Source organism: Prosopis cineraria, unplaced genomic scaffold (assembly GCF_029017545.1).
Source record: "Prosopis cineraria cultivar Desert tree isolate PC_DT_omini unplaced genomic scaffold, ASM2901754v1 PC6, whole genome shotgun sequence".
Taxonomy (NCBI): Eukaryota; Viridiplantae; Streptophyta; class Magnoliopsida; order Fabales; family Fabaceae; genus Prosopis; species Prosopis cineraria.
The window spans coordinates 12,350,250-12,422,338 of record NW_026555337.1 but is presented as its reverse complement, the minus strand read 5'-3'; the positions used below and the strand labels follow the sequence as shown (position 1 = coordinate 12,422,338).

At 30.2% G+C, this 72,089-nt stretch overlaps 2 protein-coding genes across 3 annotated transcripts; one reads left to right on the top strand and one right to left on the bottom strand.

Moving 5' to 3' along the window:
• Positions 1–20,495: 20,495 nt before the first annotated feature.
• On the top strand, positions 20,496–29,591 carry LOC129313661 (uncharacterized). Of its 2 annotated transcripts, none has more exons than XM_054956949.1 (7): positions 20,496–20,871; positions 23,197–23,724; positions 24,274–24,438; positions 24,808–24,897; positions 27,356–27,520; positions 27,767–28,122; positions 28,731–29,591. In XM_054956949.1, the coding sequence occupies exons 1-7, from the start codon at positions 20,847–20,849 to the stop codon at positions 29,406–29,408; spliced, it is 2,007 nt and encodes a 668-aa protein (XP_054812924.1). In that variant the 5' UTR covers positions 20,496–20,846; the 3' UTR covers positions 29,409–29,591. The 2 variants fall into 2 exon arrangements, with proteins under 2 accessions (XP_054812924.1, XP_054812925.1); XM_054956950.1 differs by lacking the exon at positions 20,496–20,871 and adding an exon at positions 22,899–23,090.
• A 10,979-nt stretch (positions 29,592–40,570) lies between these two features.
• Positions 40,571–51,142, bottom strand: LOC129313888 (uncharacterized). Its single transcript, XM_054957285.1, has 8 exons — positions 50,671–51,142; positions 50,411–50,578; positions 48,801–48,923; positions 48,483–48,656; positions 48,096–48,218; positions 46,757–46,867; positions 41,913–42,238; positions 40,571–41,146 (listed from the first exon to the last, which is right to left on the bottom strand). Exons 1-8 carry the CDS (start codon positions 51,140–51,142, stop codon positions 40,715–40,717), a joined length of 1,929 nt encoding a protein of 642 aa, XP_054813260.1. The 3' UTR covers positions 40,571–40,714.
• Between the last annotated feature and the right edge of the window lie 20,947 nt (positions 51,143–72,089).

The window sequence follows — 72,089 nt, the reverse complement described above, 5'->3', positions numbered from 1 at the left end:
GTGATTAATTTGATCTTTAAAATTTAATCTTTATCAATCAAATCCTTAAAGTTTCATAACCACACGCAATTAATCCTTATAGTTTGAAAGGAAAATAATTCTATGATGACTAATTCTGTGTGGTTATAAAACTTTGAGAACTTGATCGATAAAATTTAAACTTTAAAAGATCAAATAGTAATTAAAGCAAACTTGAGTGTTCAAAACTTTTATTATTCAATTTTTTGTATTTTTAAAATTTTACGCTTACTCCTTTTAAAACTAAAATGTAAATTATAAAAATAATTCTTAAATAATTTTGGTAAATTACACACCCCCTTCCTTCTATTCTCAAGATATATGTAAGCCTTTCTTAAAATATGAAGATATTTCATTCTTTATGTGACCTTTGAAATCACGCATACTATCCATCTTTTTTTTTTTGGGCAAAAACTATCAGGAAAACAGACTATTCCAATGGATCATATTATATATACATTATTATTGATGTCAGCTTCACCTTTATATCATCAGTGAATCAAGATCGAGTTTCTTAAATGATTAGAAATATTCAGTTTTGTGGTCTAGCGTGCATGAATTTCTTAGGAAAAATCTGTAATAACCTTGAATTTTAAATTAAATAATTTTCCACCTAATTAATATTTTATTAAATTGTTCAAGTTTTATGATTAATGGGGAGTAGTGACCTAGTGGAAATTATGTTGGTCTCTACCTAGAGATTTAGGGTTTGAATCTTACTTATGCCAAAGGTAATTTTATTTTTGCTGGGGATAAATGAAATTACCAAAATACCCTTGTCTGTCATGTTATTAAATAAAATATCTTCTGGGTTTCTTGTAATTTTTCCCAAGCAAGCTTTAATATTTTAATAAAAACTCCCTCTTTTGGTCGAAGAAACAAAGCACAGCGTGAGAGTCCAGTTTCTTCTCCACAAGTTTCCTCCACATCACTGACTTGCTCATTTGATCCCCGCTAGCAATGCGTGCCCTATGCCGTCACAATTTCTCCATTGTAAATGATGAGGCTGCCTGATTTCTTTCCTCCTTTCCTCCCCTGTTTGGCTATCACATATCTTTCATGAAATAATGTCCAGTTTAGAACTGTCCTTAGCCTTCACTTGTCAAATTTGTGTAAGATAGGGTGTCCTTTTCAATATTTATCTTCCAGAGAAATTCTTGCATGGATCTAGTGTACCACTTTATCCATACTTTATCTAATAAAAACATGACATTCCGATAACATTGAACATAAATTAGTTATGTCATTTATCGTAAAGAGAGAAAAACAAAAAATTATATAGGCATTTTATTATAAAAATAAAATTATTAAAAATAATGAAACATAAGATTTTATTTAATTGAATTGGTGTAATTTTATTGGATGCTGCTTGGATGTCGTGGTGCATTGAGTCCATGTAAGAATTTCTATATATTCTTGAAGTATTTCATGTAGTCATTAGGAGTTTTCAGATTAAATTTCAATCACCATTGGTCTAAACTCAATTCATGTACATTATAAATTTAGTTTCCAACCCTTTCCAATTAAGGTAATTTTAACATAACCTTTATTGGAAGCATATATTATTGTCTTGAGTGTATCCCTCTATAGGAACATAATTTCAAGTGTAAACTTTATTTTTAATAAATCTATTAATGATATGTCCATTCTCTCAACATAGTGGGAGAAGCATATAATTGAGTTATCTTACACCTCATAACTAACTCAGGATATTGGCTCCGCCGCCAGTCCCATCGAATACGAAAGATGAAGGAGAAGCATGAATGGTGGCTTCAAATAATGAATGAACTTCTTGAGCATGCCTCCCTTGAAGAAATGTCAAATATAATCCGCAAAGATAAACAGCTTTCAACTTCCCCTGCATCGAAAGAGGACAATGGTAAAAAGATTATTCATGAAAATTGAAAACTCCAAGTTAGTTCATAAAATATTACCATTTTATTTTATGAAAAAAAAATTTATATACTTAGTCTTGTATACTTAATATATTTATTTTCAATTAAATCAAAATATGTGAATATTTTATAAAGTATTTGATTGGAATATATATATATATATATATATACATATATTGCAAATAGAACTAAGTTTTGTTTAAATTATATTATATATACTCTCTTTTTTATTAAAAAAATAATACAATATTTGTTTGAAACGAAAATGTAAATCATGCACATTATTCTCGACTAATTTTTTTTTAAATTACACAAACTTTCTTTCTGTATTTTCAAAATGCACAAAGTTTTCCGTGAGCTTTTCAAAATTACAGACACTTTCCTTCTATTTTGACAAAAAAATTGTGTATATTTTCAAAATACAAGATATTGTATTTAATAAATTATGGAGAGATTTGTGTAATTCAAACTTTATTTCATAGGAAATTTCAGTACATTTTTGAAAAAATTAGAGCAGATGGTTGAGTAATTTTAACAAAATCTTTGATTGAATCGTCATTATCAATATGAAAGATCTTATTATCAATATAATTTTAATAATATCAAAATAAATTAGTATAATTTACTCTTAAAACACTGACAAAAAAATTTAAAACATTTTATAAATGTGTGTCAAAGTCCGTTAGTTTTTTTTTTTCTTATTTAGTTATTTGATTCAACATTGTCAAGTTCATTTAATAGTTCATAGTTTGTTTTCATAAAGGAAAAACATGGTTAATGAGCATCCTATAAACTATTGCACAAATAGTATCTTAAATTCTAAACTCTTGAAATGTGCACAAATTTTTCACAGCTTTTAAATTTTGAGTGTATGAAACCTCGTCATTAAGTTGGAGAAAATGGTCATTATTTTTAAGGGTTAAGATGAACATCACATCAACATGTGATTGGGCCTTATAACTACAAAAGTAACGGTTATTTTCTCTAATTCAACAGTGAGATTTCAAGCACTCAGAATTTAAAGTTGAGGGGAGTTTTTGTATATTCCAAGAGTTCAAGATTTAAAATGTTATTCATCCAATAATTTAAGGTCTAGGGTTCTCATTTATACTTAAAAAACTAGTGTAATTTGTACATGTACGACAGATAGGACAAACTTTAATGTATCATCAATATCGATCGACCTAGAAGCATAGTGTTTCAATGGATTACATGCCATCTACATTATGATTGACGTCATCAGATTTACCTATATATCATCAACGAATTGGGATCAAGCTGCGGTAAATGATTAGAAATATTAATTCGATTAGTTTTATGTGTGCTTGTAATAAGAATTGAGCTAGTTTGCATGAATGTTCTTCATTCAAATTGCAACAATGTTATCTACTTTTGTGATTTGGACTGTGAATAATTGGATAGTGGCAGGGATTAAAATAGTAGAAACAACCCCAATGATTGCTGCGAAAAATGGTGCGATAGAAATTGTGGACTGGATCCTGGAATTATTTCCATTGACGATCAATGATGTGAGTGATGAGGGAAAAAAACATAGTTCTACTAGCAGCAGAAAAGAGGCAGACCAAGGTATATCAATTTTTGTGTGAAAACGAAGACGTTGACAAAAGTTTATTTAGCCAAGTGGATAAAGAAGGAAACAGTGCATTACACTTGGCTGTTGGGTTTGGAGTCAACCTAAATTGGCAAACAATTACCATGGTAGAGGAATTCAAGTGGTATGAGGTGCGTATCTAACATACTCATCACTTTAAATAAATAATTTTTTTAAGTAAACAATAAGGAAATTGAATAAAATTATGGGTAAAATGACAATTTGGTCATTAAACTATAAGTTTAGGAATATTTGTGACTTTAAAGTTGTTTTTGAAATATTTTTACACCTAAATATTTAAAGTCATGATAATTCCCCCTTCATTAACTTTGATTGTTACTTGACTAGATAATTATAAAAAAGGACCTCAAAAATAACAAAAAATGAGCATAAGGATCACAGGAAAGGACACACAAATTATAAATTTTACTTTTTGGTCATTTTTTTAATAATTTTTGATATTTTTCTATAATTTTTTAGTCAACTAATGATTAAGGTTAACAATCAGGGGAAGATTGTCATGATTTTAAATGTTCAGAGATAAAAGTCCAAAAAAAAAATGAGTTTAAGATCTCAAATACTTTCGGGCCTATAGATTAAGGGCCAAATTGTCATTTTACTTTAAAGTTATTTAAATTGTCAAAGATCAATTCAAAATGTTAGATGAAATAAATACTGAGTGTGTGTGTGTGTGGGTGGGTGGGTGGGTGGGTGGGTGTTGCAGTTTGTGAAAGAATCAGTTCCTTCTGATTTATGCGAGAGATACAACAATGATGGAAAAACCGCGGAAGAAATCTTCTGAGATAGTTACATGGAGCTAATGACAAACGACAGAGAGTGGTTGAATCAAACGTCAGAAGCATGTTCCGTGGTATCAACCCTAGTTGCGTCCATGGTCTTTCAAAATGCGGCAGACAATTTTGATGATAAGGGCTACTCATCACTTGTGGCCCTTTCTTTCTCCCTCACTTCCACCATCTTCTTCTTGGCCATACTTGCTTCTCGTTCTCAATCTATAACCTTTTGGAAATATGTTCCTTTCATGCTTTGCTTTGGCATGTTCTTCATGTTCAGCTCCATCGTTTCATTATGGATCTCTCTCATGCTCCATCATCGTAACCACCTGGCACAGCGTCACGTGTGGCGAAGGCTACAGACGCCACTAGGGTGGACACCACAGAATAGGCCTGTGAGGTATTAGCCATCCACTCTCCGTCACTTCTCATTAGGCCCCCGTGACTCTCTTTGAACATATCATCTGGGGTTTCCATATTTTTATTATATCTTTCCAACAAACCAGCAGGCATTGACTTCTTCACATACTGCATCACCATGTTTCTATATTTTAATACCTTGCTTTGTGAATAGTGTAAGAAAAATTAGTAGAATAGATGCACCTCAAACCAGTTGATTTCCGCTAGCATGGTGAGTACTTCCCAGGATGGAGCCTATCATGCTCTACTCCGAGCCTTGCCGCCAAGTACAATGCATTGTTTCCTTCTTTATCCACTTTTCGAAATATACTTTCTCTGAGCCTTTCCCATTTGCACAAAAACCAGTATACCGCCGTTTGCCTATATTCTACGGCTAGTAGAACGATGTTCTTTCCCTCATCATTCTCGTCTTTGATCCTCGAAGGAAACGATTCTGAAATTTTTTCCACCATTTCTATCACACCATTCTTTGCAGCAATCACTAGCGGTGTCTCAATTATTATTGTATCAGACGCGGTAGTGTTGCCATCGACTCCGACTCTATATATCCAATCATTCAGAGTCCAAAATAATAATATTAGTTTATCATTGCAAGTTTTTTCCCCAAAAAATATACAATTATCATTTCAGTTTGAGTTAAGAAATAAATTCAAGCTAAAGCCACTTTTATTACAAAACTGAACTAATATTTCTAATCATTTAAGAACTCGATCTTAATTCATGAATCTTCTTACCGTTGTGCTCTTCCATTTGGGAAATTGAAAGCTGTTCAGAGGAGGTTCTCGATATTATTGTTGGCATATCTTCATTGGAAGCACGCTGAAGAAGTTCATTAATTATTTGAAGACACCATGTGTGCTTCTCCTTCATTTTCCTTATCTCATAGATCCAGTAGCAGACGATGGAACCAGGATTAGTGGGCATAAAATATAAAAAAATTAAAATTAAAATTAAAATATTATAAAAATAGATAACTAGATATAAAGTATACATGTTGGCTCTTGCATGCACGTTGACATGGCCTGCCTGCTAAAGTAAAACCAGCTAATGGCGCCAGGATCAGCAGGGCCAGTAGGGCTAGCGGGACCCAAATTTTATCCCTGACAAATAATTTGCGTCCGCATTGCTCCAAAACTGTCTTCGTTATGGCCTGCTCCTTCTCCTTAACTCTAAAAAGCGCTTCCACCTTCGAAACAGAAAAAGTCCATACTATTTTAACTATATAAATATACTAGTACTGCATCCTCTTCAATGGACACCAACACAGTACTTACAATAAATGGGATAAGCCAGGATAGATCGATCAAGGAGAGCAGTACTTTCGAAAGCTGAACGCTTTGCTGCTAGGATATATAGTGGAGTCAACCCTTCCTCGTTGCGCCTCATCATCTCTTGCACTTGATCTTTATAAAGCTGAACTATTTCGATTGCGACATCTGTGAAATCGAAGCAAACCTTGTACGCTTGCATTATTTAATTACTACTCCCTTGGATTTCTAATATAAGAATCTTCTTAAAAGAATGATAGATAGGTTTCAAGGAAATCAATTAATTCAAATTAAGTCTTAGATGCCAAACTCTAAGAATTTGCAAGTTCGACTTTTAATTTTATAACTTTGTTATAATAAATTTTTAACTTATATTTCAAATTTTAATAGCAAAAATAAATTTATTTATTCTTCAATCATGTTAAAATTTAAAAAATAAGATACAAATTAATCACAATGAAATTGTAAAATTAAGAGTAAAACTTGCAAATTCCTGGAGTTTGGCACTTAGAATTTAATTTGAATTAATTGATCTCCTTATGTCCTATCTGTCATTCTCCCAATCTTTTTCAAAGTCTTGTTTATTCTAAAATATAGGATATTATTAGTTCTTATAATTTGTTTTCATTTATACCATTACTTCATTTACTATTTCTATTGAAAAATAATTTATTAGAATTTCAATTGTGAATATTAAGACACTTTTTTCAGTACTGTAAAATAGTTATCGATACCATATATTGTGGAGAGGAAGGAAACAATACATTAAAACAGCAATACATGAAAAAATGAATATTAGTTTAGATTTACCAAAATGCCTTTCTGTAATGGCAAAACGCAGAATGGTGTCACCGTTGTTCCTTATACAGTGAGAAAGGTCAGTTGAATAAACTCCAGATCTCTCCATATAAAGATAATGAAGCCAAAGAAAGAGCAGCTAGGAAGAGCGGTGTCTCGCCGGTGATGTTGCGTCTAGTAACTAAGGAGGGGTCTGCGCCGCCGATCTTCCGACACATTTCAACATTCCCCATTGATGCTGCCAAATGAAGAGGCTTATTGTTTCTATCATTCTCAGCCCGAAGGACTATGTCCCTCTCGTCACAATCAAAGTCCACAATGTCTGCCACAACCTTCACATTCCCACTACAAACTGCGATGGGTAACACAGTGTCTCTTGTCTCTGTTATCTCGACCGTGCGAACATCCCTTTCTTGCTTGTACATTTCAATGACTTCTGACCACTTTCCTTTCATGACAGCACTGCGTAGTTTGTCCCTCTCGTTTTGCTGCAGTTCGACGTCCGACGAACTCATTGTCTCTGCATACAATTTACTTCGAGAACTGGTTAATAGTTATGTATTTGAGTACATAACTTTTTTGTGCAGGTTTTGCTCTGTTGTCACATTATTAATTTCACATCAATCAAGTGCAAAACTTTTACATTTGAGAGCCGACGGCCATGGCATGACCCACTGTAGGTAGCTTGTTTAGCCTTTCAATGAAATTAAAGTACCAATATTAGACTCGTTTGTTTAAGATTATAAAATAAATAATTTTAGGTAGTTTAGAGATTTTATAAAAAGAGATTTATTTTGTAGAGATTTTATAAAAAGCAGACATTATTTTATATTTGGTTACAATAATAAAAAATGATTATTAGTTAGTTATTTTTAAATGTTATGATATCTTTCTTAATTTTTGTTTTATAAAAATGATTTATTAATATATTATTTAAAAATTTTATGATATCTTCGCATATCCTACCTCTTTAAAACACTCTTTTTCATCTACCATGTTTGATTATTTTTAGAAGCTAGTCAAAGTAGCTTTTAAAAATAATCAAAAATATGCCTTTTTTCATATTCTAGTTACTTTCACCAGTTTAAACAAATATCTTAAAAATGACAAAATGGATTTTTTAAAAAAGATAAGTGACTTTTTTTATGAAATATGTTAAAACAAACAGGCCCATTATCAATACAATTTTAAAGGAAGAGCCTATTTAAAAAAAAATAACATGTTGGAAGAGACCTTGAACTTAGAAACTCTATTGTTCTTGTAAAGCTCTTCGATGTATGAATCATTAACATTTTCCACGTGGAAAATGTGTTTCTTTCCACTTTAGTTTATTCACGTTTATTATCATGAAAGTAGTAAATTTCTTACCCAAAGCTATAAAAATGTAACTTGAATTGAAGAGTGTGAGTGTTTTGATGTTGAATAACTCTAAACAAGGTGCAAGAAGTACCTGGAACAGAGTTGGGAAGCAACAAATGTGGAGAACAATGGTAATGGTGATAGAGAACTTTAATTTTTCACAACCCACTTGAGTTATGAATGAGAGCAAGACCAACTTGCTGTTGCTACGACGAAACTACTCAAATTTAAGTAGTTGTTTCTCAATCAGCAGCACGCGTAAAAAGCAGGAGCAAAATAGAAAATATTTGCTTCTTTTTGGGTCAATTGGCTTAGCCCCGCAACCACAAAAGAGAAAGAGAAAGACTTGCCTTTTGTTTTGGGTCAACAGACAACCGTGGTCACATAACCCATGAATAAGAGCACTGATACAACATAAAATGCATGGTAATATGGTATTAAAAACTTAATTTAAGTTGGCTGAGACCGGAAGACTAATGAACTAATCTCCCTACTGATTCCATCAAGAATTTTGGACAGGTTAACCGGGTTGGATTTTATACCGTTCATAAAATGGAAGTTGAAGTTAAGAGATTAAGGGCTTGTTTGGTTTTGTTCTTTTTTTATTTTAAAAATTATTTTGTAAACTATTTTTTAAAACAAAACAACATGAAAATATATTTGACTACATTTTTTGGTAACAAAAATCTATTTGATTATATTAATTTGAAAAAAGTTAGAATTAAAAGAACACCCAATAGCAGTGATCGCTTCTAGTAGATAGTAATGGCATGTGATAGTAATTGGCCATAGCTAAAGATGATTTATAATAGTCAAATGTAGTGTGCTTTAAAAATAAAAATTAAAAAAACAAAAATGGCTTTAAGTTGTTTCTTTTTTTTATTTTTTCAAAAAAATAGACAATAAGAGCGGTTTAAAAAAATTAAATTTAAAACACTTGCCCAAACAACTTTTCCAAAGAACAAAACCAATTTTGAAAACAGAAATTGCATAGGCCGTAAAATTTTCCTTTTAGTTTTGGAAAAATTAAATCATTTAATCTCTATAGTTTTAACCCAGTTATAATCTAGTCCTTGTAATTTTAATCATTTAAAATATTTGTTTCTATATTTTAAAAAATAATCTGCACTTGGAGATAATGATGCCTCCTCTTTGAAGAATTTCATGAATGAATCTTTCTGGACCCCTCTTCATTATCTCGCAAACTTCTCATACATCGACAATGACCTTCGCAAGGTAGATTATTATCCATTAATTCATACATGCTCGCTGCCTCGTGTTGTCTATATATAAATATACAAATTAAGGTTATCTTTGATTTGGTATATATTTTGAATATTCATTAGGATTAGGTTTTATTATTTTATTTTATAATTATCTTATATTTATAGATATCTTTAATAAAATATGTTTTTAATATCCTATCAGCCTCTTTTAAAATTCAAATTTATCCGTCCAATTCCTTTAAACAATCTCTCTTTATCATCACTAATGCGGAGGCCCGCCACAATTAATGTCTTGTCTGCGCACCAAGGAAGCATGCATGATGAAATGAAAGATTAGATTGTCCATAGCAGAATCTCTTTCCCCATAACAAAAGTCCTAAAGCATTCAACAGAACCATACACAACTCCTCATTGTCCTCCTCAATTCCCGCCTTGTACTGATCAAATTTCTAGCATTGGTATGAGCCCTCAATCACTTGCTACTTGCTAGTATTGCTTGATCAAAAGCTGCTTTTTGCCTTCTTTTGGTTATTATACTAAGTCTTTTGATGACTCAAGAAAGAAGTCTTCTGTCTCTTTCGGCGCTCTGGTTCTTGCACGTTAATTTTGGCCGTTCAAGACGGTACGGTGGGCCAATCTATGAAGGGAAAATCACAGATTAGAACTTTCAAAATAACCAATCATTTTGAAATATTTCGTAGCAGAATCTGATTTGAACCCCTGAAATTAAGTGCATGTCATATTATTCAATCGAAACCTCCAACACATATCACTTTCCATTTTAGCAGCTTGTGTATGTGACTTGATAGTTTATTTCTCTTTTGTTTGCAACAATATGTGTATAATAACTGATTACTGTACTATTTCATTATCATAAATAGTATTGTACTTCTGATGTTTGTGATAATTATTCCTAGGACTTCATTCCTATAACTTCTTTTCTGCGGTGCTGATGATGATGCCAATCCTACTCTTGAAGTTCACTCTTGTAATTAAAGTGTCTAATTACTTTCACTACTTCTATGTCTCTTCCACTATCACAAAATTCCTCTGGCGATATCCCCTTGTTTTTTTTTTTATTCAACAGGACCAGATATAGCTCCTCTCATGCGGCTCAAATTTCTTTGCCGTGTCCTCAGTAACCTTCCTCACAACTTCATTAACCGCTTCTTTATATCCTTCAATGGAATCCAAATTGGTGTGCGCCATTCAAATATGCATGACAAACTAAGGCATATGGTAAAGTGTCTTGGGAATTTCCTTGGGATTGTGAATTGTGATGATGATGATGATGAGAGTTTTCCTGGAGGTAATGGATTCAGATTGTAGTGCAATGTATGCATTTGCAAAGTAACTTATCACTCTAAACGAGTAGCCTTCAAGAACATTTCATCCACAACAAGGTCTTTCACATTAAGGATAAAAAAAATGTAGGTAGCGTTTGAATTGATAGATTTAAATTTGAATTTTAGATTTAAAATCTTGCATTTTAAATCTCACATAAAAAATTTTAAATCCATGTATTTAAAATTTTTTTTTGGGTAATTTAAAAAATTTCAAATAAAAAAGATAGATGAATTAAGATCCAAAATAAAATTGAAAATGATTAGTTTACTTTTATTTTTTTAATAGACAAGAGACAAGAGTGAGAGTTGAGAAAAAAAAAAAATACAAGAGTCATAGGTGTATTAATAGTAAAAACATAAAGGGAACGAAATGTTAGAAGTGATTTCAAATGACTTGGAACGAGTAGCCTTGAAATTCGTTCCTTACAAACTTTACATTGGTATGTGCTCCATGTTCACCTCCATTCATGGCTTGTGGGTCATTTCTTCATTCTCGGTGATAACATACGAAAATTGGACAACATTCTTCCATTTTATCTTGTCATGTCATTAAATATCATCCTTTTCACTGTCGCACAGCTTCCCCAATTGGTCGGTCCTGTATTGTCTAGCATATTTAGGCAGATTCCAGTCCCCAGACGCAAGACCACCCCTCCCATCGTGCGCCGAAGGACCAAGAAAAATGAAAACGGTACACAGTTGGGCCACCAAACTTAAAACGCATGTCTTGTTATTCCAACAATGCCAAGCTTTATCTCTTTTGTTTTGTAATAATATGCGTAAGCATATCATAATGTACTTTGAACTATACGGGTGTGCGTAGTAATTCATATGATTAAGACGTTGAAATATTATATGAAAAACAAAAGGGTAGCAATGCAAGAAAAAATAATTCAAATATAAAATATTATGATCTTACTCGTTATATGTAATATACTTAGGATTATATTATAAAAGTAAGTGTGAATATATAAATTAAAGAACAGTGACAAAAGCATGCGTATAATATTATGCAAGTTATTAATATGAAAAATAATCTGTAAAGTCACATGCAAGCAATTATATAATAGAAGCACATGTTCTAATGGCTATTAAGCCAATTTGTTCGTGTGCAAGCTATAAATAAAAATTGTTTGTAGAAGTTCGATGCACCGTAGGCTTGGCTTGTGTTAGAATGTGTAGCCTCCATTATGCTAAAATTTCGATAAGGGAAAGGTTGCAAGAATAGTTATTATTAATGTAAACGCCTCATGTGTATTTATAAGTCATTCAAGAAATTAATAGCTAATTTTTACTATGTACAAAAAAATCTAACATAATCACATAAAATTTAAAATGGAAAAAAATTAAAAAAATTTTACCTCGTGCACGTCAAAATATAAAAACAATTTTTTTGTTTTAAAATTGTTTACTTTTATGCATTTTGATAATATAAATGATATCTTATGTTATTCCATAAATTTTTATTGGGTACAATTTAAAGTCTAATATAAATAATAACGTAAAACTTATTTAATAGTTCATTACCTTATTCAAATTAAAATTTTTTAACTATATAATTTACTTTCAAATTTATTATCCCATACATAGAATGTATTTATAAGTAATTGAAGAAATTAGTAGCTAATTTTAACCATATAAAAAAAATCCTACACACTCACCTAAAGTTTAAGAGAAAAAAATTAAAAACAAAAAATATAAAATAAAAATAAGATTTTAAAATATGATTTAAAAATAATTTTTAAATCACTATTACAAGATAGGCCTTTAACAACAGCTAAAAATAGCACTCTCTCTAATCTTATTTATAAGTCACTTCTAGTATATTTCACTAGAACCAAGAAAAACCTTAAACTTTATTAACTTTATCTTAAAATTTAATAAATTTTCACCTTTATGCCTAATAAATATTCTTAAATCTGATTATTAATATTTTTATTCAAAGTATTTAATAAAGGTAAAAATGTAAAGAGGAGCATTGAAAATTGACAAGTGCCCTATAAATTCTCTCTCTGCCCTATAAATAAGACCAGAGGAATATCAAGAGCAGTTAGAGAACCGTTATTGTTACAAAGAATGTTAAAAGTCGGTGACTTTCAACAGCGATTAAATAACCACTATTGTAAAAGAACTTTTAATAGTGTTTCCAAAACTGCTATTGAAAGCTGCAATTATTTGAATTTTTTTAAAAAATTAAGAACTTTCAACATCGATTAATATATACAACTGATGTTGAAAGTATACTAAAAGTGTCATTTTCAACATCAGTTATGGTAACAACTAATATTTTTTTTGTTTCAAGAGGTTACATTTGTTTCTATTTATTCTCCCATTCCTGCAAATAAAAATATTCTATATAATTTATCACCAACCAACCAATACCAATACATATAAAGAATCTAAATTTCATGGCAAAATTAAATAAAAATTACATAAAACTCAAATAGTCTGTACAATTTTCTAAAAAACTACGCAAACCTCATATATCATTAGCAAAATATTGTGTCCAGTGTGTGAGGATGTCATCAACCTCTTCCTCAGAGAATGGATCCACAGTATCAAACATCTAAATTAAAGTATAAAATAACAATTCAAAAATTAACTAACTAATTCAAATAACAATTAATAAAACTATCTTTTCAAAAAATATATTTACTTCATTAATAAATTCAATCATTCCCAATGTGATGATGTTGAGCACGTGCTTCATCACATATATGCCATACAAACTAATCTTATGTGATTGCCTATGACTCTTTATAACAACATATACATAAGCAATCAATAATAAATCTTAATAATTGAATAAAATTAATAAAGTGTTAAGTTCACTTAATTACCTTTAATTCGATCCATGTGAGATCCTTGAGTTGATGGGTGTGCTTTTTCAGGACCATTGTTTGGTATATTTTTATTGCCCTATGATCAATATTATGAGATTAGTAACTAATATATACATAAAAATTGAATTGAATTGAATAGTTTTGTATAAGTACACTTATGAGTTTATCATCTTCTTTATGTCTTTGAGAGGTTTGTAATGGAGTGAGCCCTCTATATTTTACTATCACCCCATTATTATACTCGTTACTCATTTATCTAATATTTATCCAACTTTGATCTATATTTCACTACCTAAAAAAGAATAGAGTTCTTGAATTATCTCTATAAAACTACATTAAAAAACTATTAATGAACATAAAATTTGAAGCACAAGAAGAGAAGGGGAGAGAATAAAATTTTAAAAAAATTTGGTAGAGTCTCCCTAAAATTGGGGTTTCCCCAACTCAATTTACAATGAAAATAAAGTCACAACAAATTCAAGAAAGTATTTTAACTAGTTTGTACAAATTTTGTAGAGCCTAAAATTAGGGCTTCCCAACTCAATTTGCAATAATATAAAAACAACTAAATCAAACTAATTCAAAATTTTAGTAGTCTCCTTTAAAATTATATTAGGGCCTTCCAAAAAAATTCTCAATCCAAAATTTCAACAATAACAATCAAACTCAAAGCAATTCATAAAATTTTAGGCAATTGAAATGAGTTTCCAAGATCCTTTACCTCAGTTTCCTTAGAGAGTCGAGTGACTTGTGAGAATGACAGTAGCAAGTGCACCATGAATAGTGTCGAAGCTAGGATCCTGGGCTAGGGGTAAAGCCTAAACCCTGGTACAAGGAAAACATTTTTGTATCTTTCAAATCCACTTTTTCTCTTTCTCTTTCTTTTTTCTAATCATTTCTTAATACAACTTTCAGTTACACACTTGCAAGTGTAGCGAGCTAGCGAAAGGCATTTATTGAGCTTACTTTTGAATTTTGAATCTTCATTATTCTCAAGACAAGAACGAAATGGGTATAGTTTAATCAAATTAATTTTTTTCTATTTTTTAAAGGATTAGTGAAATTATGGACTAATATTCACTAGGCTTTAAGTTAAAAATATGAATTTTAGAACTGGGCTAAATGTGGTATTAAAATGTGTCTAAAATTTAAAATCTTAAAATAAGAGGTGCAAAGTGTAAAAAAGAGAGAGAGAAAACTATAAAATATGAAACATATACCCTCATATGTGTTATTTTTCCCAAGTAAGGGGGGCATATTCCCTTCTCAACAGCATGTGGCTCTGCCACTGACCATGAATGAGCATGTGCTTCAATAACATTAATTGAAAAGTATAATATAATGAGGTGCTCCATGGATATGAAGAGACAGTCAATTATGAGAAACTAGCCTACAAAGCTAAGTTTGCACAGAGAAAGTAAATCATGCTAGGTGAGGTTGAAGATGACATAGGGTTGGAATTTCGGTAATTGCACTAGGCAAGTTTATTGTGGATTTAGCAGAGTGTCTAGAGTCCTTACTTATGTGCTTGTTATCTATTTATAACAAATAGCAATAGTGCACTCCTTTTTGAATTTGAGTTGGGCACTAGTAGGAGCTGGGGCTGCACAAAGGACTGGACAAGACTGAACTTCAGCCTAATCTGGAGTCTGGTCCTTTTCATGAAAAGGACTAGGTTAGGCAACCTGTAGTCCGGTCTGTCCTGTAAAAAATCAGAGATTTAGGACCGGACTTAGTCCATAGAACTAGGAGACTGGTCCTGTTAGTCCAATACTCACTTGGCCTTTTTTTTCCTGTTTTTCTCTATGATAAGCAATAATGCATTTCAACTTAATAAACTCAATTAAAATAATAAAAATACTTATAATCATAATAAATCCACAATGATTTCTAACATCAAAAAAAATAATATTTCAGTTACAGTCCAAACTCCAAATGATTTAAATATATAATTTCAACAAAAACACTCAACAAAGTTCAACACTACATTACATCTGTCAGGTAATTATCTCCTTAGCTTCAATGGAAACAAACACAACAAATCTTTAAATAATTATCTCCTTAGCGTCAATAACACTTGAAGCATCTGTTAAAAAAATTCATATACACATATATAAAGTAATTAGTAAGTGTAAAAATGCAATATATAAATTAAATTAAGAGACATAAAATTGAATATATTACCTGCAACATTAACCACATCGTTAGTCTCTTGAAAATTGTCAACCTCATGAAACATAGAGACAAACTCTAAGAGAGATTGCCCTGCAAGTAGCCAATTCTGGGCACAAATGAGTGCTTCAGTCATCTTAGGAGATAAAGAACTCCTATAATCATCAACAACACGTCCTCTAGTACTAAAAGCTGATTCAGAAGCAACTGTAGATACTGGTATAGCCAATACATCTTGTGCTATCAAGGAAAGCACTCTGTACCTAGTAGAATTAACCTTCCACCATGTCAAGATATCAAAATCATCATTATCATCAATAGTGGTGTCCTCAGATGTACTAGTAGAAAGGTATCTATCCAACTCTGACTGGGTATCAACTGATGAGCTTTTTTGCTTCTGGGATGCTAACCATCTATGACCAGGGTCTTTTTTACCTTTACTTGCATTTGAAGTATTAGTGTCAAGAGCACTTGGAGAGTTGACACTACCAGAACTACTTGTATCAAGACCAACTGTCACAGAGTATTCCTCAAACAAGCGATATAAAGTGTTTCTTACCTTATTCTTCATGGACATACAAAGGTTAGGGGCAGGAAAAAGCTGATCAAATACATGATTGATATAGGTAAGCTTGTATCGAGGATCAAGAATCACAGAAATAATCAACAAAGGGTTCAAATTATCTGTTTCCCCCCAATACTTATCATACTTACTCTTTATGCTCAAAGACATCTCCCTAAGAAGAGGGTCTTCACTTTCAATATTCTTATCTAACAACTCTTGAATTAAAGCAATTTGATGGAAGCATGTATGTGCAGTAACTTTTAATGTGCTAGAAAATTGCAAAGTGACATCATAAAACACTTTCAAGAACTTAAGGAAGAACCGTGCTTTATTCCAACCTTGTTTGTTTGGAGGGCCATTACGCTTAGGAGGAGCTTTCCTAGAGTAAGTGAAAACATCAATGCTGTCATCGGGTCTAGCACTTTGCCTATAAACATAGGCATCCATGCTACCATCTAAACAAGAAACGTCACTCTGAGCATGATGCTTTGAACCTTTGTTGAAGTAGCTAACAAAATATTCATCCTCATCCTCTAATCTTTCAAATGCCTTTTGAAACTTTAAAGCCACATCCAACATTAAATATGTAGAATTCCATCTAGTATTGACATCGAGGCAAACAATGCTTTTTGTATCCAACATTTCTAATTCACAAACATCTTTAAATCTTTGCAAGCGAGCAGGAGATGAACGAACATATCTAATAGCATTTCAAATGGACTCAAAAGTATCTTTCAACTCCTTCAAACAATCATTAACAACTAGGTTAAGAATATATGCAAAGCATTATAGTTGAAGATAATCATCACCATAAACAAGACCCCTCCAATTCTTTAGATGCCTTTTTAAGTAGGACAATGTTGTGTCATTGGAAGTTGCATTATCCATGGTTATGGTGAACACATTTTGTATGCCCCAGTCTGATAAGCACCTTTCAATTGTCTTGCCTATCGTATCACCCTTATGATTCTCAACCATGTAAAAACTGAGAATCCTCTTATGCAAGTTCCAATCATTATCAATGAAATGGGCTATCAAACATAAATAATTGAAGTTTCGAACTGATGTCCAGCAATTTGTAGTAAGACAAAGACAATTAGTACACTTCTTTAATAAATTTTTCAATATTCTAATTTCACCAAGATACAATTGCTAAGTATCTCTAGCCACTGTTGTTCTTGAAGGGATTTGAAATCGTGGTTCTAAATCCTTCACAAACTTTTTAAAGCCTTCCTTCTTAACAAGCCTAAATGGCATCTCATCACATATGATGAACTCAACTAGAGCCCTGTGACATCATTTTTGATTGAACATGTGAGGTACTAAGTTTCCCTCTTGCCCACTTAGTGTCACATAATTCAACATAGATTGCTTTGTCATTTGTATAGCTTTATGTGGATTCTTGAGGCACTTTGGTACATGCCTCTTCAAGGATGTTAAATCATGCTTGCCTGGATCACAAGCATAATCTAAATTACAGTACTTACATGCAGCTCTAACTTCTCCATTTGTCTCCTCCAATGGTAACTTGGTAAAGTGTTCCCACACTTTTGATCAATGCTGGATGTTTGCTCAATATCCATCACTTCACAATGATAAAATATAATTGAGACCATATAATTGATGAGTTATAATAGCACAATGATAAAAAGGAAGCAAAATGAAAAAAAATCAACAAGAATAGAGGTAATAAAAATTAGCCCACAGACATGTTAAAATTGTATATGTTCTAAATAATATATAATTCAGGGATTGAAAATAAAATCTAGTTCTTGGTTTTATCTATTATAGATAAAATTGCCATGAAATCACCATATATGCATTATTGCTCAGATCATTACTCAGATCATTGCAAAAGAAATTACTCAGATAAAAGCACCAGATATGCATTATTGCTTTATGGTGCGTGAAGCCATGAAATCAATGAACATAAACCAAATAAGTAACTAGCAACTCAGATCATTGCAAATGCATATTAAAAGGAAGATATAAAACAAAAAAAATAAAAAAGAAATTGAATTTCTGATGGTGAAAACTAAAACCGCTAAAACACACCAGATTTGAGGAGTGAGGACGATGAGGAGAACGACAAATGTAGCACCAGATCTGGTCAAGGCAAAGCCAAGAATGGAAATGGAAATCTGAGGCAAAGCTAGGCAAAGCAAGTATCTTCCTTCTTCCAGTCATGGTGTATCGAGGCGTGAAGGTGGAGGACGAGATCTGGGTCAAGTTGCAGTTGTGCTGAGGTGTGGAGGCGGAGGGTGGAGGCCGTCGACTGGTTTGAGCACTGAGATCTATGTGGCTCACTGGAGGAGGAGAGCAAGGAGGATCAAAGGTGGAGAGCAAGGGTGGGTAATGGTGCTACGTCACTGATGTGAATGAGGTGGTGGGCTTTGGTGCACAAGAGCAGGGTTGAGTCACGTGTGAGTGGCTGAGAGTTGAGAGTTGAGCAGGGTCTGAGCACTAAGATCCGTGTGGCTAATGCTGAGACTGAGTGTGCTGTAGTGTTCAGGATTTTTTTCGATCAGATGCATGGTGCAAGGCTGGACAGATGGACCTGACTAAAGGCTGTTTTTTTAAGACTTATTAATTAATAATTTATCAATTAATTTTAATTATATTAAAATAATTATGTAGGACCAAACCGGATCATTTACTCCAGATGCTTGGTCTCTAGTCTGGTCTTACCCAAAAAATTAGTCCTGTCTTGTTGGTCTTTTTAATCCTATGGGACCAGCATTTTATAGGACTAGACAAGACTGGGTTTTCACGGGTCGGACCGGACCGGACCAGAATATGAGAATTTTGCATAGCCCTAGTAGGAGCAAATAATTCTCTGCACCTATAACTGCCTATAGGGATTTCCACCGTGCGAAGTGGTCGGTGTTGGAGCACTAAGAATCTCAGATAATGGTAGAAGTAGGCATGAATCTATCAAACTTTCCCTCAACACACCACCAAACCCATCGAATTAAATCATAATTGGGCTAAGCTCTATCTCAACTTCTTTGGCTTGGGCTTTGGAATCTTTACAATTGGGTTTGGCGCACTCCGATTTTGGTTCAAACAAACTCTTTATAAAAGTGAACTGCAAGTTGGATTGGCATCATCATGGATCAGCACCCCAAGAAAGAAGTTATAGAAGTGAGGTATTTTTAGTTTCTCAAGCTTTTGCTTGCTGTTGTATTCCCAAAAAAAAAAAAAAAAGCAAGTCTTACTTTTTTGGCCCCGCTTCTTACGCGTTTTGCTCATTCAAGACTTGGGGGCCAATCTATGAAGGAAAACGTTAAATGCTTTCACTTGCGGAGCTATGCCTATTGACCCCAAAAGAAAGCAAATCTTTCTCTTTTGCTCCTGTTTCTTACGCGTTCTGCTGATTGAGAACCAATTATTTTAATAAATATAATATTAGAAATAAAGATAATATTATAAATGGTAGTTTTAAAAATATGTACTCTCTCTATTAAAAAATGTGAGCCATCTTTTGAGAGGTTGGATATTAAAAAATATAAAATATTTTTAGTATTTCAAAGTATAATCATGGCATTTTTTTAAAGTGCTCTTAATAAATAAATTACTTTATATTTATTTTAAATAAAATATCCTATTAAATAGAAGTAAATATAAAAAAATATAGTCAGTTTGAATATAAGTAACTACTTCATTGAGAGTTGAGATTATATTAAAAATGCTTTATATTTTTTAACATAGGAAGTATTTTTTAAAAATTGTAAATCAAAAATTTTAAAGATAAACTATCCTGAGTAAATCTAAATAATTAATTTATAAAAATATAAAAAATTTAATATTAAATTTTGACAATTTAAATTAAATCTAGACCGTCCAATTTATAGCAAATGAATATATTGAAAAAAATTTAATTTTATATTTTTATTTTAATAACTATAAAAATATATAAATTAAAAATTTTAAATCAATTTATGCTTTGTAAATCTTACGTGGATGATGGTACGCATGACCCCATGAACAGCAGTGAAGATGATTCCCAATCTATGAAGTGGGAACGTTAAATCATAAATGCTTTCAATTGTTAAGAAGCGGGGCAAAAATAAGTGGAAAAGGGGGAGCCACGTGTATGGAGGCTGAGCGTTTTTTTCTTTTGTGGTTGTTAAGCTATGCCTCTTGACCCAAAAAGAAAACAAATCTTTGTCTTTTGCTCCTCCTCCTTACGCGTTCTTCTCCTCATCTTGGTGATTGATTTCTAGATATCCACTACTCCTCAACTTGCTGCGAAATCTTTAGATCTCAACTGATGCATTTGTCCTCACATTCGATATTTATCTTTGATTTCGACTATTTGCAACTGCGATTTGGTTTCCTTATTTATCCCCACCTGGTCTTTCTAAGCATCTCTGATTCTTTAAGATTTGGTTTGAGTGAATTTAAATTTCAGTTCTGTCGTAGCAACAGCAAGGGTGATCTCACTGATCTCATTCTTAACGCAAGTGGGTTGTGACACATTAAAGCTCTCTCTCACCATTACCATTATTCTCCACACTTGTCGCTTCCATGAATTCCAACTCAGTTCCATCAGGTATTTCTTGCACCTCGTTCAGCGTTATTCAACATCAAAACACACACACATACACATTCTTCGATTCAAGTTACATTTTTGTAGTTTTGGCTTAGAAATACACTGCTGTCATGAAAGTAAACGTGACCAAAAGGGAAAGAGTAAGAATAAGTTACATTTTTCTCGTGGATAACGTTATTGATTCATGCTTGTATGTGATTCTTCAACTTTTTTTTTTTACCCCAAGAATAGAAGACGGCATATTCAGTTGTAGGAATCTCCTAGTTTATGTGATGAGTCTTATATTGTGGAGCTTCTTCATGAGAACAGTAGAATTTATAAGTTCAAGGCATGTTATTTTCTTGAGCTATGTTCTTTCTTTAAACTTGCACCGGTAAGATTGATATTTTCATTGAAAGTGATATTAAGTGAGTTGCTTCAGTCGGGACACTGGATCAGGGTCACTAATTCAACGAGTCAAACTCACAGTGGTTAAACTGAAATCAAACCAGTTATAATAAAATATTATAATTTAAATAAAAACACATTGATTCTCAATACATTTATTTATATCCAAGACTTAATACTCCCTCGTTCAAAAATGTAAGGTATTTTTTTAAGAGTTGAATGTTAAAAAATGTAAGATATTTTTAGTTTTTCAAAGTGTAATTATTATCTTTTTTTTTTAAGTGTCCCTATTGATAATGACTTTATATTTATTGTAGGATGTTTAATAGGGATAAATATGAAAAGATAATGTTAGTTGAAAAATGAGTAATTACTTTATTAGGGTGAAATTCTTATAAATGTCTTACATTTTTTAACGGAAGGAGTATTTCATATAACATACAACAATAATTCAATTGATGATAATATCAATAGAAAATACAGTAGTAAAATATTTTCTTAAACAATAATAGAACTAAAATTTTTAATATAATTAAAAAAAGAGATATAAATAACCATTTACAATTAAAGAAATAACTATCTAATATAAAAAATATACTATGTAAATATATATATATATATATATATATATAATTTTGGATTAAAAATAAAATAAAATACGATTTCAAAATAAAATATCCATTAGCACTTTTTTTCAGCGAAGTGGAGTAACTTGTAAAGGAATACAATTTCGAAATGGTTTAGAACGGAAGTTGCGAAGCAGAAACATGAAGCAGTTTTATTAAAAAAAAGTTGGCCAAAAAAATAAAAAATAAAAAACAAAGAAACGTGTAGGCAACAAATGACATTATATTTAATATCATTTATTTTAAATAAAACCATAGAAGTCCACCCCCCCCCCCTCTCTCTGACACCACACGCATTCAATTCCGGTGCTCATCAGTTGTTAATTTGGACAATCCCGATTCATCAATTTTATTTTATTACATATTTATTAAAATATAAAATGTAAAATGTAAAATTTTAATAAATCTATTATATTATTTGGACAATGTTAATTTAATTTAAATAATCTAATTTAATATTAATTTTTTAAAAAATATTATAAATTAATTATTCGGATGTACTCTAAATCCAGTTTGTCCAGAGTACATCTGGATAATTAATTTATAAAAATTTAAAAAATTAATATTAAATTGAATCAATTAAATTAAATTTGTATTGGCTAAATTAATGATAAGGTAGATTTATTGAAATTTTATAATTTTTTATAATAAATATAAAATAAAAATAAAAAATAATAGTGATGATCACTAAAACCGAACCCAACACGCAATCCATCACTTCTGTGTTTTAGCTTTCAGATTTCACTCTTTCACTGCTGGCTATTCGCCATTTTATATCCGTTTCACGCTGTTTTTCTATCCTCGATTCATCGTCTTCTAGTTGTTCGCGTTTCTTGTCGTTCCAGATCTGTTGAGTCTCTCGTGTTCTTTCTCGCCGTCTGGGTTGTTGTTGTGATTCAAGCATATCTGAAACAGAGCAGCATATCTCCTCTGCTGCCATCTTCTTCTTCATTTTCCAGTATCTTTTCTGGCGTCATCTTGGGGCTTTTGGAATTGGGGGGGGGGGGGGGGACTAACCCCAATCTATACAGAAAATCGGACTGGACATGTGGCCAGATCGTCAGTTCACCAGTTCAACTGACTGGTCTGGTTTGGTTTTCCAAACCATGACATGAAGAGCTACCCACAGAGTGACTTCATGTCGTGAAGTGAAGTTGGTTGACTTTCAAAAAGAAATGCACTATTATATACATATATGAGTCCCATGTGGGTTCAAGAATTTCCCAGCCAACAAACTATTATTTTAGAATAGACCCTCTCTCTTTCTCTCACTTGTGCTTGTAAATGTAAGAGTTTCACTTGATGTATGCAGAGGCAATGAGTTCGTCGGACGTTGAACTGCAGGAAAACAAAAGGGACAAACTGCGTAGTGCTGCCATGAAAGGAAAGTGGTCAGAAGTCATTGAAATGTACAAGCAAGAAAGGGATATTCGCACAGTTGCGATAACAGCAACAAGAGACAATGTGTTACATATGGCAGTTTCTAGTGGGGATGCAAAGGTTGTGGCAGACATCGTGGACTTTGTTTGTGCTGAGAGGGACGTAGTCCTTAGGGCTTACAATGATAGAAACAATACGCCTCTTCATTTGGCAGCATCAATGGGAAATGTTGAAATGTGTCGGAAGATCGGCGACGCAGACCCCTCCTTAGTTACTAGATGCAACATCGCTGGCGAGACTCCTCTCTTCCTAGCTGCTCTCTATGGAAACAAAACAGCTTTTCTTTGGCTTCATTATCTATATATAGAGAGCCCTGAAGTTTCTTCAACCGACTTTTCTCATTATATGAGGAACAACGGTGACACAATTCTCCACTGTGCCATTGCAGAAGGGCACTTTGGTAAATCTAAACCAAAATTCTTTTTTTTTTTTTTTCATGTATTGTTGTTTTAATGCACAAATTAAGTCGTGCAAGTGTATACGGCTTGCTCTGATTTTTCGCAGATGTGGCAATTGGAATAGTGGAAGGAGCTAGTGGTTTTAGATTCTTATTATAAAAAATGTTAATTGAAAGTTTAATCTATTGAAAATTATTCATATTTTCAATTATATTCTCATAAATATTCTATATACTAATGATGTTGAGTTTAATGGAAGGAGTTAATTTCTCACAATGTGATAAACTTATATTTGAATATTGCTTACATTTAGTGCTTGATAGTATGTCGAATATAATTACTCCTAATAGAGAGATATCTATTGCATAATAATAGAATTGAAATTTTACTGTACTATTTTTTTAAAAGAAATAATAAATAAAGTAATGGTGTAGTTGAAAAAAACAATTGTAAGAAGTACTTACTGTCGGCCAAAACAATTCTTCTAAAAAAATACCCGGGGAGCAGTAATTAAATAATGCATGTGTACATGGTTTGCTTCAATTTCGCAGATGTGGCGATCGAAATAGTTCACCTCTATAAAAACCTTGTGAAAGAGATGATGATGAGGCGCAACAAAGTCGGTTTGACCCCACTCCATCTCCTAGCAGCAACGCCTTCAGCTTTCAAAAGTACCTGTCTCCATGGTCGATCTATCTTGGTTTGTCTCATTTATGGTAAGTACTGTACTGTTGTCCATTGAAGGGAATCCAGTGAGAGGGGGAGAGAGATATATATTTCATATTTGGCATTCTTGACAAGTATTTGCACGTAGGTTGTATTCAAACCACATTGTGCCGGAGAGAAATATCCATGCATAACCAATTCATATCATGATATACATGATATATGGCGACGATTTTTGGGCAGCAGCCAAAAGTCGCTGATAAAACTATTGGTGGCGACAAGCCAAATGTCATTTTTTTTTCGTAGTGTTGCTTGATTCGTTTTGACTAATCTCCATTATCCATATATGATATCACAGCTTTTCAAAGTACCGTGTCACAACGTATGTTGAATGCAGTTTTTTGTTTTGAACTTGGAAGGGTTCTTTAGAGTTGAGGAGAAGAAGCAGGCCACGATGAAGGAAGAAGTGGAACAATGCGAACGCAAGTCACGTGTCAAGTTTTATCAAGGTAAGTAGGTTTTACAAGATGGTTTCAATTCCTTGGCTAGTTTAATTAGCGTTAGCTTCTTGAGGACCTTTTCTTTATGCAACTTTGATATTGGAAATCACACACACATATATATGGAGAAAACACCTTAGCTATACTCAAATCTATTTAACTTTGCTCGAGAAGAGGATAGGAAAAGGGAGATGTTTTGAAACACATTAACAATATATAAAACTTTATTTTACCTATCTTTAATTTCTTTAAATTTAACAAAAATTTTAGGGATCAGAATATCTTTTAGTCCTTAAACTTTCTCTTACTAATCAAATTTAATACTTGAACTTTGACTCAGTATAGCTCATTCTTTGCAATTTATTATGTTAAAGAATTACAGGATTGAACTTTGTGTTATAAAAAAGGGTTAAGGTACAACAATACCCATCAAGTGATTGGTTATGAGTATCTAGTAGCCTAAAGTGAGAAAAAGGCAAAAATATCCAAACGTTACTAAAGTTGGTGTAAAAGTGACTAAACTATTAACTTTCCCTACGGCCTTAGTTTCCGGTGTTGAATGTTGATTGTGCTTGCCACACGTCAATCTTTGTTGATGTGGACTAAAAAGAGGCAAAAATATCCATAAAGTCATCGCCCAAGAATATCCAATAGCTTAAAGTAAAAAAAAGGGCATGAATATCTATAATGCTACTTTAGTTGGTGCAACAGTAACTAATTCATCAAATTCCTTAAATATTAATTGTTTAGCAAACACCTAAGCAGAAGTTGACTATTTTTTCCTGATGTGGACAAAAAATATTCCCAAGTGGAATTTTGCGAAGGTTGATCGGTCATTATATAAATACCATGTGAAAAAATGTTGTTTTAATCAAAACAATAAGTTAAATTGCTTGCTTTTTTATAGCAATGTTGAAAGTCATTTGAGAATTTCAAACCTCATCGCGAACGAAATCACTTAAAGTTATGCCAATGTTCTTAAGGTAGATGGCATAAACGGTGTGCATAGTCAAGAAGGCATTTCAAGCAAAGATAACCTCCTTCATGAAGTGCTTGTGTTCTTTGTAGTGAGCCACAGCTTTTTCGTTCTCGATCTTTGTAATGTGCAACCTATCTCACTGTGTAGAATTTTAGGTTTTGTAGATAAGAAAAATGAGTGGAGAAGGAAGGAGGAAGGGGGTGGGATATGTAATGATAGAAAGAAATCAAGTGGCATGGAATTTGGCAGATTGGTCACTATTATTCCTAATAAAGTAACGTTATGGATACTCTAATCCTTTTTTACTTTAGGCTATTGGATGCTCTTGAATATTGATTTCATAAGTATTTTTGCCACTGTTTTAGTCCATATTAGCAAAGATTGATATGTGGCAAACACAATTAGCATTTAACATCGAAAGCTAACGGTATTAAGGCAAGTTAACATTTTGGTCACTTTTGCACCAAGTTTGATAACATTATAGATATTTTTACTTTTTTTCCTCATATTAGGCTACTAAATGCTCTTGTTTGACCATTTGGTAGATATTTTTGTTGCTTAACCCTAAAAAAAATTAGAGGTGGAAAATGTCAATAGTGTTTGGGAATCGAGTGGTATATGTTTCATTCATGTTCATATGTGTTAGGTTTTGCTACCTTGGTTCATGCATATATGTTCCATTCGATGCCATGGCTTCTTCACATCAGCTTTGGCTTTCAAAATCCTTCAGGAGAAGATTTACTGAATCAAAACTTGCATGATTCAGTAATTTATTCGTTGCACTTAAATCTAATCATTGTGAATTGGTTTTCAAGCGGGTTCTTCATGTCATTATTGTGAGTTCAACTCAACAACATATCAAGATAAGTAAGTTTTAGGCCTTTGCTTCTTTGTGTTTCGTTTATCTTTCATGTTTGTGCAGTGTCTGTATGGTGTCACGTCTATATGTTTTTTGAGTTCGTTTGTCCTCTTTGTTATTTTCTTCTAGTCTGTAACGTTTGGGCCCTTAAGTGTTCTGCTTAGGGGTCTTTTTGGGTGTGTAATCGTTTTAGGTATTAATAATATTTGACTTTACATTAAAAAAAGTACTTATCTAGTGAAACTATTGAATAAAAATAATTAGTTATGCTGCTCTATTTACATTTAAAGAAAAAAATCCCAATAATATTAATGGATTTAACTCATTGGCTAAATAAATACAAAAGTTTAGATGAATATATTTTATCGGGAAAATTATAACCAGGTCTCACACAAAGAAATTAATTATTGTAAAGTCTATTAATAATTGAACTAAACTGTATTGATATCAGTTGTCAATGCATTTTAGTTCAATTGTCAATGGACCTTACAGTAATTAATTTCCTTGTGTGGGACTTCAATGTAATTCTCCTTATTTTATTTTAATTATATATATAATTACAAGATGTTTTTAAACAATATTTTAAGAAAAAACATTTAATACCCACTGACTATCGTTATGGTTCCTAGAAATTGGGTTTTATCAGATAAGAAAAATGAAGGAGAAGCACACATGGTGTCTGCAAATAATGAATGAACTTCTTCAGCATGCTTCTGACGAAGATATGTCAAAAATAATATCGAGAATCCCCTCGGAACATCTTTCAATTTCCCTGGAAAAAGAAGAAGACAACGGTAAGAAAATTCATGAAACTGACTATTCCAAAGGATCATATCCTATCTACATTATTATTGTTATTGACATCAGCTTCCCCTTGACATCATTATTTTTTTTTTTGGCCAAAATATCATCAGTGAATCAAGATCGAGTTTCTTAAATGATTAGAAATATTAATTAATTGAATATTTGTCTTTGGTTAAAAACAGCTTAAAATGACAAACTAATTTTGTGACATGGATGGTGAATGATTGGACATATAGAGTCAGAGTCAATGGCGACACCAGTGCCTGGTACAATAATAATTGAGACACCGCTAATGATTGCTGCAAAGACTGGTGTCAAAGAAATGGTGGAGAAGATTCTGGAATTATTTCCGACGAGGATTAAAGATGTGAATGATGAGGGAAAGAACATCGTTCTATTAGCAGCAGACTATAGGCAAATCGAGGTATTCAGAATTTTGTGCAAACAAAAAAGGCTTACTGAAAGTATATTTCGACAAGTGGATAAAGAAGGAAACAATGCATTGCACTTGGCAGCCATGCTTGGAGTCAAGCTTGATTCGCTTTATCATGGGGAAACACTATCCATGTTAAGGGAAATCAAGTGGTTTGAGGTACGTATATTTAATTTGCTACAGAAGATTCAATATACTACGTATCATCAAAAAAAGTATTTTTATATTTCAACGAAACAAGTAATGAACAACTTAAAGCCTATCACTATTCATTCACATTGATAGATATTAAAACTATTTGAATATTTCAAATTCAAGTTTACAAGGGGAAATTATATCGGCTGGCCAGTCAGGCTATTTGTTTAAAGCGATTTTTTTCTTCGAGCTCAGCTTTTGAAAAATTGAGGTATTTTTATTTCAAAAAGCTTCTAAACTTAACCCGTTTAAGCTTTAAAAAAAAACGACTTATGCTATTTATCTTGTATTTTAAAACATTATAATTTGCACTTTATATAATAAATGTGTAATACTATAATATCAAACTTCACTTTTAAAAATGACAAATGCTTTTGATTCCAGCCTTGAACCTAGTTAATAAGGGTTGGGTTTTAAAACATGACTAATTCTAAGGCTAAAAAAAACTTATAGTTAGCCTAAGTTCATATGGGTTTAAGGGTACCGGCCTGTTTCCTGGGTGTGTTGATTACTACTCACCTAGATATCTTAGCAAAAGCATATAAACATAATACACATATATGGTGATGCAGTTTGTAAAGAATTCAATGCCCCCTGGTTTGTCGGAGAGATACAATAGGAAAATGGAGACACCAGATGACATCTTCAGACACAGCCACAAGGAACTAATGAGAAGCGAAAGAGAGTGGTTGAATCAAACCTCACAAGCATGTTCTGTGGTGTCGACCCTAGTTTTGTCAGTGGCCTTTGCCATACGTTCCAACGTGCCAGGAGGTTACGATGGTAGTAATAATAAGGGCTTTGCAATCCTTAGGAACAACAAAGTATTCAAATGGTTTGAGGTGTGCTCATCTGGGGCCCTTTTCTTTTCCCTCATTTCCACCATCTGCTTCCTATCCATAGTTGCTTCTCGTTCCCAATCTGTCAACTCTTGCAGATACGTTCCTTTCATCAGACTTCACTTTGGCATGCTCTTCATGTTCATTTCCATTGTTTATTTGTGGATCTCTTTCTGTGCTGGTGATTTCTTCATGCTTGATGATGACACATTGCACAAAGCTCTTCCATCTTATGTTGTGGTCTCATCGGTCACCATCCTTTTGGTTGTGACACAGCTCCCCACATTCCTTGGACCCACATTGGCTAGCATTAGCCCAATTCAAGCCCCTAGACGAAAGACCACTCATCCCATCGAGTACAGAAGGGCCAAGGAAAAGGAAAACAACATAGATTTGAACAGTCAAGATTAAGTGCATGTCTTAGATATTTTGATTTTTTTGTTGCTAGCAATCATGATTCAATAATCGTAAGTAGTCAGTTAAAGTGATGGTTTAAAATGGTAATTTAGTCTTTTACAAGAATAATCTCTTGGCATTCGTCTTTAATTTTTGAGATTTAATTGATATTATTTTTTATAGAACACTTATTTTTAATATTATGGTGTTTTTTTTATTTTGTTATTCTCCGGATTAACTAGCAGTCAAACTCAAAAAAAAAATGTTTAAGGGAAAGTATATTGCACAATTTTTAATACTTCAAGGGCAACATTATACCATTTGATAATTTAGGGTACCCGTTAGACCAATAAGTAAGTAAGAAAAAATATATTTGTTTGAGTAATATCTTATTATAATATTAATATTTTAATATTTCATAAATTTATTTTTATTATTATTTATAAATCCTCTTTCAAAATTGGAATAACTTTTACAACTGTATGCGAGTGCGAAGTTTCATAAAATTTATATTATTATTTATCCATTATTTAACATACGATATATAAAGGATAAACAATTAAGGAATATAATGCGGCTGTTGGCAAAAAAAAAAACAAAGGAATATAATACAGATTTAATGAATGCTAACCTTGTATCTTGCGAAAGAAACAAAGATGCAACTTCTCTTCTATTTTCTGCACGTATAATTTCCTTGTATTGTAAAGGATTTATCTCAATCGTTGCTAAACCTTCTCGTTTAGAATGATTTGTTAAGTTGGTGTGCAAATTAAATATACATGGATGTCATTACAATCTGAGTCCATTACCTGGAAACCTCATCATCATCAACATATTCATATAGATTTAGCATCATTTTATCATTTCCTATTTCTACTCTAGTTTTTCACAAACTTCCATCAAAACCAAATTTCCACTCCTAATTAGGTACTCATGAAAATGGGGAAGAAAGCAATGTTTACAAAGCATCATGCCTCAAAGATTTTAGCTCCAGATATTTGAAAATCATTCCAAATGCGTTCAAAATTCTTTTATAGAGCTCCTAACCGAAAATGATTAAATTCGAAACTAATTAATATAAAACTGCTCACAATTTTTGCCGCAATAGGTCGGTTACAGTCCACAAATCCCCTATTTTATAAAAGTCTGTGTGTAAATGGCCCCAACTTTGAAACTCCATAACTTGAATTATGGACCTAATTAAATAAATGACAAGTGTGTAAAGTTTGATTTGTCAAGGAAATGGATAGGAAAAAGTTGAGCATGGAAATAGGAAAGATGGAAGTAGGATATAAATACAATTTGCACGTATCGTACGTACATCAAATAAACAAATAAAATGCGGATATCATTTTTGTTTTGTATGCATATTAGGTGGATGGAAATGAAGTTAAAAACTAAATGAAAAGCCTATTATGACCTTGTTAAAAGATAATTTGAACGATGAAAAAAAGAATATATATATACTCCTCTCCCCACGAAAAACTTTACCAAGACCCTCATTAGTTACTAAAATAAACGAAGTGACAAAAATAAAACCTTATATAATTCATTACAATAAAGTTATAAAATCAAAAATCGAACTTGCAAATTTATAAAATTTAATACTTGAGATTTAAGTTCAGTTAATTAATTTTTTTGAAACCTCTATGTCATTTTCCCAAATAAATAAGTAGATCATCCTCCCATAATGACCCGCATTAATGAGCTGCTTTTTGACCCTGTTGAGGATGGAGGGTTAGGGATGAGTGATAACCGTTTTGGAGAGTCTTTTAGGTCAACAAGCAAACAATTTCATATAAAATCATATTCATATTCAGCAACTCCTCCACCCAAAAAAGGAAACAATTTTATATGAAAACACTTTTCATGATAGTTTTCCACAAAAGCCCTCCTCGGTCAGTAGTCCTAAAAAAAAAGTTGGAAAAATGACAATTAGGTTCTAAAAAATTAAACTAATGACAGTTTGGTCATGATAGAATTTTCTAACTATCATTTTCCCAAAAAGGTTCCATTAATTTGGTTGTATCAAAATGTACGATTTATTCTCTTGAGAATTTTTTGGACAATTATTTTTGGAGTGCTATATTTGCTCCTAAAAAATGCATTATGACTTGATCAAATTAATTTATAGATATATATATATATATATATATCAAGTGTTAAATATATTTTTTTAATTTCTTGGCCAAAAATATTTATCTTTTACTGGAGTGTATGCAACACATTAGATCGTTATTTCTTTACCAATGCATTGTCGCTGACGGGAAAAAGAAGTTACCAACGCACTGTTAGGTGTTATGGATTATTACAACACTCTTGTACAATTTAGCTATTTCATGATATATTTTTTTTGTCAGAAAAGCCCTTCTCAGGCTTCAAAAATTAAAGTTTCAATTTTAAAATTGAAATGTTCAATAAATAAAATTCACAAACTTCACTACTTCTCGAAACAAATAATTTGACAAAAAATAATCAATGATAGTCGATTGTGTAATGTATAAAATATATAATAAAACTTTTCTGTTAATATTATTTTTATAAAAATAATTGTTCTTATTTTTGTACGATTATAAAAACAATTAAAATTGATGTTAGATTTCAATCTAGGATTTCTGCCTTCACACAAGAAGACGACGAAGTGCTTTTTGACCCCATTGAGTATTGACAATTTTTGGATCAATAAGCAAACAATTCTATATAAAAACACATTCATATTCAACAACACCTCCGCCCAAAGAAGCAAAGAATTTTATATCAAAACACTATCCATGCCAAGAACCCTTGGGTTCGCCCGGCACCGACACTCCTCCCCTACTAGGGAGAGGATGAGGGTTCAAGAGAAAGAGAGTGCATAATGGTGGGTGTGTGAGTTTCCTAAAAATTAATCGATACTTCCGATGCACTTCCTAATAGCTTCTACTAAGTGTGCAGTAAAGAAACTAAATCACAATTAATTGGGGATTTCAAAAAATTACTTAAACGTTACAAATGGGCTTCGTAATCACTTATATGGATTTAAAAGAGATTATATGGGTTTTCACTGCTAAACCAAATAGATACTTATACACACACACATGCGTGCTTGCTGTCACATCCTCCCCGCTAGATGCTCAATTTGCCAAACCCTTGCCTTGTTTTTATCTTAAATTTATATTGGTCTCTTCGTTGAGGTTACCCCCCAAGTGTGGCAATTGCTCTTGACTTTTCTCTGGAGTGCTACTGCGTGTCTTGTTCTGAGTCCATTGCCGGTGGGAGATCAATCTTCGGCTTTTCTTGGTTCAACAATGCTACGACTCGTGTACTTACGGAATGAGTAGAGTATCATTCTTACAAGATTTGTATTAAAAATATGGTCAAATAAAATATATTGTGAATTCAATAAAGTTGAGAAAATCCAAAGTATGATTGGTATTTAAAATATAAATTAAATGTGTGAAAAATTATGAAAACATAGAAAAGAAATTGATTCAAGACTTTTTGAAAGTAATTAGGCCTAAAATCATTTATCTCCCTTTATAGTTCAAGAACACACAATCAAACCCCAATACATTTTGCTCTTAATGATGAATTATGTTAGTCAAGGATGCTAAATTACCCCCTCTCAAGTCTCCAAGTAGGTGTTTAGTTTTATCAATTCCTTAATCTCTTAATTAACTAATTAAACTTTAATTTTCATTGTAAATCTTATGTGACTATATGAGGTTAATGAGTGCATTCCTTAATCTCTTAATTAACTAATTAAACTTCAATTTTTATTGTAAATCTTATGTGACTATATGAGGTTAATGAGTGCATCTCTACCTTATTAACAAAACCACCCATTCAACTTGCAAACTTCAAGTTCTCACACAATTTAACTTAAGTTTTACACTTAACCTAGCTCTCTCAAACATCAATCAAGTGAACCAAACAATTTAATTGATGAGTAATCAACTAGAAGCAATAAGGATAAAGTAAAATCAACACAATCACATCATTAATCACAAATACAAAAGGAAAATAGTAATTAATGCATACAAAAGGTTCAAAATAATCCAAGAATCAAGGGTTCAGCTACAAATATTCATAAAACCCATGAAGAAATATAAATATATCAACACAAATATTGAACAAGAGGAAAGGAAAGAGAATGGAGAAGAAGAACCAAAATATGAAGCCAAAAATCTCTTTCAATCTTTAAATCCAAGCTCAATCTCCACCAAAATTCATGTCCTAGTGCACCCAAAGCTCCCAAATACTCTCAAGAAGTCTAAAATATCAGCCAAAGTCAAGAATGGGTCATAAATATATATATATATATATATATATTTCAAAATCCTAACTTTATTAGTTAAATAAAATGCTTGGTCTTGCTGTCGCGACTTTAGTCATGAATTTGCTCCTTTTTCTACACTTCTCCTAGTTGGCGTGACTAATCATCTTTTCACTTAATTTCTTCATCTGAAAACCTTCCAAAAGGATCATTAAAGATCCAGAAATGCCAAATTATAGCCAACCAGATCTTAAACCAACATATCAATAAATTAACTTTAAAATACCAAATTAGAGCTAAGGTTTGCATTTCCAAAAAACATACGTAATTTTGTGATTTGAGTATTTAAAATATGTACAATTTTCCTAAGAAAATATGCTCAAATGATATGAAATTCTTGAGACTAACAAACAACCTCCATTGTGAAATATAGACTGTATTTAATTAGGTTTTTTTTTAACTTTTTGTGCATTTTTGCTTAATTATAAGTTTCTGGTTGCTGCAACCTTCGTCAAAGATTTGGGATAGAGAACATTGATAATAGGCAGGATGTGTAGGTAAGCAAATATTCACTTGAATTCTGGGCATATTGTTACATTCTTTATAAATTCAAGTTGGGATGAATTGCAATTTGGAAGACTGTTTTAATTCCTTGTTGATTGATTCAAGCTCTCAACTTCAAATTGAGGTTGATGAATAAGTCATAATTAAGCGTTTTTGTTAATTTTATTTTTTTAATCAAGTTCCTCTTACTAACAGAATTATTCAATCTTAATACATATAATGATTAAAATTTACACCACCTCCCCTAATTTATCATGAATCATGAACGGCGATTTTTTTTTTTTTTTTTTTGAGATTGTGCGCAGTTAAGGCTCTTTTTTTATATTGGTTAGTGAACTTATTCACTTATTTTTGATACAATTTAGCTAAACTCTATATACATCTACACTACTACTACAACAAATATGAGTTGCGAATCTCAAAGGACTAAAGCTTCTTGGGATCTGAAAACTATTGAGTATTTTATCCAAGCGTCCCTAAATCAAGTTTAAAAAGGACGGCACAGTGGAACAACTATTACAAAAACAGGGAGGAAAGCTCTCATTGAAGAATTTAATTGTCAAAGTGGTTGAAACTATTACAGGAGCAAATTGAAGAGTAGGTGGAATTGCTTAAAAAAGGAGTGGATATTGTGGGACAACATGTTTGCAAAAGAAACAGCGTTAGGGTGGGATAGTCAGAAGAATGCTGTTGATGCATCGGATGAGTGGTGGGAAAGAAAGCAATTGGTATGCTATACGTATGATGTGTAGTTTTAAATATGCAGGAAAATCCGCTGTATGCAAGGAATAAGGATCTTCCATTTGCCCACCAATTAACAACACTTTTTAAAGATGGGACTGATATTAGAAAATTTGGTTGTGCATCATCATCGGGGAAATTGCCATGTCAAGTTAATGAATCTGACTCGGGTGGATCTACATATGGAAGTTTCTGGGGATAGTGAAAATGTTAGCATTATATTGGAGCCACTGATGAACAAACGGCAAACATTAATTTTAATGTATCCCATGGATGCTTGAGCAACATGAGTGGGTAGAAAAGAAATTGGGATTATGCAGGTGGAAGGGAAAAAAAAAGGAGGCCAAACACCTTGCCTCATCAAGAATAGTTGATGCTATGACTTTTATTGCATATTCATGCCGCTCACGTGTTGATGGTGTTCCTGATGCATCTCTTGGTGAGGTAATGGCTGAGGTGCTCACTATCGAAGCTGTTGCCAATGATTGTGAGTTTCATGCAAAATGTTGTCAGCTATTGATGCTTAAGTCTGTAAGGGAGATGTTTGTTTCCTTACGCGGTGTAGTGGACAAAAGGTTGAATTGGCTCCAACATATATGTAGTATATAACCCATCGCAGTATAAGGACATGTAATTGGAGAGGACTAATGAAGAAGAATTTTTGAAGTTCTTCATCTTATTGAATGATTTGCTCTGCTATGTTTTATTTTTTATGCTTATATAACAATTATTTTTTGTTTTTAGGAAATAATTTACTATTACACTGCTTATGTATATTGGCGTGGCCAACCATGACGGTATATAATTTTTGGACCTACATTGCCAAACGACCGTCATATTAAAGGGCAAAATAATAACCATTACTTCTGATTCTGTACTTTTTTTTAAAATCTGCGACAACAATACAACAGCCATACCAAATTAATCAAAACTAGTATTTTCAATATTTCAGACAGCAATACCAATTAAATTAGGATAGAAATCAATAACATAATTAAGTAAATATAACTCATTCCATGTTGATGGCGACAAGAGACAAAGTGTTACACATGGCTGTTTCTATTTGGGATGCGAAGGTGGTGGCAGACAACGGTGACAACGTTCTTCACTGTGCCACTGCATAAGGGCATTTTGGTAAATCTAAACTAATATTCATTGTCTTCATGTATTGTTGTTTTAATGCACAAATTAAGTAGTGCAAGTGCGTATGGTGCATGTGGCAATCGAAAGAGTCCACCTGTGTATAAAAACCTTGTGAAAGTGATGATGATATAATTTTGATATGAATTCTCTTAGTTTTATTTTAATTTTTGAAATTTACTCCCTGAATTCACTCACCTTTATTATGGGTGTGTACGGGGTCATATGTAAATAATATATTGCATCACCTTCATTATATTTATAATATCTAGGGGCTAATGGAAGCTGAGTTTAATTTTAATTCTCATGTTTTAGGTTAAAAATGGTGCTTTTTTTTTTAAATTTTTGTCAAATTACCAGGATGCCCTCCTCTCTCATTTGCAAGCTCATGGCTTTTATTTTATTTATGTCATATTGCCACTAAAGATTATTTTTTGGTGACAATCATTAAAAGTCGCCATTACAAGTTCACTTTTCACAGTAACTTCTTTTGTTGCTGTTGAAAATTATTGTCAAGAGTTTTTTTTTTTTTTTTAGAGAATCACATCATCCCACATTGATACTTTTTTCCCAGAAATTTTACCCACAGAGCATCTCTTTGTTTGATCAAGCCCCATCCCAGCTTTACCATATAGGCAATATTCTGACAATCCCTCCCCAAAGGAACGGAATCGGTTTCGGTGCTCAGCACCAAAACACTAACATTTGGTAGTGTTTTTTTAACCAAAAATTTGTTATAATAATAATAAATAAATATTATAAAATTATTATTTTAATATTTAATAAATAAATAAATATTAAGATGTTAAAATTAAATATGAACATATTAACTCATTAAAATTTGACTTGAACAGTTTATATATAAATTTTGGTCTGAACAATTTACAATTGTATTGAAAAAATTAAAATTGTAAATAAAAATATTTTTTATTTTATTGATTTTGCACAATTATTTATCTACGAGAGATAATATCATTTAAGGCATAGTCATGTATTAAATATAGGTACTTCTCTTAATAGTAATTCGAACATTGATTTATTGCAGAGTAAGAAACTGGTTCATTTTACTAGACTCAACTCCTATTTTAAATTATTTAGATCATTTTTTTATTTTTTTAATACAGTTCTCAATGTTTAAACCAAAATTTTTGTTTAAGCTATTTAGGTTTAATTTTAACATCTTAATATTTATTAATTTATTAAATATTAAAATAATAATTTTATAATAATTATTTATTATTATAATAAATTTGTGGTTAAAAAAAGCAAAAGAAAAGAACGGCAGTGGAGCACCAAAACCGAGTCCCAAAGGAACTGGCGACCTTGTAGTTTCTAGGAATCATAACCATAGTCAGTGGGAATAGGATTCTTTTTAAAAAAATATTGTTTAAAAACATCCTGTAATTATATATATTATTAGAATAAAATATGTTCATCTAAACTTTTGTATTTATTTAGCCAATGAGTTAAAACCATTAATTATGTATATATAAATTCAATGAGTGAACCCTATATTGACAGTTATTTAATTAACTATCAATATAGGACGTTGGTTAACGCGGTTGAGTAACCCTTTGTTGATGCCAGCTTTGTTAACTGCCTCACCATCAATTGGTGTCCATTTTGTGACACATGCGCACAATTAAAGATTGGAAAAAGTATTTATTATTGGAAGAAGATAATTATGTCATATCTTTACATATTTATTGCATTTTTTTAATAAAAAAAGACAAGTACAATGAAAAGGAAGGAATATTGCTTTTAAACTCTAAAAAAACTTGTATAAAAAAAATTCTTAAAAGCACATATTCCTTCTAGTTTTATGTATAAATCATTTTTAACATGTTTCACTCAAAAAAAAATCTCAAAACTTATTAACATTTTATAAAAAAAATTAATAAGTTTTAAATTTTACTCTTAATATATATATATATATATTATATATATTAACAATGCACTTTCTTTCACAAGTAGTTAATAAAGTAAAATGAAACTTTTTTTGATAAAAAGTCAATAAAATACCTCATAAATATAATAAAATTATTTTTTATCCCTCAAAAGTACTCCATATAAAATAAAAAAATTTAAATATCTTAATTTCACTCAACAGTATATAAATGATGTGGTACAATAATAGTAACCCCAAAAAATTTTAAAAATAAAATAGCTCAATCACCGTATGGAATTGTCTCGGTGCTAAGCACACCCTTAGATCTGGATGGCCCAAATTAAAATTTGGATGGTCTAGATTTAAAAAATTATTTTTTTATTTTTTATTAAAATTATAATTATAAAAAATTAGTTTATTATCAAAATGGACAATACAACCTTAACTTGAATAGTTCAATTTAATATTACAATTTTTAACATTTTTATGAATTAATTATCTAAATGTATTCTGGATAGTCAAATTTTAGATTTTTATCTAACAATTTTTTCTCAAAAATATTTCTTTAAAAGTGCCAATTTTGAGATTATCTTTATTTTTAATATTATAATAAAAAATTATAAAAATTATAAAAAATTTAATATTAAATTTAGATTGTTTAAGGTATATCAGGGAAGTAAATTTATAAATATAAAAAAATTAATATTGAATTGGGTCTTCCAAATTAAGTTTAGATTGTTCAACATAAAAAACTGATGGGCCTTTATTGCAATAAATTCTCTTGAGAGGGCCTTACCTTCAAAATTTAACAAGTTAAAGCTCAATTTTTAATAGCAGTATACACGTGTTTTTGCAAGATAATATCAAATACAGAATTGATGGGCCTTTATTATAATAAATTTTCTTGAAAGAGCCTTAAATGTCATTCTCCCTAGAAATTTTTTTATGCTTGAGGGATATTTTAGACTTTGTATTATTCTGTAATTTAATCAGTTTTAAAAAAGAACTTTTTTCTCAAACACCCTAACAAACCAAACGGATCTATAGTATTCAATATTGATAATCCCTATGTGTTCAAGATCTAAATCAACTGTCATATACTAATCACTATAATTATCTGAACCTTGCCAAGAAAATCATCAATCTGCCAATATACAAGTAATGTTATCTCATGATCAGTAATTACAAACGATAGCTATCGCAACAATTTAGTGTCCATTTGGATTTTAGTTGGATATAATAGATTATGAAAATAACTAATTAAGTGGTAGGCTTTAATCATAATTGATTATGTTATAATGTAATCTATTTGGGTACTATTTTTCTAAAATTGATTTTAACAGAATTGAAGATGTTTCGATAAAATTAAAATTAATTTTAACTATATAAATTACTATACAATTTAATTCTTAAATTCCAAACATCAATTTTTTGAGGGTACAAAGTTTAAATTTTATTAAGAAAAAAAAAGAGAAGAGAAGAGAATTTGGTTTTATTTTTATTAAATTATGTGCTTTCTTTGTAATTTGTTCTTGGGCCTTTCTTTATAATTTTTCTCAACATTGTTTAATGAACTTTTCCGCAAAAGCTTGGATTTGCAGCTTCGGGAAAAAATTGATTTTCACCCCAAAAATTGATTAACCAAAAAAATTTGGGCCATGTTTGGTATGATCGAAGAGTTTTTAATGGAATCGAAATGAGAATATAATTAGATTTAAAAGTATGTTTGGTATGATGATGGAATTCTGATATAATTTTAATAAAATATAAGTACTTAAAACAAGAAAAGACCAAAGTGCCCTTTTTAAAATTAAAAAAAAATTATATTGGAGGAGGGAGAAGGGGCAAACTGGAGAAAGGAAACCATGGAATCAGATTCCATGATGTATGTGATGGAATTGAATTCTGTCAAATTTCCTTGAATCCAGATTCCAAAGAATCATAATTATTGCATACCAAACACACATGTTAACAGATGCCATGTCTAATTCCATTTCTTTTTTCTATGATTCCAAGTTACCAAACGGGGCCTTGGTATTGGGATAATTGAAGCCAAAATTGATTTTTTTCCTCGGAAAATAAATTAATATGGCTATCCAAACACACACTTAATTCATGTGATGCAATGAATTAAGTACTCAATTTGGTTAAGTCGACATACATTAATTTGAATCAGATCACTTGGTGGTCATCATGTGCACCTTTTTTGTCTTTGCCGATTCAAATTCGCGACTTCACTGATAAAAGTAATTATACACTTTACCAGTGAGCCGCAAGTTGGATTGGCATCCTCATGTGCGCACCCCAAAAATGAAGCTATGGAAGTGTGGTCCAAGGAATAATTATATATCAGAAACATCAAAAGCACAGTAGTATGTATGATAATAAAATAATATAGTTATTACACACATAATGTTGCAAACAAAAGAGAAATAAAACTATCAACTGACACGCACACACAAGCTTTTAAAAGATATATATATGATGGACGGTGTTGTTTAAATAATAAGACACGCACTTAATTAATTTCAGGGTTTCAAATCTCATCCTGATGCAGAATGTTTATCATTTTCTGTTTCACTCTTATTTTGCTTGAGTTTGGTCTGGCGGCTGGAATCGGAACCTTGGTAAACAAATATAGACTTCAACGTAGGATGAAGGAATATGGGTAGTAAGACCATGTTAAGGAAGGCGATTGGAGAGCCAAGAATTACATAAGTTCTTGGAGAATTGTCATGGAGCATGAGAGAGATCCACAGAGAAAAAAGGGAGGCGAACATTAAGAACAAACCAAAGTGAAGCATGAAGGGGCACGAGTGTCCAAAGGCTAATGGATTGAAAACGAGAAGCAAGTATGCCTAGGAAGGAGATAGTGGACATGAGGGACAAGGAAAGGGTGACAAGATATGGGTTTGGAAGATCTTCGAATCCAAACTTGTTTATAAGTATTGGCTTGCCACTATTACCAGAACTGGATGCCACATTGGGAATGACCATGGTTGCAACGAGGGTGGACACCACAGAACATGCTTGTGAGGTTTTATGCAACCACTCTAAGTCGCCTTTCATCAAGTCCCCATGAATCGCTCGAAAGATTCCTTCTGCTCTTTTCCCCTCATCGTTGAGCCGCTCCCTCAAATTAGAAGGCACTGATTTTTTCACTAACTGCGAGCATCACAATTTATATATTCACCTTGTTTATTTTATCTAACATTCTTAATCAATCTTTGGAGTTGTGTCAATTTAAATAGTATAGTAATAAGAAACAAATAAAATCACTTTTTGACCCTCATCATTATCAATCTAGTCCTTAAAGTTTCATAATCATAAGGTTTGATGAATTTTAGAAAATTGTTGGTCTAATGAGATCAAATAAGAACATGAAATTGTGTATGAAACTTTAGGAACTCTATTGATAAAGATTAAACTTCAAGAATAAAATTGATAATTGAGATAAACTTGAGAGACCAAAAGATTCATCATCCTTTTTTTTTATACAAAAAGAAAATAATATTTAATTTAAAAAAATTAATTATTTGGCCCTTATAGTTTTAACTCAATTGTAACTCTCTAAATTTTGACTCGTTGTAACTCAATCCCTAAAGTTTTGACTTGGTTGTTATTCAATCCTTGAACCTTGACTCAATACAACTCAGTTCCTATATTTTAAAAAATAAAATAAAAATATTTTAAGTTACTAAAATTATAGGGATGACTGAGTTGCACTGAGTTAGGAACTGAGTTACAAACTATAAAAATTAGGTTACAACGAGTCAAAATTTAAAAAATAAATTACAATTAAATCAAAACTAAAGGAATCAAATGATTAATTTTTTCTATTTATTTATTTATTTGAAGTGATGAGTATTTTAAATTTCCATTAGACCTGATGGTTATGGCAGACAAATTTTAGCAGCAAATAGAAACGCACCTCAAACCACTTGGATTCCTCTATCATGGTAGTTGTTTGCCAATTTAGGTTAGCACCACTCATGGCTGCCAAGTGCAATGCAGTGTTTCCCTTCTTATCTATTTGGCTAAATGCACTTTCGGGAATTCTGTCTCCCTTTTGATCCAATAAAAACTGATATAACTTTCTCTGCCCTTTTTCTGCTGCAACTAGAACTATGTTCTTCTTCTCATCATTCACATCTTCAATCCTCCACGGAAATTTTTCCACAATCCACTTCACCATTTCAACCGCACCATTCTTCGCAGCAATCATCAGCGGTGTCTCAACTATTTTACTGCCCGCCCCTTTCCAATCATCCACAATCCAAATCACCAAATTGGATAATTATTATTGCATCTTGAATAATTAAAAAAATGCATGCAAACTCGCTAAATTCTTACTACAACTACTCTGTTGGTTCTCTAATACAAGGAAAACAACAATTTTCAAAATATATATATAGGATATTTCCTAAATTATCTTTCATTAAATGTAATATCATTAAATTGGAAAAAATATTAATTGCTTGAGCATTTTAGTCCAGAAATTTCAATTCTAGATATAATTATTAGGATTAACAAATTTTCCTAAAGACGGAGGGAATATCCAATTAATTAAATTAATACCTCCTCCTGTACTATTAATTATAAGGCAAAATTAACTAATTCTACAGTTTTTTAAGAATGATGATTAATATTCTTAAACTTGTAGAAAAATGTATAACTTTCTAATTTTGTTCTTCATTGAAATTTAATGACTATAATAAACTGTTGTCCAAGAATTAAAGACATGACAACATGTTGCAATTAAAGAGGGGCAATATTTAAAAAAAAAAACTATCACATCTTTGACCTATATTTAGAAGGCAAAGATTTAACTGATATGAACCCTAAGGACAGTTACATAACTTTATAATTTATGACACTGGTCAAGTGAGAAAAAATCAACTAGAAAAGAGATTTGAAAAGAGTAAATGACATGCCCAGGGACAATCTAGGTGGTGCTCCATGTGACAATTGTATTTCAAGTGGCGGTCCATGGAGCATTTAAGTTCTAGTGAAGTACATGGGTGAAGATAATAAGTACTATAAAATCCTATTCAAGAGGGCTCCTAATTAATTCACTTTATTTTTATTTTCTGAGATATTTTGCATCATTCAAATGATCTTTTAAATCTCTTAATATAGTTTATCTTATTTAAATTTAAATTAATTAGTATATTGTTTAGATATCAATTTGGGTCTATTATTTTTTAAAATTTATTGTGTATTATTTTAATTGCGTATCCATTAAGCGGCCTCATAGGCTCAACTTTCTCAATTAAATTTTTATTTGTGATTTTAAAGAGTCCTATTTATTTGTGATAGGAAAAGTACCGGTGTTATCAAAGACATTCAAAGCTTGTGAAACTTTGTGAATACTTGGTTTTTCTCTCTGATCAATAAAGATAGTAATAAGGTTGCGGATTTTCTTACAAGTAATACTAAAAGGAAGATGAACTTGATTGGTTTGGTGACTTTACCTTCATCTACCTTGGCTTGGGTGCTGAATCCTGATGGGGTTAAAGCTTTGAATTTGTCTGCTAATACCAGCAATATTGGCTGGTTAAAACAAGGATTGGTTAGTTGCTTTGTTTCTATTTTTATTTTTCTTTGTTGGATTGTTGAACAGTCTTTCTTGTTTTGTGTTTGTTTTGTTTTTTTTTTTTGTGATTTTTTGTGTGTTATAGTTTGTCTCTGTAGATTTCTTTTAGTGGTTTTTTTTTTTTTGCTTTGACTATTAGTGTGTAAACTTAACATATTTGTTATGATTATAAAATGAACTCTTTTTATGGCCAAAAAAAAAACAGAGACTCTTATTTAAGTTAGTATTATTCTTGGCCTATTCAAAGGCACATATTAAAAAATATTTTAGATAACAGAGAGTTACTTTATAAGCTGAATACTAGACTGATCTAAGGACAAGTTCCTTGATAGATCTTGGAGAAATTTTTTAGTAGACTGAGTGCAACACGTCATTTGTGATTTATCCAATAAAAACATGATATTTAAGTGGTATTAAATATAAATTAATTTTGATATTTATTTAGATTACTTGGAGTATTTTAATTGAACAGACCACAAATGACGTAATGCACCCGATCTATTTAAGTTTTCTTGTTTTAGGTTGTTAAGGGAAAATCTCCTATAATTGGGCCCATATCTTCAAAACCTAGTCAGTATTTCTAATCATTTACCCAAGCTCGATCTCAATTCATTGATGATATTAAGGTACATCCAATGTAAACCATGTACATAGCTTGTGATCCATTGAAACTTACGGTTGCTAATTTTCTATATCGATATTGATGATATAATATTATAAAGTTCCTCTAAAACAACTTATTTTCTTTTATGGAAAAAAAGAACCCATGGACTTCCACACACATTCAAATATGAAATGTTTCAAGAGTAAACCTTTTTTTGCCAGCGTTTTAAGAGTAAATTATACTCCTTCTATTAAAAAATGTAAGCATTTTTAACCGAATCTCACCCCCTAATGAAGTAGTTACTTACGTTTAAACTAACCCTATCTTTTCATATTTACTCCTATTAAACACCCTATAATAAATACAAAGTCATTCATTAATAGGAGCACTTAAAAAAAAGATAATGATTACACCTCAAAAGACTAAAAATGCCTTACATTTTTTAACATTCAACTCCTCAAAAAAAATTTTATATTTTTTAACGGAGAGAGTACTAATTTATTTTGAGCTTATTAAAATTACATTGATACTAAAATGTTTTAAATGGATAATATAATAATGAATATTTGATCATACATTGTGTTAAAGTTATTCTAGCATCTCCTCTCTTCTTCAAAATGTATACAAATATCCTCTAAAATTAATATTGAATTACACAAATCTCTCATAAATTTATTAAAATTAATATTATTCTATTTTCAAAATATGCACAAATTTTTTGTCCAAATATAAGGAAAGTGTATGTTTGTTATTTAAAAAAGCTCATGAAAAATGTGTGCAGTTTATTTATGTTTTAAAAGAGGCTTGCATGCATTTTGAAATAGAAAGGATCGGAATTTTGGGTAATTTAACAGAATTGTTCAAGAATAATTTGTATAATTTACACTTTCATATTAAACAAAATTTGTAGAATTTTCTTAAAAAGAAAGTATATAGTTTCAACAAAACCCAGAAAAAAAATTAATTAACTGGCTTGCTCAATATTTTTACCATTAAAACTACGTTTGGAAGGAGAGGAAAATAGTAGTAAAATAAGAAAACAAATTATCAAGAGAAAAACCTCCTAATAAGGTGTATATAAAAAAAAACCTCCTAATAAAAATAGTAAAACGGTATTCCCATCTTTCCTATTTCTCTTCCTATACAAATGAAAAGTGTCAAGTGATATGAAGAATGATTACTCCTCCTAAAATGTCAAGTTCCATTTTACTCTCCCTGGTTCTATTTGTAGGAGAAAAAAACTGTATCACATAATTTAAAAAACTAGTTAACTATATTAATTTTATACGAAAATAAAAGAATTAGACTATAATACCCTTTATTAATTATGTTAATCAAGCCTTCATTAATTGTTTCTTATGACTATAAATGATAAAATTATGAAGGGTAATTTAAAAAGTTTGTAATAAATGCCTATTGAAAAATATGATTTTATTTATATAAGAAAAAAAAAGTAATAGTTTCTCCTATAAATAAAAATAGAGGGAGTATATGTATAAAATAAAATCATTATGCTTTTAATTACCGCTGTCGTCAAGTTTTATCTTTCACATTTCTTCATCAGAGGCATGCTCAAGAAGTTCATATATTATTTGACCACACCATTCATGCTCCTGCTTCATTTTTCGCATCTCACGAAGCCATTCCCCTAGGAATCAGAACCCTTAGGTTAGTGGAGACGAAACGTTTTCAAAAAATAATGGAGAATTTTTAAATAATTAAAATAAGGTATGTTCATTTCTTTCAATAGCTTCACTATGTAATTAAATACTCGATAGTAATAATATACTCTCTCTCTTAAAAAATATAAAGTATTTTTTAAGGAGTTGAATATTCAAAAATGTAAAGTATTTTTAATCTCGTAAAGTATAATCATTATTTTTTTTAAAGGTGTCCTTTATTTTAGAGTGAAACACCCTATTAAAATGAAATTAATATGAAAAGATAGGGTTAATTGATAAAAAAAACTAGATAAGTAACTAGAATGAAATTTAATTAAAAATAATTTATATTTTTTAATAGAGGAAGTAACTGATAACTCATTGCTTATGTATGCAACACACAATACACAGATCAGTTAGCAGCTTTATACACAAGCATGTGTATGTGTGCGCGTGCGTGACTTAAATCACTTCAACTCAGAATATCAAACAAAAAATTATGTGTAAAGTCAGCCAATTGAGTAATGCACCAAAATTGTCATGAGAGAATGATAGTTAAGTGGCAAAGAGAAGAATTAATGATAATTAAGTTTTTAATAAAAAATTTTGAAAAATAATTAAAATAAAACATGTGAAACTATCCAATTTTAAAATTAATGAGTATAATAAAGTATTGTCAGAGAATTATAGCCAACCAACAGCTTGTTGCAATTAAAGAATATTAAAAAGAAAACCTCATAAAATAGGAAGACATTTTTCTTAATATTATATTTTAGGAGTTTTTCTTCCCTTCTATATTTTCCCCTTATCTAAATGAAGTGTAAGTGATCCAATAGTGAAGGTGAAGAATGATTACTCGTCCTAAAATGTCTAGTTCTATATGTATAAAATAAAATCATAATGCTTTTAATTACCGCTGTCCTCAAGTTTTATCTTTGACATTTCATGCTCAAGAAGTTCATTCATTATTTGACCACACCATTCATGCTCCTGCTCCATTTTTCGCATCTCACGAAGCCATTCCCCTAGGAATCAGAACCCTTAGGTTAGTAGAGACGAAACAATTTCAAAAAATAATGGAGAATTTTTAAATAATTAAAATAAAATATGTTCATTTCTTTCAATAGTTTCACTGCATAAATAAATGCACGATCGTAAGAATACACTCCCTCTAACCACAATATGCTCCCTCTGTTTTTATTTATAGAAGAAATTATCATTTTTAATTTTTTATATAAGTAAAATCACATTTTTCAATAAGCATTTATTGCAAACTTCCTAAATTACCATTCATAATTTTATCATTCATAATTATAAGAAAAAATTAATGAAAGTTTGATTAACACAATTAATGAAGGGTATTTAGTCCAATTTTTTATTTTCAGACACAATTAATATATTTAATATATTTTCTTAAATTGTGTGATATAGTTTTTTCCTCCTACAAATAAAAACAGAGCAAATAAGTCAGAGTTAACTAATTCATAATTTACGAACAATGTTAGTTAAAACATTAAATTCTTAAAAATATTACATCTTTCCATTTATATCCTCATTAAATACTCTATATAAAAGCTTTGATGATAGTAATTAAAATTTTAATGCATGATTTTTTCAAAAAAAAATAATAAATGAAGTACAGTTGAAAAAACAAATATAAAAGTTACACAATACCCTGTATTTTAGATAAGGTAAAGTTTTTAAAAGATGTTTTATATTATGGACAACTCATTGCTCATGCATGCAACACACAATACATAGATCATTTAGCAGTTTTCTACACACATGCATGTGTGTGCGCGCCCGCGACTTTAATCACTTCAACTCAAAATATCAAACAAAAAATTGCGTAAATTCAGCCAATTGAGCAGTGCACCAAAATTGTCATGAGAGAATGACAGTTAAATCCGAAAGAGAAGAATTAATGATAATTAAATCCCTCACAATTTTTTGAAAAAAAAATTAAAATAAGACATGCGAAACTTTCCAGTTTTGAAATTGATGAGTATAATAAAGTGCTGTCAGAGAATTAAAAGCTACCAACAGCTTGTTGCAATTAAAGAATATTAGAAAGAAAACCTCATAAAAATAGGAAGACATTTTTCTTAATATTATATTTTAGGATTTTTTCTTCCCCTCTATTTTTTCAACTTATCTAAATGAAGGGTAAGTGATCCAATAGTAAAAGTGAAGAATGATTACTCTTTCTTATAGCTTTATATGTATAAAATAAAATCATAATGCTTTAATTACCGCTGTCGTCATGTTTTATCTTGGACATCTCTTCACTTGAGGCATTGTCAAGAAGTCCATTCATTATTTGACCATACCATGTGTGCTCCTGCTTCATTTTTCGTATCCCATGTAGCCATTTCCCTAGGAATCAGCAGAACCCGTAGCTCAGCCACCACCAAATTTTTCAAAAATGTTGTGGAGAATTTAAAAACAATTAGTAAAAGGGCAGGTCTGGTTCTTTAACTTTATATAAAATTTTATTTTAGTCATTTAATTTTATATAACAAGTTTATGCCACTTGATTTAATAAAAAATTATTATTTCATTGAAAAAATTAATCACTTGGTCCTCATAAAACTTTAGAGGATTTTGATCCCTCTTGTAATGCACATTGACATGACGTACCTGCTAATAAAAATAAAGCGAGGATGTATAGCGAGAGGATTAGCGGGAGGGCCATCGGGAGGGCGAGCAGGACCAAGATTATAAATCCCAGCAGGGCTAAAATATACTTGACGCCCAGGGCTAAACTATACTTGACGCCATGCCTTTGACTAAAGTCCCAGCATACTGCACATACTGCAAATGCGAGTCACAAGTTTATTAGTTTCCAAACATGTAGGAGATGAACACAGAACACTAACTAATCATTGACATTTCTCCTCTAAATTTTTTGTTGAATTTAAAGAAAAATATAGAGTTAAGAATGTAAATCATGCTTGCCTAAATCCAAGAACCAGTCCAATACTAAGTCGTAGTAGATTCTGTAGAATGATTCATGCTCACGTGGTGCCCGTACTTCTTTCTCGGTGGTGGGCGCCTTCTTCTCCTTAACACTAATAAGCTCTTGTTGAAGTTCCAAACAAACAAACAAAACAAGCATATTATTTATACATAAAGTCACAAGGTTCATAAAAAATTAGACACTACCTAAATATGTTTGCATTTCTAAGAAGCATGTCATGTTGGGCCTGAGGAGCATCTTGGAACTAGACAACCTAATAGTTCCAAAAGAATATATATAAATAAGTATAATACCACCTTTTAACCAAAGGTGGAACCAGGCATACCCTTGAGGGGGCCTTGGTCCCCTTGATGGCCCCTTCTAATATGAATAGGGGTGGTGTATTTCAAATGCCCCCCTCCCCCAAAAAAATTTAAATGAATGTTTTTATATATATACTTATAAAGAAATAAATATTATATCCTATATTCACTCTGCTCATAATTATAATGTATTTTGAAATAATATATTATTTTCATGTTTATGTTTATTTAATAGGGTATCTCAATTAAAAAATCTTTTTAATTATAACTTAATTATAGATATTTTAAGAAATACTTATTAATTACACTTTGGAATACCCAAAATACATTCTATTTCTTAACATTATGTTTTAAAAAAAGTGTCTTATAATATTATTAATGAAGACATGTAATCACCAATCAATTAATGTCAATGTTTTATGAAATATAGAAATGCCAAAGTTATAAAGTATGCCAAAACTAGTTTTATTGAAACTAGTATTTTAAATATACAATATTATTTTATTTTTTTACAAAGTTGTATGATTATAAATAATTATCATGTTATAAAATTATTTTAATAATATTTTTTATTTTAATTTTAAATTTTTTTGAAAATAACACTATATCTATAATACCTTTTCCATCAATTTGGCCCCTCACCCTTGACTTCCTAGTTCCGCCCTTGATTTTAACCCAAAATTTTAAGGCATTGAGTTTATGCATCTTTATCACTTATATATCTCTTTTCCAACCCAATTCTATCCAATTTGATATTTTTTCCACCATACTAAACTGAGTCAACTGACACTTGACATCCCAATAATCTCTCTTGAAGTGTTAGCCCACCATTAACTACATAAACATGCTACTTCTATTCACCCATACTTTGAAGAAGTCAACTTGCTAAAATAGCACACCCCAATAACACTTGTGGCCATCCAAGTCTTTTTCCATTATCTTCACACCAGGTCCCTTATCGGGACCAACCTCGAATACCACTTGTTGGACACAAGGAACACGTTGGAAGGGAAGAGGACACAACTAAGCCACTTAACAGCTCCAAGAGTACGCATATAAGTGATTATAATACTACATCTTAACCCAAAAAAATAAATCTTAAAGCATTGAGTTCATGAGTTTTTTCCACCTATATGCATCTTCTCTAATTCAACTCTATCTGATTTGAGACATTTCCCTCATACTAAACTAAGTCAACTTACACTTGACATGCTGACATGTTGTACGGAAACATCTATCTCACGCACAATCTGCATTCTCTTCAATGGACAACATACGGTACTTACGATAAAGGAGATGAACAACGATAAATCGACCATGGAGACTTGTACTTTTGAAAGCTGAAGGCGTTGTTACTAGAAGATGGAGCGGAGACAAGCCATCATTGTTGCGCTTCATCTCTCTGCAATTCACAAGATCATCTCTGTAAAGGTGAAATATTTCGATTGCCACATCTGCCAAATCAAAGCAAACCACATATAGATCTGCACTTGATCACTAGTTAATTAATTAAATCTAAAACACAGCAATAGACGTTTGAATTTACCAATATGGCCGTGTTCAATTGCACAGTGGAGAATGGTATCATTGTTGTTCCTTTTTATACAGTCAGCATGGTCAGGATCAGTTGAAGAATCTCCACCATCGCTATGCTTACAAAGATAATAAAGGCGAAGAAAAGCACTTTTGTTGCCATGGAGAGCCGCCAGGAAAAGTGCTGTCTCCCCATCAAAATTCTTAGCCCGAAGCACCTTCTTCACGTGGCTCTCTCCATCTCTAACCTTGTCTTTCACATTATTTTTCGCTTCTTCAAGTATGGATATCATTTCTGACGCCACAAGGTACGCATCTTTAGACAAAGCCAAGTGTAAAAATGTGTCTCCTTTTTCTGTTATCTTCTTCGTGCGAAGCTTCCTTTCTTCCTTGTATGTTTCCAACACACAACCCCAGTAGCCTTCCCTAGCATACCTACATAGTTCCTCCAATTTTTTCCCCTGGACACCATCTGATGAACTCATTGTCTCTTGCAAATTAAATTCCAATGGTGTAAATTAGTTATATATATATATATAGGTTAAAGTTATGGAAATCAGAAATAAGAAACCCATAAAGAAAATCACGACACCCAGAGATAAATATGAAATATTACTTGATAAGACAAAAGTGTACCCATTGATTTTTTTTTTTTACTTCGTATGAAGTTTCATTTTAGTTTCTTAATTTTATAAGGAAAAATTACGGCTAAGGACTGCTGGAGGAATCCATTTACAAACAAGTACCAAATAATTCTGAAATTATGCTGCAATACCAAGGGACCAAAATGTAATTAATTTTTAATGTAAAAAGACAAATTGTCCCTCGATTTTTTTTAAAAAAAAAACTCCTCAGCCACTGGCTGCCACAGCTTCGACGCCAGTGGTCGGAGCATCGCTCTGAACTAGCCATCAAAGCTTCGGCGCCAATCACTGAACCGACGAGGGAGACAGGCTATTTTTTCTTTTAAGGTTGCCAAGGTGGGGTTTGAAGCCACATCCTCTTGACCACCAAAAGGAGTGGCTAACAAATCCGTTCAATTATATAATGCAAAGTTTTATATATATATATATATATATATATATTTAACTCTATTTTCATTTTCCATGCTAACATTTATCAGGAGCTGAATGGTTACTTGTTAAACCACTAATGGGACTTGTTAATAAATTTACTATGCATTTATTTTTATAAATGCTTTCTTATTTTTATTACCATGAATAACAAGTTTTCATTAGCAATTTAATAAGTAATCATTTGTAAAATGACAAGCTCCATTATTAGCTTTGAAAATTTCTCTTGATAACTTGACAAGAACATTTTAGCAAAATAACAAGTTCCTATGAGCTTTTGACATGTAAAATTTTAGTAATAAAAACAAGTAAATATTTATAAAAATCACTCCATATTAAATTTCTTTAACAAGTCTCCATCAATAATTTAACAAGTGACCGTTTGTGAAATGATGAGCCCCGTTATATTTTAAAATTTGCTTTCACTTTTCATGTCAATACTTACCAAGAGCTTAATGGTTATTTGTCATTTTACAAACGGCTATTTGTTAATTAAACTACTAATGAGACTTCTTAAAAAATTTAGTACGCATTGATTTTTATAAATGCTTACTTGTTTTTATTATCAAGAATGACAAGTTTCTATTAGCAATTTAATAAGTAATCATTTGTGAGATGACAAGTCCATTTATGAGCTTTAAAAATTTCTCTTAATAACTTGACAAGAAAATTTTAGCAAAATAACAAGTTCTTATGAACTTTTGACATGTAAAATTTTAGTAATAAAAATAAGTAAACATTTATAAAAATCACTCCATTTAAATTTCATTGACAAGTCCTGATTGATAATTTAACAAATGACCATTTGTGAAATGATAAGTCCCGTTATATTTTAAAATTTGCTTTCACTTTTTATGTCAATACTTATTAGGAACTTAATGGTTACTTGTTATTTTACAAATGACTACTTGTTAAATTAAGTAATGGGATTTGTCATGATAAATTGATTAATAATGACAAGTCCTATGACAAGTTCCATTACTTAATTTATTTTGCTAAAATTTTACATGTGAAAAGTTCATAGAAACTTGTTATTTTGCTAAAATTTTATTATCAAATTATCAAGAGAAATTTTTGAAGGTAGTAACGGGGCTTGTCATTTCACAAATGGTCACTTGTTAAATTATCAATGGAGACTTGTTAAAGAAATTTAATATGGAGTGGTTTTTTTAAATGTTTACTTTTTTTTATTACTAAAATTTTACATGTCAAAAGTTCATAGGAACTTGTTATTTTGCTAAAATTTTCTTGTCAAGTTATCAAGAGAAATTTTCAAAGCTAATAACAAGAATTGTCATTTTATAAATGATTACTTGTTAAATTGTTAATCTCGGTAATAAAAACAAGTAAGCATTTATAAAAATCAATGCGCATTAAATTTTCTAACAAGTTCCATCAGTAGTTTAACAAGTAACCATTTGTAAAATGACAAGTAACCATTGAGCTCCTGATAAATGTTAGCATGAAAAGTAAAAATAAAGTTAAGTATATATATTTGCATTATATAATTAAAAATATTTAGGCTAACAATCCTTTTGATGGCCAAGAGGATGTGGATTCACACACCCCACCTTGCCCACCTTAAAAAAAAAAATAGCTTGCCTCCCTCGTCAATCTGATAATCAACACCAAAGCTTCGATGGTGGCTCAACTACCATTGCCAGAGCTCAAATGGCCAGTTTAAAGGGGTTGTCCAGCCACTAGCCTTGGAGCTCCAGCAGCCGGTGGCTGAGGAGTTTTTTAAAAAAAAATTGAGGGCCATTTTGTCTTTTCATATTCAAAATTAATTATGTTTTGTTCCCTTGGTACTGCAGTATAATTTCAAAATTATATGGTACTTGTCTATAAATAGATTCCTTCAGCAGTCCTTGGTTGTAATTTTCCCATTTTATAAAGTATTTTTTCAATCTTCAAATCATATCATCATTAGTGTTATTTTCAAAAATGTCAATGTTAAACTTTTAATTAGTATAAAAAAATAACAGTTCATTTTTATTTTTTCAAATGTTGATAAAAAAAATTCAAATGTTAACATATTAAGTTTAATTTTTTTAAAAATAACAGTTATTAGTATAAAAAATCATCATTCTAGACTATGTTTGAGTAAAAGAATTAAAAAGATAATTTATAAAATTAAAGAAATGAACTTAATTTTATATAAAGTTAGAGTATACAATGCATTTATGCCTTCTTAATAATTTGCATTATCAAGTCAATTTGACTATTGATTAACGCTAATACACAACAAAATAACGAGAAGGATCTAAACATGATGGATCGTATTTTACATGGAAAATGGATTAAGACTAAAAGACTCTTTCTGCCTTGTCATCTTTTTCTTTAAAAAAAAAAAACCTAAGTGCCAATTTGAATTTCATAAATAATCAATTCCAAAGGCCAAAATAATGTTTTTGTGAAAATATATCCAAACACCTTTGTTAAATGTGAAACTCAATTATGAATCTAAGATTATATTTTTCTAAAAATATCCAAACATGCTTTATACATGCCAAAATCAATTATAAATCCAAAACCATGATTTTCTTAAAAATATTCAACTATACATGCCAATCAATTATGAACCAAAAAACATGATTTTTAAAATAGTTTATAATTTTTTTGGATAAATTTTTTGAAAAGTATAATTGAAAAACAGGTTATAGTAGTTCATAAGATAACCATGGTTTTGAGTTCATAATTTATTTTGGCATGTATGAGGGGGAGTTTGGATATTTTCATGAAAACCATGATTTTGTGTTCATAATTGATTTTTGACATGTATAATAGGTGTTTGGATATTTTTTGAAAAATATGGTTCTGGATTTATAATTAATTTTAATATGTAACATAGATGTTTCGATATATTTTCACAAAATCATGGTTCTACCTAATTTTTAATTTTGCTTTTCAATTCTACTTTTTAATTTTGATTAAAATCAATCTTATTAATTAATTTTATAAATCAATTATATACCACATAATCTAATTAATTATATTCAAAATCAGTCATATTAATTAATTTTTTATAATAAATTATACTTAACTGAAATTCAAACATACCCCAGGAAGAGCGGTCGCATGTGTACGTGTCATTTTTCGAGCAACTCAATTTATCTGAATAAACATCTAAACGTGAGTGTGTCATTTTTGGGGTAACTCAATTTATCTATATAATCATCTAAACGTGAGTAGCAGAAACAGTTTGTTTCTCTAAAGTCAATTGATTTTGGGTGTGTTTGAATTTCAGTTGGGCATAACTGATTGTGAAAAAAATTGATGAAGATGATTGATTTTAAATATAGTTGATTATGTTATGTGATATATAATTGATTTATAAAATTGATTAATAAGATTGATTTTAATCAAAATTGAAAAGTAGATTTGAAAAACAAAATTGAAAATCAGGTAAAACCACAGTTTTGTGAAAATATATCAAAACATCAATGTTACATATTAAAATTAATTATGAATCCAAAATGATGTTTTCCAAAAAATATCCAAACACTTACTATATATGCCAAAATCAGTTTTTAACCCAAAACCATAGTTTTCTTAAAAATATCCAAACATTCATATGCCAAAATCAATTATGAACTCAAAACTATAGTTATTTCATAAGCTACTATTACTTGCTTTTCAATTATATTTTTTAAAAAATTTATCCAAAAATATTATTAACTATTTTAAAAATCATGTTTTTAGGTTTATAATTAATTTTGGCATGTATAATAGGTGTTTGGATAATTTTACGAAAACATGATTATGAATTCATAATTGATTTTTACATGTAACAGAGGTGTTTGGATATAATTTTAATCTTTAGAATCGATTATGAATGAAACCCAAACAGGCACTTTTTCTTTTTTTCTAATATCTAGTACAAATGGTAAGCTATATCTGAAGATAGCCCTAGTTTACTTGTAGCAAATGAATATTTATCCAAAAATTGACATGGGACTATAGAAAGATCTTAATTCTTTCCCTTCTGGACACGTCCACTTTCACCAAAATAGCTAGCCTGTCTCGTAACTAAAGCAACGATAGAAATATGAAATTAAGGCACATTCCCTCGATTAAAAAATATAAGACATTTTTAGCAAAATCTCACCCTCTAATAAAGTAGTTATTCATTTTCAAACTAGACATATCTTTTCATATTAATCCCTATTTAATAGGGTGTTTCACCTTAAAATAAATATAAAGTGATTTGTTCAATAAGGGCACTTTTGAAACAAAAAAGAAAATAATTATACCTTAAAAAATTAAAAATGCCTTACATTTTCTAACAAAAATAGTATATATTTTTAATCTTGCCATACATGATAATTTTGTCAATTTGATATTTTTTTTAAATTACTACCAGATTTAATTAAATCATTCCAAAATTAAATTTAAACGATGAAAATGTGAACTGCAGGCCATACCAAAAATAAAACATAACCATGAAATACAAAGCAGTGAAAATTCAAACAAACAACAATCAAGAAGAAGTTAATGATCTGAAAGAACAGAGCTTTAGTAAAGAAATAGAAGTATGAGATCGTAACTTCACCCAAACAAAATTTTAAATTGTTAATAATATTAATAACAAGAATTTATTATAAAATAAATAATCTATATACACTCTTCCTAATTTAAATAATTTGTTATAAAATCTAATTTAATTAATTTAAAAAAATTGTAAGTAATATTTGAAACTTTAAACTTGTAGAAAAATATGCGACTTTATTTTGCCATTCATTTTTTTGGCTAAAAATATTATAATAACCATGATGAAGTGATGTTGTACAGAAAGTAAAAGCGCGCATACCAACAATTTATTGCAATTAAAGAGGGTTAAGGTTTGAAAAAAAATTGAACTACGATATTTTTATCCTATATTTGGGAGGTTTCTGAAACTTTAACTTATAATTAGGATCAAATAAGTATATATATAAGCTTAGGTGCAACGCCCAAGGGCGATATCACTTTTTCAAATTTATTAATAATAATAATAATTTTTAAACTCGAAAAGTATCTAGTCGTTAATTATTTACTATTCAAAAATTTAAAAATGATATAATATAATTTTTAGTCTTTCAAGTTTGTCATGTTATCAATTTGGTTCTTTAAATTTACTTCAATTATCGATTCAGTCCTTATTGGTTAAAAAAAGAGTTACACTGTTAAAATTTACTGGTATGGATAATAGAATATTAATAAAAGTTATTAGATTAATAAAAAGAAATATAATTATTTAGGTAGAAAAAAACTTCAAAAAAAAAAAAGAACAAAACACAGTGTGAGGATTTACATTGATAAAAATTAAAGGAAGAATCACATTCAAGAACCACTCAAGCAAATTAATCACAGAAAAATATTAACAATAAGTTTTATTTCATAAAAAACAAGTCTACATTTTTACTTTAATAATAATTCATTCCGTATTGATCATTATCTATGAATAATTTACTTGAGTAACTATTGGATGTGATTCTCTCAAAATTAAACAAATTTGAGGTTTAATTCATTCCGCCAAGTCATCAATATAATTTATACAACATTAGATTATTTGTAGAGTCAATTTATATTTTAAAACTTAAATGACTCACATGATAATGTAAGAGAACATAAGGATTCAGACCAATAACTGAAGCAAACTTAAAGAATTAAAAGTTTTATTCCTCTTCAAGTAAACGAAGGAAAAATAAAATAAATAAGCAGATTCAGTAAAAGTATAAATATACATGCAAAGAAGTACATTAGTATTACCAACTTCGTCACCGTTTCCCTCCATTATTGGTACCGATATCTCCGATCTCTCATCCCCACTGGAATTAACTGCCCCGAGTAACACACAGTCTTTTGTCGTTGTTGTCTCCATATGCGACGAACTCATTGCCTCTGCACATGGATATTGACATCAGTGGACATACAGGTTAATTGTCATGTATCAGGCATCATGGAATCAAGATTATTCTGAAACACACACGCACGCACACAAATGCGCGCTCATGTATATAAGTGTAGATCATGTCTTCGATAGATGTAATGGATCAAAACTAATTAAAAGACTTTTTTGGGCTCAATCAAGCAGTTCACTTTCAGTGTGTCCAGTCTTCCTTGAATTAGAATCATGGACAGATCTAGAAGCTAATATGAGGGAGCCAAATTGAAAATAAAACATGGAAGGGTAGGCCAAAATCTATTCTTAAAACTTCTATAAGCAAAACTTCTAATTTGTATACATAGTTATGGAAATTGGACCAGGCCGAACAAGAACCCCACAAAGAAAACATAACCATGACATCAGAAAAGGGGGGAAAACATGAACAATGAGGAGGAGGGGAAGAAAAATCAACAAAGGAACACGAAGAAGTTAGTGATCTGAAAGAGCGAAGCTTTATTCGCAAAGAAATAGAAGTATGACATTGTAACTTCACCCAAACAAAATCCTAAAGACGAGATGGAGAAAAGAGAAAGATAAGAAAATACCTGGAACTACAACGCAGTTCACAATCAGCCGAACGCGGAAGAAGAAGCAAACTAGAAAGACTTACTTCTTAAGTCAATAGAAATATCTCAACTGTCAACACCCCAAAAAAAAAAGACATGTATATATAGCTCAATAACCAAAAGAAGACAAAAAAAAAGTATAGGCCCTACTTCAAGTCCAATCTTTATCGCAATCAACTCAATATGAGTGATATATAGGTATATTGTTTTTGGACCGATAAATTTGGATGTTTAAATTTAAAATTTAAAATCTTGTCTTTTAAATCTTACATTTAAAATATCTGTTTATAATTATTTATTTGGATATTATTAAAAATTTTAAATTTAAAGACAATGAAAGATGAGAAATTAAAAAGGGGGAATAGAACAAGAGGGTTAGAATGATTGATATTTTAAATAAAAATTTTTTGAGAAATTTGAAATTATAAAAGAGAATGACAATACAAACTTCATAAAAAATTAACATTAAATCAAAATCACATCATAACTTATCTTAAATTCAGTACTCATTTTTTTTTCATGTTTTAGTACTGAAAGTTTTCTTAAAGAACTCTGATTTGGTATTAATTTTTTTAGAAGGTCGTTGGTTGTCATTCTCTCGATAAATTGTAATAAAATAAATTTGGATGAAATTTATACCCATAAATTTGTATAGATTCCCAATGGTGGATTGCTATATTTAATGTAGTAAAGAAACAGCAATGAGATTGCAACTTGCTACTCAAACCAAATACTAAGGTCCCGTTTGGTAATTACTAGAAAGGAATGTGATGGAAAAGATTGAAAAAAGTAAAACAAAAATGAATTAAATCATCTTCCTCCCATAATAAGCATGATAAAACTTATTAATATATATTAGAATTGTGATAATCATCACACCTTCTAAAAATCTTATAAATCATGATTCCCAAATCCAAAAACTAAATTACCCTTCTTCCTTATAAATGTGCTCGCCTATCCCTTTTAATTATTTTATTTTTACCTTTTTTTTTCAATCCATTTAATTCCATTCTTTTTCTAATAAGCAAACTCCACCTAAATATACCAAGCGGAGATAAGGGAGGAAAACGGTGCAGAGGCATTATATAGAAGACAAGTTTCTTCTGCCCCGCGGTGAAGTCCCAAACAAAAATCAAACCCATGATCAAAATCATATTTGCGATATATAATCAAGGAGGAGCCGATCATGCATGAGGACAAATACATATATGTTAGGCTGTCTAAATGTTTAAGTGCAAAAGCTGATGTGATAAGTCCACATTGGATAACATTAGGACTAATAACTAATACATAATAAGAGAAAATTACTTATAAACTTGATCTTTAAAATTTTGAGTTAAGATACAATGTCCTTCTATTAATCTTGTTTATTTCCCCTTTCTTCTGTTTCTATACGTAGTCAATCTGGAAATCAAACACCAATACAAGGACAAGAGTTACTGGGATGGCTTCGACCCTTTTCCACTCATTATTTCAATTTCAACTACCCCTCAACATTCCTGTCCAATATTCATACTTGACTGTGACTCCTTACTTAATGACCACAACTTATTTCCTTTTCAATGCAGATTTTTAATTATATATTTTAAAAACATTATTCAAAACTTATATAAACTTTATTTTATAAATATTGAGTTTAATATATAATATTATATAATTTAAGTGTTTGGATATATTTTTAGAAAATCATAATTTTTACCTCTAAAGTTAATTATTCTTCTTATCCAAACAGCATAAAAAGCATGAGCAAAAGAGGAAAACTTTCTCTCTTTTGGGGTCAATATTAATAGGCATAGTCAACTACCAAAAAATAAAAAGAAACAATATCTAAGAAAACCCTGACATAAAATACAAGTTAAGGTTTAGTTTTTAACAACAACATATACATGTTTTTATAAGGCAATATTGGATGCAAAACTGATGGGCTTTTATTGGGATAAATTCCCTTGAGAGTACCTTAAATGTCATTTTCCAAAAATAAAACGTCACACCATTACATACATAATGTCATGAGCACAAGTTTAAAGGAAAACTCATCTCAAAAGGCTCGTTTATTGGATGAGAGAACCTTTTAAACTTATAAACTTTATTTTACTTGTAAGGCTTCTCAATCTGAGACTTATGACAGCACTCCATTTAGAAGTCTTACAAGTGAATTGGGATTTATAAGTGTAAGAAACTCTCTAATCTAAGCTAATATTTTGGGATGGACTCTCTTTATACTATTGCTCTCATGACACATAAATTTTTAATTATGTTCATTTTTATATCTGAAGACTTATCATAAGCCTAATTTTCAATTTATTCCTGCCTCATGGTTCACTAAAAGAAGGCACGTTCATCACGTAGCCATAGCTGGTAAACCCAAAAAAGACAAAAACTAGGTCTCTCATTGTGAAGAGAAGAGTATTAACTAATATTATCTCCATCCAAAAATATAAAATATATTTCTAAAGTTAGATGTTAAAAAAAATGAGATATTTTTGCTTTTCCGATGCATAGTTAATAAGTTTTTTTATTAAAAATATCCTTAATAAATAAACTAGTCAATCATTTACCTTTAAATAAAACACCATATTAAATAAAATAAATATAAAAAAAAATATAAATTTAAAGATAATTAATTAACTTATTAAAGAGTGTGATTTGATTATAAATTTTTTTATAATTTTTAATAGAGGGAGTAGATGTTAGTTTCATAATATTAGCTTATATCTATTAAATATTATTATCTCCCTCTTCTTTCTCTCTCTCTCCAGAATTTTCTTTCTTCTCTCTCCACCTTCCATTGTATTTCCCATTAATATGGGGTCGATAGCCAATGTATTTCCTATTAATGTGGGACGGATAGGATTGTGGGATAGACGTCGTCACGTGTGTTGAAAGTGAGACCTAACTTAAAGAACCTTCGTACATTTTCAATTGATTGTGTTTCACAAGGTCAATTTTTATTGACATGCAAGTTTAAGGTTGGTTGGGCACTTAAGCCAAAAAGTCTGCAAAATTTTTTAATTGATAATCATGTTAATACACAATCTAGTAAATTTTATTATTTTCATGTATTAATTCAAAAATTAAAATATACTATCAAACAATTTCAGCCATCGTGTCTTAAAATATCGACAATTACTTTTTACAATATGTTGTTTTTTTATATATGAAATGTCACTAATTTCAACCACATGCTGACTTAAAAAGAAAAAAGAAAAAGAACATCACAAGACATAAGAGGAAGGCGTAAAAGTATTTTATGTAAAAATCTAAAAATCCTTCAAATTTTTAAGCCCAGCCCTCAAAATTTATAGAACCTAAACGAGTAGCTCAACCCAAAACATTCCGCCGTATTGACAGCTCTTGACAATGAAGTGAAGTGAGGAGAGCGCATTAGAAAGAGTTTAATGAAGATATTTTCAATTGAATATTAAATAAACATTATTATATAATAATCAATTGATATTCTAAAAACGCCGACCAAGTTGCAGGTTGGATATCAGACAGGAAACAGTATCAAAGCCTAGCAATTTAATGGGCATTTATTGCGAGATAATATGAGCGCACTGATCAATGTTCTTTGGATGAGCATGGCATGTTTTACTTCCTCCCTTCCTATACATAAAGTAGGAATTTTTTAAAAAATTATTTTTATCTCTAAATGTAAAGATGTTATAATATTTTAAGTAATTAAATATTTTTATCTTTTTTTGTCTTGGGAAGAGAAAAATATATTAATTGTGACCTTTATCCACCTTTATAACATTAATTGTGATATTATTATAGGTAAAATTGAAAATTTGTTGTGATTTTTATGTGCTTTCAACTAGGTGGCACAAAAAAAAAGTGCTTTCAATTTGTTAGGTTATTCAAGTGTAAATGGACGATGTGGAAAGTTTCACATAAAATAAAGTTGGGCTTAATAATTAGCATATAATAAAAAGTATGGACCCATAAAATTGAGCCTTGAGGTTTTAAATTAAGATGTGGCATCCTTCCGCTAATCTTGCCCATCTCTCCTCCCTCCCTATTTTCGGACAGTCGCTCCCCATTTGCTAACAAATGGTATTATAGTTCATTATTGTGCATGCATTTGAAGCCCAAAAAAATGGGACTGGCCCTGTTTCAATAGGGACTTGTGTACTTGAAGCCTGAAAAATGGGCTGGCCCTAAAAAAATAAGGACTTGGTGTTTGTGGCGTCTTTGATATGAGGAGCTTGTACTCACATTTAAAGGGAAGATTGTTAGTTTGTTCAACTGTGAGTGAATATAAGACAATGTAAGAAGTCCTACATCGAATAAAGTTGAACTTAATAAATAATATATATTCACGAGTAAGGACACATAAACATAAGCCTTGAAGTTTTGAATTAAAATGTAGTGTCTTTCCGCTGTACTTGCCCGTCTTTCATCTCCCTCCGTTCACGAGCGGTCGCTCCCCATTTCCTAACACAATTAAATAAAACTTTTTTTTGGACAAAAATTAAATAAAAATTTTTTATTAATAAATAAAATTTGGTTAAAAACACCTTGTATATAGAGCTGGAAGGAAAAACTTCATATCCATGTCATCGAATAATGAAAATTAGGCCTCTCGATGAGAAACCTTAATCCCTCCACGCATCTCTAATCAGCATTTATGGAATCACTTAATATTTTAAGATTAAAGGACAATTTATGGCTCCTAATTAAATAATATATCCAAGAATGATTAGAATCCTAAACATGTCTTTTTGTATAATATTTTCCTCAACTTTTCAAAACACTACAATATAACCCTACTATTAATAAAAGTCAACTTTAACTGTTACTTGATGGACAATAACAGAAAAGGATCAAAAATTTTCTCTATTTTTTTGTTTTAGGTTTTAAGACTTAAAAATTATAAACAATGACTCAAAAAATTATATAAAATGATCAAGAAAATTTTCTCATTCTTTTTCTAAAATTGTTGAGGTCATTTTTGATCAATTAATGGTCAAAGTTAACTTTCCTTAATAGTAGGGGCTACATTAAACTATTTTTAAAAGTTGAAAGAAAATATTACAAAAAGAAAAAAAAGATCCTAAAAGCTCTTGGATGTATAGTTTAAAAGTCAAATTGCTGTTTAACCCATATTTTTATTGCAACCAACAACTCAGCTGGGGAGTGACAGCTATATTTTATAGACACTTTGGGGATCTCATCAACCAGTCTCCATTTAAATTTCTAATGATCCCTACATCTAACACGCCTATATATCCTCTCACCTTCAAGTGGTGTCCATTTTGGAACACTTGTTTATAACTAAAATCGGTGGAGTATTTATTCTCAGATGAAGTAAATTATCTCATATTTTTACATATTTATTATATTTTTTAAACAAAGTGCAGTAATAACCTTAGAAAGAAAAATATAACAAAAGGGACGGGAATATTGCTTTGGAATTCAAAAAAAAAATTGCGGCAAGGGAAAAGAATTTTCCAAAGACATATTCATTGCAGTTCAATTTGCACGTTGCCTCTAAGATATTTTGCCAAAAGAAAAAAAATCATAAAACTTATTAACCTTTTATAAAAGAATATTAATAAGGTACTTCAACTAGTCAAGGGGATTGAATGAGCCTATCGTTGGATTCCAAGGTATCTTTGAGACTGCCGTTAGTAATAATAATCCCACACAACAAGCATTTGGATTAGTCTGGATGGAAGGTAGTAATACCTCAACATTTCTCAAGATACTGAACGATGGAAATAAAAAAATATTAATAAGTTTTCAACTTTACTTCTATAAAATATACATATTTTAATAATTTATTTTCTCTCACCAATAATGTAATAGGAGTAAAAATGAAAACTTTTGAGGCTTTTTGAGTCTAATTGTCCGGTCTAATTCTTAAAACAACCAAATTGAAAGAGTTACTTCCTTTTTGGTCAATAGGAATAGTCAACAAACCCAAAAAACAAAAACTCAATCTCCACAGATTGGCCACCACCGTCTTGAATAAAGCGAAAGACTTGCTCTTGGAGTCAATAGTCGGTCAACGTAACTAGATACAATAAGAGAACACTGATACCGCACAAATGGGTCACAGGAAATCAACTTGTATTATTCATAGGCAAGAGAGACAAAACCTTGGTCTCTCACTGTGAAGGGAAGAGTATTAACTGGTAGGCAAGTTGTTAGTTTCATAATGCTTATATCTATTAAATATTAATACGTCCCCCTTCTCTCTCTCCAGAATTTTTTTTTCTTTTTTTTTCACATTATTCATGGGTAGAGTCGAGTAGAGCTACAGTGGGAGAGCTAGGTCAAGCCGAGTACAATCATATTGGCAACAAAACTCTCCCAATGAGTATTTAACACAACTGCATCTTCCAATATATTTCCTTTTTAATATTTTTACTTGACATATTTTGAAGGTATGATGAAATTGCTCTATTATAGGTAGCATTATCTATGAAAAAAATGACTTTCAACAGTGACTTTCAATGAAGACTCTAAAAGTTTGCTGCTGAAAGTGAACAATTTTTGATGACCAAAAAAGTTGCAACTAAAAGTTTTACATTTTGCAATGACAATCAAAGTCGCCACTGAAAATGTAACTTTTTGATGCAACAATATAAAGCCATAGCTAATTGTAAAATTTTCAGCACAAATGCATGTTGCCATCGAAAAGTCTGAGTTTCATTGGCGACATGTAAGTCTCCACTAAAAGTTCACAATAAACGGTGACTTTTTAGGCCTCTATAGAAAGTGTAATTTTCAACAGTGACTTTGATTGTTTCCGCTAAAAGTTTGACTTTCATGATGACAATGAATAATAAATAGATATTATTATCATAATTTTTTATTTTGTATTTAATCCAATATTTAACATTTTAAGACATTAATTTTGTTGTATTACTGTAATTTTATGATGAATACATAAAATAAGGTAATGAGTTTTCATTTAGTATATTTTATTGTTAAACCGATACTTTAAAATAATGAAATTATTTTAAGATAAGGTGAAGTTATTGTTTAATACTAATGAGATGGAATAAAAAATCAAGCCAAACCATATTATTTTAAGTCAATTTTTGTTATCAAGTAATGTTCAGTTTGATTCGGTCTAGTTATTTAGGCCAAGTTGATTCATTGGATTTGGTCAGTTAATATCGAATCTAATTAAATTGACCAATGCGCACCTCCGTGTGAAATAATAAATTCATTCAAAAACCTATTGTTTGATATTTTAATTTGGGAATGCATATAATGTGATATTGAGTCTCTATTTTTAAATATTTTATGATTAAATTGATATTTTAAATTATAACATTGCTTGTTTATAATAATTTGACGTGTGATAGTTAAATTTATTTATCCATAAAATGATATTTCAACTAATCTAATTTTTTAATTTAAAGTCTACATTTAAAACCAGTAACTTTGAAGCTTGATAATGGTTTATAAATTCCCAATTCATTCACTATTGATAAGAAAGAAGATAAAAAGAAGAGAAATGAGATATTTTAAAATTTTACTTTTAATTTTTAAAATATATGAAATATATCTATATATGTGATGCTATATGATTTTTTGTTTGATGCTATCTTGAAACATAAATATAAACAATTAGATAATATAGTGTATAATTTTCTTATAAAAGTATTATTTTAAAAAAATTAATTAAAAAAGTAAAATGTAATGTAAAAACATGTCAATAATATTCATTAAGAGTTATTTTTAATTAAAAGTAAAAATAAAATTTTAATTAAAACTAGCCAAAAATAAATAATTATGATCTAATATATAGTCATCTATATTTTTAGATATTTTTATATTATAACTATAAATATGAATAATAAAATAAATAATATAATAACTTCAAGAAGTAAAAAAACAATATAAATGATATTGTATCAATTATATTTATAGTTACTTTAAATAAAATAAATAATATAATTCAAAATTTTAACAAATTGAAGAATGAAATTGAAGTGCTTAATTATAGTAATAATATTTTATAATATGTAATAATTAAGATATAGGTGTGTAATTGAATTATATAACAAATCAAATGTTATCTATTTATATGTGTATTTTTTTAGTTTAATAATATATATACATACACGCACATATATATTTAATTATGTAGTAATAAACAGCAGATTCATCCTAACTCAAAGGCAAAATAGTGAGATAGAAATGAAGAAGGTCATGAGTTCAATGAAAAAAGCAATTTGCAAAATAGAAATATAAATTGGTGACACATGGCGTGAGGCAGGGACAAAAGCTCTCATAGAAACAAATCACTGCTAAAAAATTTTAGGTCATGTTTGTTCATGAAAATGAATGGAATGATTGGGAATGGAAAGAAATGGAATGATCATGACTATAAATTTGTTGGCTAGAATACTTAAAGAAGTGGGAATGGAGTTTATTTATACCATAATGAGGCAACAACCACATTTTTTGTTATCTTAATACATTTGCCTTTTTTTTTAATTTTCGTTTAAAATTGTTTTAGAGGTTTATATATACCAACATGCATACATATATTAACGTACTTCAAAAAATTATTTTAAATTTAAACTTTACTTTGTAGAAGTAAAAATTAAGAAAAATATATAAATATGATACACAGGGAATTAAATTTAAAATTTGAATAAATTCAAAAACTTTTAAAAAGATATTTTTCATAAGATTAAAAATATCATAAAGAGAAAATAATAAATAAAATCAAAACTAAAAAGGTGGGTGTGAAAAGTTAACGGGGATATTTTAGTAAAAATATATTAGGTTTTAGGTGGGTAACATGATTCCTCTCATTTTTTAAAGACTTCCCCATTCTTAAACATATAATAAACCACATTTTTGGCAGAGACCATTCCATATCTCTTACAAGCAACCGAATATGAGTAAGATGGTAATGGATTTATGATTACTATTTTATAGGCCAAGATTCTTGTAATCAAATGGAACCATAAAGTTGGCTTTTCGACTTTCAACTATGACTTTTATCACCGTCGGAGATCAATTAGTTTGTATTGATGGGATAAAAGCTGTGACGTGTGTTGATAGTTAGTTGTCCATTAGGGTAAGCCTAACTTAAGAGCCTACTCATTCCTTCCCCATATATAAGATGATTTTAATCAAATCACACAAACTAATAAAAATTATTATCTAATTAAAAACACAGCAACATTCTAATTTTGTCCCTAATTATTATAAATAAAAAATTAATCTCTTTTTTCAAAGTAAATTAATGAAAATACTTGTCTTTTTCTCTTTTCAATTTAATAAGGATATAATGGTTCATTCATTAAAAATATGCTAACAATCTCTTATATTTAAAGATAAAAAAGTTCTAAAAAAGACTCTTATATGCAAGGACGGATGGCGCAGTTCTTAAATGCTTAGGTCTATAAATATATTTTAGGAAAATTAATCTTTTAATCCTCCAACTTTTAATTTACTTGTAATTCAATCCCTCAACTATGATTCGCCTATGACTCAGTCCCTCAATTTTTAAATCACTTACAAATTAGTCCCTGAACTTTTGTTAATTTTTTTTCATATTAACTTATATCTCACATCAATGAGCAATAGGAGGGTATTTTAGAATAATATATGAGCATTTTTTTATCCCTCTTATTTGATAAAAAATTTTAAAAAAAATTAAAAAATAAGAATCGACTTATAAGTGAATTAAAAATTGAGGGACTGAATCACAATGAGTTATAGTTGAAAGACTAAGTCATAGTTAAGGGACTGAGTTACAAGTGAGTTAAAAGTTGAAGGATTAAAAGATTAATTTTTCTTATATTTTAAATTGATAGTGTTTTTGAAGTCCTATTTTTATTTACAGGGTTTAAAGTTAGGTTTAAAAACTTGCATAATTTTTTAATTTAAATTTTTTATTTTGCTGATACATAATTTAGCAAATTGTATTATTTTTATGTATTAATTTAAAAATTAAAATATATCAAACAATTTCAACCATGCTATTTTAAAATATCAATTATTCCTTTTTATGATATGTTATTTTTTTATATGAAATGTCAATAATTTTAACCACATGCTGACTAAAAAAAATTTAAGATCTAAATGGGATAGCCCAAACTCAAGCTTATTTTTAAAGTACTTATAAAAGGTAGGCCTAAAAGTCTTTTTACACAAAAATCCCTCAATTTTTTTAAGCCAAACCCTCAAGAAAATATACAGTTTAAACGAGTAGCTCAAAAGATTCAGCCTTGTTGACAACTCTTGCCAATGAAGCGAGGAGAGCGCATAAGAAAGAGTTTATGAATATATTTTCAATTGAATATTAACTAAATATTATTATAATCAATCAATTGATATTCTAAAAACACAGACCAAAATGCAAGGTGGATTTCAGGCTGGAAAACAGTATCAAAGCTACTTATACTTAATGTGCATTTCTTTCAAGACAATGAGCATACTGATCAATGGCCTCTCGTTGAGTAATATAGTATGGTACACTTCCCCGTTCCTGTTTATTGAGTGTTTTTCTATAAGCTTGTATCGTCTCTGAAAATAAGGGATGCCATAATAATTTTTTAAGTAATTAAATAGCTATAGCCTTATTGTCTCGAAAAGAGAGAGGTATTAATCATATCCTTTACTCATTTTCTTGACATTAATTGTGATATACACCCTCCATCGCAATTTATAAGACACTTTTAAAAAAGATTTAATGTCTTAAAGTATAAGACATTTTGATAAAAATAAATTTTCATTATTGATATTTTTTCAATATTACCCTTCTCATATATTATCTCTCTTCAATATTTTTTCATCAATGAAGTATTAAATGAAGGGTATTTTTGAAAGTTTATATTTTCATCTTGAAAAATAAAGTTGTAAAGTATATTTAATAAACTTTATTAATATATAAAATTTTATTTAAAAGTATTTCATAATTTAAATTAAAGAGATTTTTTTTTACTAATTTTTAGTCATTGAATAGTGAAAATCATGCCTCTCGGTGAGAATCCTACCCTCCATGCCTCTCTCGGCAGCATTTATTGAACAAATTGCATTTGGTGCTCACCATTTGTGCTCATCAAGGTTAGGATCAATTTTAGTCCTTTGTTTTAACTTCATTTGATCAATCAAAAATTTATTTAAATTAATTTTTAAATATTTTTAATATTATATTTATTAATATAAAAAATTAAAATTTTAATATTTCTATTTATTACCAATCTGATTAGTATAGATTTAATCTAGCAGTCTAATTTAACATTAAAAAATTATAATTTTATAATTTGACTATACAGATAGACTCTATATAGTTCAGGTATAATTTAAATGACCTAATTTAATATTAAAAAATTTATAAATTTTACAAATTAACCATTTAAATGTACTCTAAATAGTCTAAATTTAATATTAAATTTTTTATATTTTTATTTTAATAAATATAATATTAAAAATATTTAAAAAATTAATTTAAATGAATGGCATGGATAAAATAAGCTTGAAATAGAAGGCCAGCATTGTTCCTGGCTTCGATGAGCAGACGCTTTATTGAATCACTGAATATTTTTATTGAAATCAGCAACTCAACTAGGGAGTGATAGCTATATTCCGTAAACTTTTTGGATCTCATCCCACCAACTAGTCTCCAACTAGTCTCCCCTTGAATTTCCAATGATCCTTTCGTATAACACATATCCTCACCTCCTCACCTTCAAGTGGTGTGCATTTTGTAGCACTTGTTTAAATCATAGGAGTATTTATTCTCAGATGAAATAAATTATGTCATATTTTTGCATATTTATTGTATTTTTAATTATTGTGCAGTAATAACCTTCGAAAGACAAATATAATAAAAAAGAGAGAATATTGATTTGAAATTCGAAAAAGACTTGTTGCATGACAAAAAATTTTCCTTAGAAAGACATATTCATTGCGGTTCAATTTACATGTTACTTCTAACCTGTTTCACTGAAGAAAAAAAACTTATTAACTTTCTACAAAAAATAATAAATTTTTTATTTTACTCTTATCAAATATACATATTTTAATAATGTACTTTCTCTCATCATCAATATTTTAATGAGAGCAAAAATGAAAACTTTTGAGGCTTTTGCCTTGTATTCAATCATGACAAATGAAAACTTTTAATTAAAAAAGTTAATAATATGTTTTATAAATAATAAAAAGGACAAATTTTTTTTTCTTTATCCCATAGAAATACTCCATATAAAATAATAAAAAATTTAAAATATATTAATTTCATTAGACAGCGTATAAATGATGTCGTACAGTCAGTAATACTCTAGAACCCAAAAAAATTTAAAAAGGAAAATCGCTCAGTAATCTACGTACACACCTGTTCTTCTTTTCAGCTTATTTCTTTTTCTTTCTTTGGTTTTTCTTTTCTTTTTTTTGGCCAGACTTTTCAGCTTATTTCTACCCAAACGCTAATCAAATGGAAGCATTTAATGTTCATACTTCATAGTTTGGTCCCGCGCCTTGAATGGACAATTAAGATTTAAGAAGCACGGCTTGAAGAGAAAGACTTGCTTCAAGGGTCAGTAGTCAACGGTATACTACATCTTGGCCCAAAAAAAAAAAAATAGTGCTACATCCGTCTCAACTTATAAAATAGTCTTTAGAAAAATTTACCGGCATCTCAAATTGTAAGAGTTTGGATAAGAATAAAATTTTATTACTAAAGCTTTTTTAATACTATTCTTTTCATTATCTTTGTCTTCAATATTCTTTTACAAATGAAATATTAAATTAAAAATATTTTTTGAAATTTATATTTTTGTTTTTAAAAAATAAAATTATAAAGTGTAATTCAAGATTGTACAAATTGGTTAAAAACTGATAAATCAACCAACAAACCAGTAAACCGGCGGTTTAAACGGTCAGGTTATTCCAAAGAAAGAAAAAAGGTGAAAAGGAAAGAATGGGAAGACCAGGGAAGAAAGAACGAAAGAAATGGGGACGAAGCAAAGAAAATGCAGGATAAAGAATACTGGAAAATAAAAAGGAAAGTAAACCAAAAAAAAAAATCGTTGTCAAGTGAGACTAACTAACAAGAAAACACACACACACACACACACACACACACACACACACACACACACACACAGAGCTTGTACAGATAGGAAATAGCTGAATACAAATGAGACCTTCAGCCTTGGCATGAGCTGTGTTGAGTTTTGGAGGGAAATGTTTCACTTTTTGACATGATGTTGTAATGTTGGAAAAAATAGGACTTGCTGGGCTACGTTATTGTTTTTCAAGTTACGATTCAGATCTATAGCTTATAGGCAAGATATTAGGAATGGCTAATCCTTATACACCTCCATCTTATTTTATGAGATGTTTTTTGAAGTGGACAGAATTAGTGTCCCAAGATATAAAATGTCTTTAAAAGATAAAATTTTATTAATAATAATAATTCTAATAGTATCTTTTATTACTTCACTACTTAAAATAAATTTTCTTCCCTATTTCTTTTATTAATGAAAAGTATTTTTGAAAATTTATAAAAAATTATGATTATAAACTATATCTAATGAACTTCATAGAAGTTAATGCAGAATCACATAAACTCAAAGACCTTCTAGTAAACATGCAAGAGCACAAAAGAGAAAATTATATTATATATATATATATATATATATATAGGAAAACACAACGCAGAAAATAAAGAAAAATAATAATAAAAGCAACTAAATTTTTTTAAATTAAAAAATTAGATTAAGGATAGTATAGGTGTTTGCTTTCCCTGATAACGACACCAAAAACTTAATTACTCTTGCAAGTATACTAGATCAATGTAGTAACAATTTCCTCTATTATCCGAGGCCTCGTTTGGTATGATGGAAGAGTTTTTGATGGAATCGGAATCGGAATTGGAATT

What these genes read in the sequence shown, in the direction of transcription:
- LOC129313888 (XM_054957285.1), bottom strand. Translation starts at nt 51,142, where the DNA reads ATGAGTTCATCAGATGGTGTCCAGGGGAAAAAATTGGAGGAACTATGT. An exon ending in AATTGAACACGGCCATATTG is followed by an intron (nt 50,579 to 50,670) that starts GTAAATTCAAAC and finishes TTGATTTGGCAG; the next exon opens with ATGTGGCAATCGAAATATTT. An exon ending in GGACTGGTTCTTGGATTTAG is followed by an intron (nt 48,657 to 48,800) that starts GCAAGCATGATT and finishes TCGCATTTGCAG; the next exon opens with TATGTGCAGTATGCTGGGAC.
- LOC129313661 (XM_054956949.1), top strand. Translation starts at nt 20,847, where the DNA reads ATGAATTCCAACTCAGTTCCATCAG. An exon ending in CATTGCAGAAGGGCACTTTG is followed by an intron (nt 23,725 to 24,273) that starts GTAAATCTAAAC and finishes TCAATTTCGCAG; the next exon opens with ATGTGGCGATCGAAATAGTT. An exon ending in CTTGGTTTGTCTCATTTATG is followed by an intron (nt 24,439 to 24,807) that starts GTAAGTACTGTA and finishes TGAACTTGGAAG; the next exon opens with GGTTCTTTAGAGTTGAGGAG.